At 34.5% G+C, this 72089-nt stretch overlaps 1 protein-coding gene and 1 pseudogene across 1 annotated transcript; one reads left to right on the forward strand and one right to left on the reverse strand.

The window, feature by feature from the left end:
* Nucleotides 1-4611: 4611 nt before the first annotated feature.
* Nucleotides 4612-6255, reverse strand: LOC149564994 (uncharacterized). The gene has a single exon (XM_089818519.1). It carries the CDS (start codon nucleotides 6123-6125, stop codon nucleotides 4941-4943), a length of 1185 nt encoding a protein of 394 aa, XP_089674645.1. The 5' UTR covers nucleotides 6126-6255; the 3' UTR covers nucleotides 4612-4940.
* A 16552-nt stretch (nucleotides 6256-22807) lies between these two features.
* LOC149564995 (AP-1 complex subunit mu-2-like) lies at nucleotides 22808-45926 on the forward strand (annotated as a pseudogene).
* Nucleotides 45927-72089: the final 26163 nt, after the last annotated feature.

Genomic DNA, 72089 nt, shown 5'->3' on the forward strand with positions numbered 1-72089 from the left:
AGAAGCTAGAGCTAGATCAATGTCTTAAGTTCATTCCCAAAAAGATCTCTATTGAAGATGCTAAGAAACTGGATAGGTCCATCACTCTAGATGAGATTAAGGAGGCTATTCTTTCTCTAGCAAATGACAAGGCTCCAAGGCCTGCTGGCATCCCAGCAGAGTTTTACAAACATAATATTGGATGGATTGGCCTTGAATTGTTGGAGTTGTATGAGAATGCATACCATCTTGGTTCACTTGGTGCTGACACCAATGAAGGGGTCATTAAACTTCTGCCAAAAGGAGGGGATAAGTTAGAGGTAAAGAATTGGAGACCCATAACAATACTAAATCTTTCTTACAAAATTATTGCTAAGATCTTGGCTAGGCAGATAGGGGGGCTTCTTAATGAGTTTATTTTACCCACTCAAACTGGTTTCATTAAAGGGAGGCTTATTCTTGAAAACCTCATTACTAGCTAGGAAGCAATGAATTGGGCCAAGCGTGATGGTAAGAATGCAGTAATGGTCCTATTAGACTTTGAAAAAGCCTATGACAGAATAGAGTGGCCTTTTGTGATGGGTAAGCTGTGTGGGTTCCCTCCTGGTTTTTGTAAGTGGATCGACATATTACTTAAAGATTCTTCTACAATTATAGATGTTAATGGGGAGTTGGCTGAAAGGATAGTCCTTCAAAGATCGATAAGGTAGGGATGTCCAATTGCTCCCTCTTTGTTTGTAATTGTTGCTGATGCATTATTTTATATTCTCAGAGCTTCTCAATTAGGACCTCCTGTCATGGGTATTACCCTACCCAATCAAAAGATCTTGCTTAATGCTCAATTTGCAAATGATACTGCCCTGTTCATAGGCTTGGCTAAAGAGAATTTTGATAACATGTATCACACGTTGCATTTTTTATGTTTGGTATTTGGGGCCAAAGTGGCTCCTCATAAATCATCCATTATTGGGTGGTCCTTGTCCCCTCCAGATTGGTTGGTGAGTAAAGGATGGCAATGGTTGGGACCTAATGAGATTGTTAGGTATCTTGGAATTCCATTCTCTATTGAGCCATCTATTAAGGATATGTGGATGTGGCTCTTTTCCAAAATTGAGAAGTATTTGAAATGGCAAACCCATCTTCTTTCTCTAGCAGGTAGAGTTCAAGTGGTTCAAAAAGTTTATCTGCCCATCACATATATTTCTCTTCAGCTTGGTTATTTGCCAACTATTAGAGCAATAGTTTAGAAATGATCATGAGGGACTTTTTGTGGTCTAATGGATTAGGGAATAAGAAAAGTCATTGTGTAAAATCGGAGTGTTGTTGTTTACCCAAAGAGAAGGGGGGATTGGGGATTATGGATTTAAAAGCCCAAGGTATGGAACTGGCTTCTAAGTGGATCATTCAAGCTCAGAGCAGGGAAGAACCATGGAAAGTTTTAGTTAGAGACAACATCTCTAGGTCTAGTATCAAAAAGGGTAAAAGTTGGACCAATGTTCAACTATGTGACAAGGTTTTTGGGAATTTTGAGTTATTTGTGTTTGGATCCAAAGTCTTTCAATCTCTATGGAAGGCCTAGTCTCAAACTAGGAAGCTTATTCCATTCAGGGATGCAGTTGGTGATCTCCCTAAATATTCTGTTATTGATATATCTATTTGGTGGGGAGTTGAATCTAATGGTAAACCTCTTGCTTTAACCCAAACCTATTCTGCAAAAAATTGGAATAAGTATGGCATTTCTGATGTTGGTGATATATTGGTTGACAATAGGTTAGGGTTGTGGAATGGGATTGCTGGCAAAATTCACATTCCTAATTCTCGAAAGAAGACTTACTCCATCATTGTTAAACTTGTAGGTAATGTCTTCCCTAGACATATTATGGATCCTAAACAGTTTGTGCAGAAGATCAAGTGGAAAGATGGTAATCAATGCAGTAGTGTTTCTGCTAAACATATCCATAAAATGCTTAAAGATGACTGTTCTATTCTTGACAGGGTTAACCATGGCTGGGGGTTGTGAGTCTCAGCTGATAGATGACATTTTATCTTTACTTTTTTTTGGCATTCGCGTTGTGAGCCTAAGAAATCTTGTTTTAGATGGTTGTAACTTTTGAAGAAACATGTTGTGGGTAATACACTGCCTAATGGTCTTGGTAATCCTATTATGTGTGGTGTCTACTCTGTCCATGAGTCTTATGAGCACCTTTTTTTAGTGTACCTTTGCTTGTGGTGTCTATTCTATTTTTCTTGGGTCACCCATAGTTTGGAATAGTAGGCCAGGTCTCTAATGGAGTGAAATCCTTGCAGGTTTTGCTGAAAAAATTGATCTTAAAATGAATAATTTTTGGTCTGTTTTTAACTTGTGAAATTCTTTGGTTTCTTTGGAAGTAGAGAAATGAAGAGATTTTCCAGAAGAGGAGACAACTAACTGAGTTTGGGTGTAAACTCATACATTTTCAAATTATGTCACAGGTTGCTGCTACTTTGGAAATATCCAGGTACAGATTCATGATGATGATGATGATGCTGATGCGGGAGGGACATATCCTGATCCACAAAAATGATATTGTCTCATGTCAATATTTTGATATCCACAAGGAGATGCTTAAACAGAGGGAAATGGACAATCTCAGCCAGTTTATTAAAGATCTTAGTATTGGAGATAGAGTAAAGTCTATTAATTATGTTCCTCATGACCATGCTGCAGGTGGACAGATGGGCTAGCCCTATATATGGGTTGCTTTTTGATGTTGGAAGGACAGTTCAAGCTGGTTATACATCCTTTTTGTATTAACTATTTTAAATATCGGTTATGTCAGATGTTTTTGTAATCACTTGAAAGGTACTATATATTGTAAAAAGTAATATCATCTCAAGTATCTGTTTAAGCTTTATACGTATATCTTATGCTGAGCATATTTTGAAGATGCATTGTAAGGTGCGCAGCGTTTTATAGAACTCGTGATGCAACCCAAATGAGTTCACTATGTTAATACAAAAAAAATCGTGGAGGTTGGGATGTGATATAACATCTTGGAGGTCGGCATGTTTACAGGTTTAGTCTACGGTAGGAATTTTCTTAGTGACTGAATTCTTCAAAACACAGTTGATAGAATGCATAGAAGTTCATGTTAACACTTACATGTGCTGCAACAAATTTTGCTTTTGGGTGTTCTCGTCAAAACAATTATGCATGTTTCTATTTGTTGTGTAATAATATGTCCATTTTCAAGTATACCAGTTTAATTTGTGGGTTTGTATTGATGGATTAAATGTATCTACCCTACTCAATGATTGTAAGAAACAAACAAGAATTTAAAAAAGTGACATTAGATTGCTTGATCAGTATAATAATAGAGACATTAGCTATGACAAGTTTCAGCATGTTTAAAAGCGTGTACAAATATGGGCACATCCCTGGGGTTTGTGGGTCATTCCCCAAACTGGTACTTGAGGTGTGTGGCACTACGGAACATCTTTTTAATGGTACAATTTCCATTCAAGATGCTTAAGACAAGGATGAAGACATTCAATTATTTGAGCTTCATAAAATTTGCAACTTCTTTTATTCTTAGACTCAATTTTTCAAAGATTAATTTTTATAAAAAAAAATTTAACCATCATCCACAAAATCTGTAAGAAAAAATATCAAACTCCAAAACACATTCCCAAGACTTGGAGAAGTGGTATGTGTTGGCAATGAAAAATAATTGTTACTTTTGAGTGTTATGTCCATGTGTAAAATATGAACATGACAAAAACCAGGTTAAATAATAATTTTTGAAGACCATGCATATCCGTAGTCAGCAGCAGCAAGTGCTGCTGCCTTGATTCAGTCAACTCACAAAATTTTAACAAATAGCTGCAGAGCCTTCTGCATCTTCGTCTTTTATGGTAGAACTTGTCTGAGACTCAATCAATCTTGGACTCGCCTTCTTTCACTGACTCAAAACAATATTAATAAACATAAATACTAAAACTTAAAACAATCATCTTTATTTTCAGCATTTATTTAGTAACAGCTTCATAAAACCTTCAGCAATTTCTTTGATCTATGAGTGATCTCAAATTCTCTAAATCATGAGCACTTTTCAAAATTGGGCATGTCCTAGATGCAATAAAGTAACCAGTCCATTGAAATTTAAAAGTTTGCAGCTTGTTCCAGATTTTTAAGAGGATTTGCATCTTTGATTCATATATTGATGTTATTATGAACTAGAACAATTAAAATTTATCTTGAAATACAGCTTTTAAATTTGTCATGTTAAAGCCTGAATTCGACCTCATCAGATGTCAATCCCAAACTCTTCTTAAAACAGTTTATTAATTGACTTCCAACTAATAATGTTTTGCCATGTTGTTCAATTGCCGATGAACTTCCTCTGTAAATGGAAAGGCCTCCTATTCTGGTTTACAGATTTAATGTATTTTTTGAAGGACTTGTGTGACATCTTACAACACAAACAAACTGACTCCAGTCTTATAAATGGCTCTAAATCAAAATTATAATCACTATTTCTGCAAACATTTGGGCGCTGGAAAACATATCTGATGAACATAATATACAACCGTTCACTTCTTGCTACAGCATAATCTCCATTTGTAACATAATGATAAAATTTCTGAGATGAATTTCAGATGACAAAAAAATTGTCTATTAACTCTTCAACAATTACATCAAACTTACATGGTTGTTGCCGTACATAATCTCCATTTGTAACATAATGATAAAATTTCTGAGATGAATTTCAGATGACAAAAAAATTGTCTATTAACTCTTCAACAATTACATCAAACTTACATGGTTGTTGCCGTAGCAGTTAACGCACATGATAAGTTTGATAACTACATTGCACACCTTACTTGAAGAGCAACTCGACACAGAGCTCGTCTCTTTAAATGTGCAGGGTTTGCTGAGCTGCCTTCTGCCGACGGCTAGATTACCTGGCTCTCACCTTTCTCTACCTTAAATTCTGTTTTGTTGAACTCCTTGGGCGGCTGGAGGCGTTAGAGATGGTATTTTCATAGATTGTCCACAGTATGTTAGATTCAGCGTGCCCTTTTATAATGGTGTTAACAAACTTTGTCTCTGTCAGAGTCATTAATGTAAAAAGAGGAAGCTCGGAGGAATCCATGGATTTGATTTTCTGCCAAACCTGAAACCGGGGCTTCATAGTCCTTTCCAAACTGATTGAAAACAACTGAGGATGCTTCGCTACATAACTTGCAGGGAACTCCATGTTATTAACTAGAAAGTTCATCTTTTCACGGACATTTTCCTTGGAGAAATAAAGGAGGAGAGGGGCAGCTCCAAGTACTTGGGAGACTTCTTCAGTCGAGAGACCGCAGAGTTTGAGATTCTCAATCTTGTCTTCCAGCGTTTTCATGCGGCTCGTAGCCACTACAGCAACAACATATTTGAACATTTTGCTTCCTTTGCCCACGCCAATCTTGCGAATGAGATCGACCTGTGCAGGCGTTAGAGACGTACGTTGCAGAACGGCCGGACGTGCCCGTAAGAATCTTACGAGCTCCGTCCCAGAAAAACCCCAGCCTTCCCAGAAAACAAGCGAGGGCTTCAGGGTCTTCTCCAAGCTACTAGTGAGAATTCTTGGTGTTCTGAGCAGGGCCTTAACGAGCACATCCTGGGACTCAAATACATTCTTCAGAAACTCCAACACGGGAAGAATTTTATCCTGGAGGCTAAGGCACAAAGAGGCTGGATCCCTCGTCAAAAGTTTGGTTAGATCTCGACCCACAAAACCATAATCTTCCAGTAGTCGGAGCTTAGGTTCCAAGCTTGTGTCTTCAGACCCAATAAGCCTGGGCCGTATCCTTAATATAGTGCCAATTTGGACTTCAGTGCAACCGTACTTCTTAAACAAATTAATAACCTTCTCTACGTTGTCGAGGGTGCGAAGGTACTGCAACTGAGGTTGCAACTTCAGAATACGAGTAATGTGGACCTCGGGCATGTTAAGTTTGGAGGAGGCAAACTGTGAAAAGAGGTTTTGTGATTGAGCTTCTGTTGAGAAAACATTGCAGAAATGAAATGGATATATAGAAAACAGTTTGCCTCGTAAATTGGAGTTCATGGGGGCTGCTGCAACAACGTTGAATTTACGGAATAACCTGCTGTTCATCATGGAAGCTGCTGGAAGGAAGGGTTGGGGTTTTCAGAGCTCTGTGCGAGGAGGTTTGATTAACTGAATAAGAAGAGTGCCTCTTAAAACCTAGCAATCACACATAAGAGTGAACTAGGTATGCCCAATAATATTGTACATTGTGTAATTAATAACCGATAGATTATTTTATGAATATTATCATTGTATGAAATTTATAGATTACTAAAGGATTCAACATAATTTTCTTATGATATATAAGATTGTTGGTCATGAAACAATAATGGTTAGGATGGTCCAAAAGTGTTTAACAAAGGTATTTGTGAAGGTGAATAGTAGTTTATCAATATAATTGTAAATTGCCATTAGAAGCATGCATAATGTTTGATAGATGTAATCTATGTAAGTAAAAGTAAGTGTGCCAAATTTGATGGTACAATGTTTTTGTATGGGTAAAACTGACCAATGCCTACTTATTTCGATCCAAATACCACGTGTTATAATTCAAGATCGAAGAGATTATTTGAAAGTAGGTCTTTGCTTAAAATCTCCAACCTGCCAAGATTGTTGCAATCCAAGCAAGAAATATCCTACAAATTTCTATCCGAACTTTTCTACCATGGAATACATAGATCTCCAAAGGTCGAAAATTTTAATGACAAGGAAATTTTCAGATTCGCATGAGGAATAAACCCACCCCCAAGAACTTGATCTATGCTACTAAGAAAAAGGGTTGGTCCTTGTACATTTTCTCTACCATGGGGATACCCTTAACTCATCTAAGGTGGAACATTATAGGAGCCTTCCTATTAGGAAGATTTGGATTACAAAATTAGAGGAGAGAGGGCTTGTTTACTTAAGAGATGGTCATTGATCGACCAATCGCTACTACTTCATCATCACAAAAAAAGGACTTTACTAAGAACTTCACTTATTATGATGTCAAGGTAAGTGTCAAATGATCGTGGAAAATGATAGTTGTTGACTAAATAAGATAATCAAAGCTTGGGATTTACAATGGTTTGGTAATTTAACAATTTAAATTTGTGAAAGAATTAAGATTTCCTTCCAGTTGAATTTTAAAAAATTATGATAAAATCTTAAAATCACAAGCCTTACCATTTTAATTTTTTATTAATTAAATAAAACAAATGAATGTAATATTTTTTCCATAATACCTAACAATAATCACCATAGATATGTAAACAATGAAGAAAGATCCCAACACTAATCAACATAAATATGTAAAAAATGGAGAAAGATTAGAACAATGTGTAGTCTATTGATAGAAACTCCATTACATATTTCTGAGAATAGGTTACCAATTTTTATTCCAATAAGAGATCTCGGGCGACAATTAAATATACACCACTACAAATATTACAACACAGGAGAATGTCTATAAATCTAACTCAGACCTCTGTACATTACACAAATGCGATAAATTTGAAGCACAAACAATGAAGTTTGATATAGTCAAGAGACAACAGGGTATATATAGATATGGCCAAGTTGGACCTATCTATGTAGATCAGTTAGAGATCACACAAAGAAAAACATAGCCAAAAGCCATTTTTGAAAACAAACAAACTACACATTTTTAGTTGTTTTGTACATCAGTGGATTCGAGCACCTTTTTCTTCGACGTCTTCCATTTGGGCTTCAATCCACACTCCTGCACAACTTGCTTGCACTTACCAACTATGTGAAATGCCTCCCACATCATATCTTCCTAGTGTTCTAACATCCATTCTTTAAAGCTTCTTACCAAAATGCTAAGCAATTGCTTTAAGCAATTAGCAATAACATCTGTCAAGTAGATATGTAATTCTTCAATATTGATGGGATCATCTCTTTCAAGTCATTTGTGTACTCTATACATGTTGTAACTTGATACAATTTTGTTTCGGTCCTTTGAATCCTGTGGTCCCTCATAAATAAGCTCATATGTTCTTTCAGTGTCTTGATCAATTTCATCAACTTGTAGCAACTTGTGGTCTCTCAGCTACTTCTCATCTTCTTTTAGTAATTCTTGAGAGACATTCTAGCATCGTTAGTTGTGGATGCCTCGTGCACTCTCTCAAGTTTTTTAAATTTGTTGTTGGCAACCATACTCACCAGATTGGCCTTGAAGTCAAAAACTTGAGTCACATTGATATTGTTGGGTTATTATGTACTTGAACTCTCCACAAAGCTCATTAAGTCCCAAGCTTGCTTGTAAGGTTTTATAGCCTCTTTCTTTTGATCATCTCCTTCTAGCTGTTTGATGATGATTATGAGCAACGATACTATTGTCATCATCCACCAACTCTCATTCACTGCAGGAAAATAGTCCTTTACCAGCTTTACAAGTGGCAAATCTTCATTTGACTTAAGTACAAATCTTTCCAGTCCCTCGCCTCTCTCCCCTGCTATGTGAGACTTTATTTCCCTAAAGCTTGCACCATTTCTCCTATAGTTGTTGTGTGTAGTCTGCAATATTGAATACGCTATGCAAGTTTTCATTCATGCATGCTCTCTTTTTTATTCTGCAAAAGCTGCAATTTGTTATATATTTTTCCAGTAGTTGGACCTATGCAATGGTGGATACATGGAGATTGGAGTATTAGGAAATGAGTGGTTTTCTTTGGCGTTAGAAAATTGAGATGACAAAGGGGGATAACATATCATCATACCACTTATACAGTTGTGCTTTGTTTCTAATTAACACAAGACACATTTTCATATCTCCCCTGTGTAGAAGTGTGGAGGAATGGGGGAATTGTGGAAGAATTGAGAGGAGAAATTGATGGTGCCATGAGGCCTGTCTTCCTTTCGATCACCCTTCTTTTTTCTACCTTAGTATTTAATTTAAGACGCATCATGATCAATCAACCTTACAGAAGGAAAAAACCATTCCTAGCTTTTTCATTACATAATAAATAGAAAACCAACACAAATGTTTTTTTACGTGCTAAGTTGTCATAAATGAAGAATCTTAAGACTTAGTCATTTGTGAAATATTTGAATGAGCAGAAGGATAACAAGGAGCTAAAAAAGGCACAGATGGTGGAGAATCACACATGATGTGGAGAATCCCATCCGACATTTGTAAGACTGAATCATTAGTGGACTCACTCTTAAACAACTATTTGTAAATGGTAGGGAATGTGATAAACAAATGCATTCTAATTTTTTGCGTGAGACAGATGATTGTGCGTGAGACAAAAGAATGCATTTATTTTGGAGCGTTCACTCCATAGGACAAGCCTATCAGCTTAATAAAATCTGATATATTTTTAATAATAATTATAAGTATTGTGTGTGATACTTTTTCTTTTTTCTTTTTATCAATAAATGGCTGAAGCCTTGATTAAATTATAATTAAATCAAAGTCTTACAAAAAGTCCCCTGTTTTGATAGGCACTGGTAGGGAAGAACGAGGAAAGAAACCCTCCAGTCTTGCCCAGGACCGCAGTCCTATATTATACATTGATAAAAGGGGCATACCCCAATTTTTACAATGATAAAAGGGGCATACCCCAGTAGATAATATCACAATTTCAAATTTTCAATACATACGGTTTCAGGGCATACCCCTATTATTTACATTTGCTTTCGAGGCGAGTAAAATACAAATATCCTCTTATCTCCAACCTAAAAGAAAGATCTAAAGCAAAAGAATCTGCCCATATCCATCTTTTGGCTGTCTAAATCTTTCCTATTAAACTGCAACTCTATTTATAGGAGTACATTCCTTGCCAACCTGTGCCAAATATACCTATCTTTCTAAAAACCTTTTCAAAGGACTGGTTAATCATAAACTATTCTGTCTGATAATGAAGATCTATCAGCATCTTTACTACAACTTATTTTGGAAATCTATCCAAAAAATACCTCATCTTTCCTAATTTAAATTTGAAATACAAGAGAGGGAGAGAAAATTAATAACCAAAATGGGATATCACCTAATCAATACCTGTGAAACACCAATAGCTGGGAAAGCAATAATAAAGTATTTTTCCAAGACACTGATATTGTGAAAACCTCAAGTCATAGGATTAATCATAGATGATTGCTCATAGCATATACTTTAAAAGACCAATCCAGTAGACTAAATCTCTATCAAAATAATTCCTAAGAATTATCCATTAATCCACTCTTTCACGAAGGCATACCAAGAGGATACCTTGTTTGGTCTGAGGGTTTGAGAATAAATACTCCAGCAGATTAATCAAGTGCTTCTCCAACCAAAATAGGCCTAGTTAATCTTGCTCAAGAAAGATTATCTAGATATCTCAATAGTAGCCTCATTCATACAACAAAATTTTAAAGAGCATATCCTCTAATTTTAGATCAGAGCACTGTTATTAATCTATGATAATCCCATCAACATAATAAGAAACAAACTCGAAAAACAATCATAATAGGAAGCATCAATACGATGAAAGTTCTGATTAAGCACTTCTTCTAGAATAAACTTACAGGGGAACCATAAGAAACAAACACATACTATTCTAAAAGGAAGCGGAAGAAACCCAGAAGAAATTTAACACAGAGACAAATTAGTTCTATAATGTTCATACATCAGAGGATTACTAGATGAAGTCCTAAAATTAATCAGATGATCAATTTCTCACAGCCAACCAGAGCATCTACAACATTCATACTTTTAAACTAAATACTACTGTTTAAAAGACAGAGTAATATATACACGTTTTCCATCCAAACCCAAGTTACAGGGGGGTTTTAAACTTACAGAATTCTATCGTGTTCATATCTATACCATAGAAAAGATTTTATATGGGAGGAGATTAGATCCTAGGCCCTTAGTATACCCAAAATAGAGTGCAAAATTAGGAGGTATCAATATGTCCGATACAGAGTATAACATAAAGTTTATACTACTACTGAGCTACTCCAGCTACTTAAACCAAACCTAAGACCGGATTCTTCAAGCTATATTAACACATTACATATAAAAGTCCTTACTTACTACTGAGAGACCTACCCCATCCTTATTCTTTCTGTGTGACCATAAGCACTTCGAGTTCATCTTCAATATCATCTGTGGCCATATTCATGGGCAGATCGATTCGTAGTGAGACCCTGCTTATTTTTCAGACTTGAGGATGTCGAAATTGATAGCATTCAGATCCTCGAAGGAGACTCCCGGCTCAATGTATGTATTAAATAGTTTGAGGTAGTCGTATACCCATTCATTGTTGTCTTCTTCAATGATCCCTCTCCAGCGTAAAAGAAAATTAATGTTGGCTTCCATACGAGGCCATTCGTTATAGAAGGCTAGGCCTTCCCTCATGATTAGGGCTTGTCGATGAGGGGTCGTCTTCAATTCTTCATCACCCTCTGAGAGACCCATGTATTTTTCAGGGTATGGAATTCTGCCATTAGCATCTATGCTGTATACAGCCTTTTTCAGCCCCTTCCTCCACGTCGGGCTGAGAATGTCAAAACAAAGCCGTATAATGTCCTCCTTAGGGATCTTAGCCCTAACCATTATCCCAATAAAAGAGCCGATGATGGAGCTGTTTGTCCTCCAAGTTGCAGAATAATCAAAAATTTCTTCACCCAGTGCTCTATTAACAGCAAATCTAATCATGTCATCAGTGATTCTCAACAGTCGGCTCCATCTTTTAGGCTTGATTTTGCCTAAGAATGCCATAGTTCTGGTTTCGGTAGAGTGAAAGACGTGAATCTTGGATTCCATCTTCGATCAAAGGACTACAATACCAAAGGTTCTAAGCAAAGACTAAGAGGGGAGGAAACTATGACCAGAGATCTTCACTCTAAACCTTTCCTTCTGCTACGATTCTGGGAATGCCTTAAAGTTTTAAATGAACCAGCGGTCATGAATAATCATGAACTGGCTTAAACTCTAACATATACCTCACACAGATGTTGGAACCTAACTTCGTACCCTATCATGATAATTTAGGTCATTCATACAAGCTTGCGAGATCCTTCCATATCTTGTGATGATGGGAGTGAGATCATGCTCAACTTTGGCATGCTCGAATTAGACGGGTATTAACTAACTATAATTAAATATTCCACTAGGAACGATTTCGGAGAGACATACAGGGAAAAAGGAACAACACATACTCTTTCTGAAATGAAAGAATAATGAAAATTAATATCAGTACTGAATAATCATTCATGTTGCTAGAAGAAGGAGGTTTTGAATAGTTTTATCTAATAATTAGATTACAAATGCTAATTACATATCATAAATAAGGCGTAATTTATTAATGATTAAAATAATAGACTTAATCCTAATCCAAACGTACTCAATAATTAAATTCTAATTATATACTTATAATACTTGTTAATGTTACTATCTAACAAAGGTATGTTAATATCTCTGAATAGATTAACATATTTGATCTCTGGTTATATATATAAGAAAATATTATTATATCTATATACCTGTAGTTTAAAATAATATAAATGATATTATTATGTATATATATATATATGACTATAAATATATAAAAACTAGTATTAAGTAATTATTAATAATTTGGACCTTCAAAATAATTTTTAAATACTATAAGATAGGTGATTTATTATGAAGGATTATAAATCAGAAGGATATAGGAATTAGCATTATTTTAAAGAATATAAATATTTGACAATATGATACATTGCTTAAATTATATCTTGAGTTGATGTGATAATATTTCGCTGAATATTAATGTTAGTGAATTGGTTGAATATAAATGCAATTCTTTTGAATAGGAACTATATCTTGGGCTTGGGATTTGCCCAAAAAGGTAACTTTTGTATCAATTTGCAGTTGATTATATTGATAAGTAACTATCTTGTTATTATAAAGGAGGGGAGATATTTGACTTGAACAATAAAATTGATTCTCCATCCGCACCCTTATTGGCAAGTTCATCTGCCAATGAGTTACCTTCTCGGTAAATATGGCTGATATTGATCTCCTCGAAATGCTCTATTAAAATTAAGACTTCTTGGAGTTTCGAATTCAAGACCCAATTTGGGGTCTTTTTTTGTCTGATAGCGTTAAGAACGACTTGAGAATCGCCTTCAATGTGGATTTTGGGGAGGCTTAATTTAAGACAGAGCTAAAGACCCTTCTCCAAGGCTTCAAGTTCTGCCATGTTATTGGAAATAGGAGGAAGGGGGGCAGCTACCTTTGCTACCCATCTGCCATTCTCATCATTTAAAATACATCCTACCCCGGCTATACCCGGGTTCCCTCTCGCTGCCCCATCAAAGTTCAATTTGTGCCAAAGGAGGGACCCATTTACATTTTGCCCTTGCCTCTTTATTGCTTGCCACATACACCAGTGGTGGATTGATAAAGTTGGACCATAATTTCTTCATAATTCCATCCCAATATGAGAAAGATCCTTCCACATGCGCTGTCTTCCTCAGATTAGCATTCATTACTTCTACTATTGAAGCTTCTAGATTTAGTATAAATCTACCTAGATTCCGCTCTTGATCTTTAAAAATACGACGATTTCTTTCTTTCCATATTTCCCATACAACTATGGATGGGCAAATATTCCAGAATTTGCTATAGACCCCATGTCCCATATTTGTGGGCCATGAACATAGGAGCCCTTTAAGAGAATTTTGTAGAGGGGTAGCCCAATTTAGTTGGGACTTGAGCCATTCCTAGCAATTTTGTGCGAAAGGACAGTTGAGAAAGAGATGATCAGCATCTTCATTGTTCTATTTACACCTGACACACCAATTAGGACCATTTATACCAAATCTAGCGAGTCTATCTGATGTTAAAGCTTTGTTCTGAAGGGCAAGCCATAGAAAGAAACCGGCCTTAGGAAGACAAGTTGTATCCCAACACAATTTTAATGGGATCTCCATCGAGTTCCATTGTTGTGAATGAATAATAGCCTGATAACCTTGTTTCACACTGTATAATCCATCCTTTGAACCAGCCCAAATAAGACTATCTAGCCTTTCGGATTGTTTTATTTTCCTATTCGAGATGATCTTTTTGAAGGCTACAACTGATTCCGGATCAAGATCTAAATCATCTATTGACCACCATCTCCATCGAAGTTCCCCATCAATCAACTCTTTAATTTTGTAATCTTTGACCTTACTGCCCCACAATGATTTTAGCCTTATTATTAGGTTTTCTAAATTGGGAGGTGTGTTTAAAGGGGGGAGCCCATCCCAGGAGTCTTCCTAGAACAAGGCTTTATCTCCTGCAACCACGTCCCACATTAGGTATTTGCTGATAATACCCCTGCATTTTACCATGAAATTCTAGCATTTCGACCCTTTCGACAAATTTCCCATTTTGAATAGCGATTCCAGCTTCGTCGGATCCAGATATTTATGATATAAAATTTTAGCCCATTTGTGCTCATGTTCTTGGTATAATCTCCATACAAGTTTGGCTCCCAGAGCCTCATTTTGCCATTGTGGTTTCCTCAATCCTAAACCTCCACATTCTTTAGGTTTGCATAAATTGTCCCATTTAATGAGAGCAAGTTTCTTATCATTTTCCTTATCCTTCCAAAGGAAATTCCTAAGTTTAGATTCGAATCGCTTGGACATCCAATTTGTGAGAGGAAGACATGCCAAAGGGAAAATCGGGATGGCTGAGAGGACAGATCGTATCTTAGTAATCTTACCAGCCTTAGAGAGCCATCTATTCTTCCAACTTCCAATCTGCTTATCCACCTTTTCAATCGTATCCTGCCAAACTTTGATGTATCTCGAATTCTTTTCCAGGGAGATACCCAAATACTTACAAGGGAACATACCCTTTCTATATCCCATAATTCCACATATCTTGTTTTCCATTTTCGAAGAGGTGTTCATAAAGAATATTTCAGATTTATCTTTATTAACCTTCTGCCCTGAAGCATCCATATAATTTTGAAGTATATTTTTAAAACCCATAGCTTCTTGGATCGAACTCTTGCCAGGTAAAATAGTGTCATCTGCATACTATTGATGGGTAATGTTAGGGAGGTTTCTGGTAATAGAAATCCCTGAGATCTTCCGAACTTGATAAGCATAGGAGACTACTCTACCAAAGGCTTCAGCTATTAGAATGAAGAGAGAGGGAGATAGAGGGTCTCCTTGCCTAATACCCCTGGAGATTTCAAAGAAACCTTCAGGAGTCCCATTTATGAGAACAAAAATCTTCGGAGTTGAGATAAACTTAAATATTAGATTTACCCATTGATGTGAAAAGCCAAATGCTTCTAGAACTTTGCATAGGAAATGCCAATCAACCATATCGTAAGCCTTTTGTATATCTAATTTCATAAACATACATGGTTCTTTATCTATAGCAGTCGAGTGAATAACTTCCTGAATAATGAGTATGCCATCCAAAATGGATCTACCTGGAACAAAACCTGTTTGTTCCTCAGAAATCAATTTTGGCATAATTGCCTTGAGTCTATTGGCTATAACTTTTGATAAAATTTTGTAAATAGTGTTGCACAGAGCTATAGGGCGGAAGTCTCTAGGATTTTTCGAACATTCCTTCTTAGGGATAAGTGTGAAGAATGAATAATTGATTTCAGCCAGCAAGGATCCACCATTTCTTGACGCTTCAATTGCTCTCCATAGGTCTTCTCCAAGTATATCCCAACATTTTTGAAAAAAGAAAGCTTGAAACCCATCTGGGCCTGGAGATTTGTCTGGACTCATATTAAAGACCACAGTCCTTACCTCTTCCAATGTTATTGGTCTATTTAGATTTTTATTTTCTTCTGTCATGACCAATTTTGGAATAAATTTGAGCATTCGGGCCTGTGCTTCCCTATTAGACCCTTCATAATTATTTAGTAAATTTTTTAAGTGAGAGACTATCGTGTCTGCAATTTCTGTAGGGTTTTCTATACGCAAACCCTGTGAAGTCGAGATACTAGATATCTTCTGTAGAGATCGATTCTGAATAGTAGAATTGTGAAAAAAAAATTGTGTTTCGATCCCCCTCTTCGAACCATTTCTCTTTGGATTTTTGTCTCCAGAAGGTTTCCTCTTTGGATAAAATATCTTCTTGTTTCATGAGGAGCTATTTTTCTAAAGTATATTTCTCATAATTCATGCCATATTTTATAATTTCCTGGTTCAGGTTTTTTAGTTTATCTTCAACTTCCAACTTTTCTTTAAAAATGTTGTTGAAGTGTTCTTTGTCCCACCTCAAAATGTTTTCTTTCAACAATTTGAGTTTCGAAATGAAAACGAACATTCTGGACCCAGCGAAGTTCGCTTGAGTCCACCATGTCTTAATCAGTTCTAAAAATTTTGAATCCTGAAACCACATCTTTTCACACTTAAAAGGATTTCTCTGTGGTTTAGAAGGTTCTGAAATCTCCAAACGTGCCGGGAAATGATCTGATCCTGCGAAGGGAAGAATGGAGGATTGGAAGTTCTTATTGTAAGAAGAGATATTTCCTACAATAAAGAATCTATCTAACTTTTCTGCACTATAATCGTTATCCTTTCTTCTATTATTCCACATGAATATACCATTGCTTGGAGGAATTTCTAATAAACTAAATTTGTCGATCCATACTTTGAATTCTATTGATGATAGCGAGAGATGTTGAGTACCCCCTATTTTCTCATTTAAACTTAAAATCATATTAAAATCACCTCCTAATATAATCGGACAATCTTTGTGTTCTGAAATAACCATACTTAATTCAACCCAAACAATTTTTTTTCCTATTGTATTATTAGGACCATACACATTGATTAGGATGAATTTCGTATCTGATTTTAGGCTCTGTATACTAGCACACATCCAATTATTGTTATTAACTAAATAAGTTAGACTAACTTTCTTAGGGTTCCAAATAATTCCTAAACCCCCCAAGGCACCTATTGCCTCTATGAAGATTGAACCCCACATTCCTAACATTTTGTTAAATTTGTCTCCTACTTTATTTAGTTTTGTTTCATGAATTAATATTATTTCTGAATTAAAACTTTTTAAATGTTGTTTTAATAACCTTTTCTTGTTGGGGGCATTTAGACCCCTAGCATTCCATGAAGTTATCCTCATGTAGTCTTAGGAAGGCACTTCCCCTTCCCCATGTTTAGGAGTTCATCAATTTTCCTTTATTCTCTAGCTAGGCCTTCAGCCTCACGTAAATCCTTCAGTGATCTCCTCCCCCTTTTTCCTTTCGGCTTACCATATTTTGGAGAGGTTATACCTTCCTGATTCATTTCTATACCAAGCTCTTGCTGAAATATACCCAGTTCTTGTGCTGTTGGACAAATGCATTCCTCTGTTCTTTCAAATTCTTCCATTTCCAATTCTTTGCAGATTTTACTCCCGAGACCGTCCTCCTCCAATTTTTTATTCTCTCTTTCTCCCATGTTTGTTCGTTCACCTACCTGATTGTCTTTTGACTTCTTCTCACTCTGTTTGTCCTGCTTCCTTGCACTATCCTCCATCTGGATCTTTATCATATCCCTTTGGAGATCTTCAGCAGTATAATCATCTCCTCCCAGTTTGATAATTTTTTGGATCAACCTCTCTTTCTGAGAGGTAGTACTCTTATCTAAATTATCAAAGTCAAATACCTTAATAAGTTCCTTTGATAGCTGCTCAAGACTATTAGCCTCAACCTCTGGTGTAAATTCTAGGTCCTCATTTAAAAATTGCTGAAAGTCTTTAATGATAAAGACTTCTAGTTCTTTGCCATCATTCTGAATCTGTGACTGAATCTACTCTGGGGTGAACGGCGAGGAAGGATATCCATCTGGTGTCTACCAAAATTTTGAAGTTCTTCTAGCACCTTCAATTTGCAGGGTGGTTAACTCTAATTCAAGGATAAAATCAGTGTTCAAATGCTGAGAATCCTATTTTTTTGCTCTAGAAGCTGCTTTTTCCATCCACACCTTGGGAGAAGAGAAAAGCATGACATTTTCTGCTTCACCTATATCTTGATTATCTATTGATTCTGTAATGTTGTTTTGTATCTCTCCTTGTCCTGCAGTATCCTTGTTCCCATCAATCTCCTCCTGATATATGTATATGTTAGGCCCCTTCATTTTTTCTGATTTTCGACTGCTTTCTTCATTTCCATCCTCCTTATTACATCTTTCTTTATACTTTGCAGGAGCCTCATGCCTTACTATGCCTTGCTCAAGATTTTGGTCTCTGTTCCAAATCCCATCTGATTTGCATGTTGTTTCATGATTTTGACCAAATTTTTCTCTATTGCCTACCTCAATTCTGATTTTTGTTGATTCTTCCTTCTCCTTCCATTTTCTATCATCCTGGGCTTCCTTCTCTGTATGATTCACAGAATCCAATTCTGAGGGAGGGAAAACTTGATCTCCCAAATTCTCCTTGTTTGTCTTATAATCCTTATTGTCTGCTCTGTCTAATAATTCATTTCGCTCTAAGGCCTTGCTCTTTTCCTTGTACTGTCTAACAGTTGGTTCTTTCATTTTTCTGGGGTGCTCTCTTCTATCAGTTGGAAGCTAAATCTGAATTCCATTAGATCCCCTTTTGTTGGTCTTATGTTTGTTGTCACATTTTTCTGTTCCCTTGAGTTCCTTGTCATTTTTGCTACAAACACCATTCTTCAATACTCTTGTATCCTTTATTAAATTTGCTTTTGAGATTAATAGGGTACCTTCTATCTCATCTGGCATCATTTTTATCAATGAAGCCCTCTGTTTTGCCTGAGAATTTTGTCCAATCTAAATCTCTGAACGGTAGTTTCTTGAATTTTTATTCCTTCTGAATAATTTAGAACTTAGTCCTGGGAATTTGTCCCTGAAGTGCGATGTGAGGGGAAGGACCTCAGGTCTGTGATATTTTTAATTTTAGATTTCAGTATATCAATGATCTTCCCTTTATACTCTTGAAAGGTTATATCATATGAGCCTTTCCTGGTAATAATTTTCTTTTGGAACTCTGAAGGCTGATTAATATTAAGTTTGATGAGAATTTTAATATTGTTACAGCTAAAAAAGGAAGCATCAATAGCAATAACTACTCCTATTGCAGAGCCTATTTCATAGATAATATCAACATCACATAGCTCTGGAGAAAATGACATGGAATACCATAATGGGATCATACAATCCACCTTATCAATATGAAAATTAGGAACCCATTCAACAAATTTGACACAAAAACCTTTAAAGAAACATTCCGAGACAACAATCAACTCATTTTTAACAGACTCTTCTTCAAATTTTAAAAACAAAACATTTTCATGATGGTGAAAGATACTTACCTGTTCCTAGCAATTGTCCGATAGCCATTCCATTAAGAGATGGGTGTCTTTGGAAGGGCCAGTCCAAATTGCGAAGATCCCTCTCTTCAGACAGTCGAACCAAGAATCTTCAACATCATCAATGGTGATGTGAACTGGTTTGTCAAGGGGGTTTGGTTGCAATGATCCAAGAGAACAATTAGGGTTAGGAGAAGGGGATGGGTTGCTAAGTCGTTTATGAGGGGGTATGTAGATTGGAGAGGAGACTGGTTTTAAATCAGATTTAACATCTGGAAGATTAGAGGGAATTGAAGCGCTTCCTAGAGGGGACAAAGATTTGAAAGAATTTGGAAATACATATTTAGTCATGTTAAAAACTCGGATCTGGTTATCGAGATGTTCTACAGTGAATATAGGCAACTGGGGGTGCGTTCCAGATAGGTTTTTAATATCAGAGGAAGCTTTCGCATTGATTGTAAGTCTTTGAGGTCCTTCTTTTGGATGGAAGCGTGGCCTCGACTATTGATTTATCCAGAGCCTCGAATTTGTTGTCCGTAGGAACATTGAATCTTACATCCATTTTACCATATTTTAGGTTAAGAAATTTGCTCTGGTTCGCTGGAGAGCTTCCATGCCTCGCTATTTCGATGGCGCATGCATTTCTGGAGAGTCTCTGTTTGTTCCTCTGCCCTCGATTCGGGCCTGGATAACTGAGTGAAGTGTTCGCTTTCGGCATTTTCGCAAGCAGAGTTATTGAGTTACTTTTTGTGTGATACTTTTTAGTTAAGTAAGGAATGATTTTTAAAAATGATTTCTATGGATTTTTTTATGTACATAAAATCGGTGAATATATTAATCAAAAATAGTTTTTTTTTGCAATCAAAACAAATGTAATTAAAATAAAATACTATTTTTTTAGCGGCTGTTTGTCGAAACTTTATTTCTGGAAATTGAATTTTTGATGGAAAAGTTAATTATTTACCATTTAGTTTTTATCTCACTACACTTTTTAACTCTTGTTTTGATATTTATTAGTTGTTATCTTCACTTTTAACTATTGTTTTTCATTTTCTATTTATTAGTTGTGATCTTGATTTTTAAAATTGATTTGGATTTTAGTTTTTAAATTATCTTAATTTACTTTATATTAGTTTAGTTTTTTCTTTAAATATTGTTTTAGTTTCTATAATTTATTTAGTCAATAGAATATTTGTTAGACATCATTTTTTTTTTCTCTTATTAATTTTTCATAATAGATTTTTTGATGAGTTTTTTAAATGTTTTTTTTTCATATTTGATAAATTTAATTTAAATAAATAATATTTATTAATCTATTTAAAAGATTTTAGTAATATTATGTTGCTTAAATTGAAAATTATTAATAATCTAATTTGTTCACATAAGATTATACTTTAAATATCCACTTTTAACTATTATTCTTCTTTTCTTATTTATTTAAAAAATAATTACTTTGATCTCCACATTAGCTTATGTTGTGATCTCTATTTATTTAACTTTTGATTTTTTTAAATGATTTAGGTTTTAGTTTTTAAATTATTTTTTGTATTAATTTTTTTGATGAATAGTCCTTTTTTATTAATAATTAATATACTAAGATTACAATTCACAAAAAAGGGTCGGGGGATACAGATCACCCCGCAAGAGTTCACACGGTCGAAGCCAGAATCATATACTATTCATCAAAAAAAAATATAAAGCAACCTTAGGTAGCTCATCATGATCATGAAAATCCCAATCATCTTTGGGATTGGGGGGCGGGCTTGGAACAGTCCAGTTGTCATTGGCAGCAGATCAGTGACTTGGTCAGCATCTTTTATCTCTAGCCACAGAGGCGAAATTGCCAGGTCTAGGCGAGGTCATTTCATAGAGAGCATCTGTTGAGCACCAAGAGGAGGAGTCAATGACCAACCAATGCCACCATGAGGCAAGGAGGTTGAACGACACCTCCAACCACCATCAGCATCACTAGGAGAGTGGTGGCGGGAAGCCTAGGAGCGCGGGGTGTGTGAATGGTGGTCTAGGGAGTGGCACCACTTGCGGAAGCCTCTAGGCATCAAAGTATCAACTAAGGCATCTGGAGGAACTCTGACAATAGTGTAAGGGCCATTGCCCTAGTGGTTAAGTAGCTCCTATAAGTGAATCACCTCCAAGGCCACTTTGTTTGCTTGAACTTCAATCTGCATAGTTACATTATTACAAATGCATGGCTTAGTGTACATAGCAATATTAATATCAAGAAAAATGTGAGTGAAAAGAATAGCATTTCTATCTTTCTACAAAGTGAACAAAATCTCCATCTTGAAGGTATGTTGAATCTAGGTAAATTTCTGAGGGATTCTGGGAGAATCACCCAAAATAGCCATGTGCCAAGAAAAGGGTTTAGGTTTGAATGGCTTTAAAAAGTCATGAATCTAGTGCCAGTAATTTTGAGCATATCGAAAAAACTAAAAACTATGCAAGAAAGAATCTAGTTTCCCATAGAAAGCGCATCTAGGATTCAGAACCCCAATATGCTTGAGCTGAGGTCCTAGGGGAAGACCTTGAAAAGTCATGCACCAAGCAAAATGGGCAATCTTGGGTTTTGTAATAGCACTCTAAATAGTGTCAAAAAGCTTTCTCCATTAAGAGAGAGAAGATTGCAAATGTCATCTCTGGTTGAGGGTGTCCACCATTGACAGATGGGGAGAAAGGCATCTATAACCCAGACTTGGTTTGTAATTGGTGAAAGGAGTGGCAGGATACCACTTCCAATCATGCTACCAAGGTCTAACTGACTAAATACCCACTTTATGAATTAAGTGAACTATAATTGAAGAGAGCAATAAGTCAAAAGTTTATTGATCTGAATAGGCAAGACAGTACTGGACTTGCATATCTTCCCAAGATCTGAAACTCATGGAAACCTTGGAGGAAAGATCTATACGAGTCTTGATGTCTCGTTTGAAAAAACATAGAGCACTAGCACCTTGAGTCTTGGAAAGGGGGGGTGCCCTGGATATCAATCAAGGGAGACCACCAAATGTTCTACTAATTCAAAGAGAGTCCATTGCAGAACTCATCACCAGACTAGTGAAGCTAAGGCTTGACAGCTTCCCAAGCTTTCCATATGCTTTTAATGACAAAAGAGCTTTGTATGATCACTAGCTCCCACATAATGAGGAGGGTGTGAAAGCCAATCCCTTTCCATGTAGGCCTATCAATGGGAAATCCAGAAGAAATGCAATGCCAAACCAAAATCTTCTAGGCTTCATCATTAGTGATGGCACGAATAATCCATTTGGCATATAGAGCAAGGCCCTGCTTCTATGTAGAAAGTAGGCCAAGGCCTTTAGATTCTTTTGGGAGATAACAAAAATCCCAAGCAACTCTGTGAAAGCCATGATGATCAGAACTAGAAGCCAAGAGAAAATCATGGAGCAATCTTTCCAATTTCTAATAGGAGGTTTTAGAAGGAGCCCAACAAGAAGAATAAAAGACATGAGTAGCTGCAAGGACTTTCAAGCAAATCTGGAATTTGCCTGCAAGAGAAAGCGGTTTTGTAAGCCAATAATCGAGCTTCTTGGTAATCTTGGCAAGCAATGCATTCCAAAGATCAATAGGAGAAGCTTGAAAAGCAAGGGGAATGCCAAGAAAGCAAAACATATCCCCGTGAGCGACCCATTTCCATTCAAATTGGCTAAGCCAAGGTGCAACTAGCAAGAAAGATTAGTAGTAGCAGAGTGTTTTATGCCATTGAATAGCAGATCCAAAGGCTTGACAAAAAATGTCAAGGCAAATTAAGGCATTTTTGATGTTTTCTTCATCCTCCAAAAGAGTAAGAAAGGAATCATCAGCAAAATGACCATTGTCCAATTGGAAAGATGATTATGGCAAAGAAATGCCATGAACCAGTCCTGAAGACATGAAGTGGGCTAACAAATAGCCAAACCCTTCAGCAGCAAGAACATAAAGCGCCAGAGCGAGAGGGAAACCTTGCCTAATGGAACAAAAAAAGCCCAAAGGCATTAGATTAGGAATCATTGATGGTAATGCAAGCATTAGTATCACCAAAGAAGATTTCCATAGACTGCAAAAAATTGGGACCAAAATCAAGAGCCTGGAGCATAGCCAAGATAAAAGGCCATTAAATGTGATCATAGGCTTTAGCAAAATCAATCTTCAAAAATACAATCGGCTATTTGGACATGCGAGCCGACTCCATTCCTTCCCAGACATCAATAATGTTGTCAAGAATATATTTGGACTTGATAAAGCCTGTTTTCTTAGGCCGCATAATAAAGGCAGAAGGTGGAAAATTTTAAGAGAAACTGCCTTGGCAATAACCTTATAAGATACGTTCAGAAGGGTAATGGGCCTCCAATTGCAAATATCCTCAGGATCTCTAGCTTTAGGTATGAATTTAATATTTCCTTTATTGATAATGGCTCCTAAGCTTTTAGAATGATATGCTTCAAGATAAAGTTCGTGCAGATCAAGAAAATAAGCTCCTAGAGGTGTTTGCAAAATTAACAGGGAAACCCATCACACCCAGGGGATTTATCATCAACGTTGGCATAGATTGCCTCCTTAAGGTCTTGGAGGGTAAGAAGTTTCTCACAGAAAACACGTTGCTCAACTGCTAGGCAGTTTGGAGTAACAGAGATGCACTTTCTGAGAGCTTCCTCCTGAGCAACCAAATTTCCCTACGAGGCAAAAACATTCTTATAGTGATGAAAAAATGCTTGTAGGATGTTAGGGAGGCTAGAGAGAACATAAGTACCTTGTTTGATTTTTTAAAATCCCATGATTGGTATGATAGGCCTGAAGAGCCTAGAAGAACTCCTTCGAAGCCTTATCGCCAACCTCCAACCAATGGAGATGGGCTTTGATTTGGGCTCCTTGAGTGGCATAGTTATCAACAACCTATTGATCATGGAAAAGTTTAGCAAGCTAGATTTTCAATCCACATCAAAGGGATTAAGGGTGAGAGCCTCATCAGCTTTTTTGAGCACAGAAGAAGTGGAGTCATAAGACCGCTTTCTGAAAACTGCCAACTGTTGCCCATAGGTGCGTAGAAAGTGAGCAATTCTAGTAATGGCATCATTCCACCATTGGATCCACCCTGTCTAAGAATGTGGACATAGCTCCAGATTCTAGACACATAAGATATGAGAAATGGTGGAAGCATGCATCAACACAGATGTGTTAAGGAAGAATTGTGACTTGACAACTTTCTAGACAGTTGTTTGCCATGAAATGACAAAATAAATGGGATAGTGGTCAAATAACATCACATCTGGCAAGGGAATGATAGATAAATCATGATCCTCAAAAAAGGAGAAAAAAGATTGTGTAGTAATCATGGCATGATCGAGATGCTTAAAATGCAACAGAGCCAACTCGAAAGTTGGACCAAGTGTGCCAAACCCCACTATGCTAACAACGGTTAGTATTGGGATCAAAAAGGCCCAAATTATTGTGCATGTAGTACCAGGCTTCCCTTTCCCTATCTGTCCAGTGAAAGGGAAAAATGTCATCTTTTTCAAAGGCCACTTTGACCATATTGAAGTCACCACACATAACCCAAGTAGCTGGAGGCAAGTTATCAGCTAGCCAACCCCACATTTGAGATCTTTCAACAGCATTATTGGAAGCATAAACATTAATGACCCCAAAAGAATGATTATTAATGGAAAGAAAAATCCAAATAATTCTATCCATGGGGTTAGAACTGTGCAAAATAATAGCAGAATGAAGATGAGGTGATAGGAGAGTAACTACACCACCTTTGCTAGCTTCATGTTGAGAGAAAAATATAATGCCATTTGGCTAAATGACGCGACATGTAGAAGAAAGCATGAAACTAGAAATCTTAACTTCTTGCATAGAGAGAAAATCTAAATTACCAAGTCTATGACGTGTGCCCGAGACATAGTACGTTCACTAATACATTAGGGGTCAATTTGTGACGGCAGGCAAATGTAATGTGTTTTTGGCTTTTTTTTTTCAATTATAGCCCAACGACGTCGCAATTGTGATGCTAACGCGATATTAAAAAAAAAAATGTTGCTCATTTGCATTGACACGAAAATGATTGATCTTGGACTATAATATAGGAGGGCATGTCAGATATCGATCTATCTTTATACGTAACAACTCATTTTCCTTGCCACCCGAGATCAATTCGATTGTAGGGTTGGTCATGAATCTACATGCAGAGGAACTTTCTTTCATGATTCCTATCCCATCCACCTGGCAGGTCAGGTGTTCGTAGATTGATTCTGCAAATGCAAAGGTGGGGTTCACCACTATCTTATTCTCCGCTACTAGACGCAATGTCAGATGGATGGATGATTTAGGGCAAGTTTGAGGCGAGGCCATTTTTAGAGTCCTATTCACATTCTGACTTGAGTTGGCTTTGGTTTTGCTAGTGAAAGGGAGCAATGGAGCCGCTAAAGAAGTAGACAGAGTGGAAAGCCTCCCAGGCCAACCCCCCGTAAGTTTTGCTCAGTATGCTAGTTATATGAGCATTAATGAAAGGAAGGCCCTATTTTACTGGTTCTTCGAAGCTGTGAGGGATCCATCAGAAAGGCCTCTTGTTCTTTGGTTGAATGGAGGTATATTCAATCTTATTAATTAATGTCTTTCATTTTTGTTCATTAGAACATCTTCAATTTATTTATTTTCTAAAAATTGGGGTTCTAATACTGACAATTAATTTGGGGCTTTTGTAAGTTAAACCATAAAACTAGCAAGGGCCCTAGGTTGCTTCGAGATTATTTATTCAATGAATCAATTTCTTTGGATTCAAACTAACAAAATTAATTAGCAATGTCAATCCTAGATTTTTTACTTCTGTCAGAAATAGCTCTCAACATCTTCAATTGATTTGTTTATTCTTTTCCTAGGTCTTCCACAACTTGTTAGATAACTTGTTCATTCTCTCTTCATTCAATTTCCTCGTCATCACTTTCCTTTTTTATAGATTTATGAACTCTTCTTCTATCCTATTTAGCATCTAACCAAATAAGTACATTTTCTTTGTTCTTCCAACAATATTAGCAACAGCTTGGCCTTTACCCATTCTTCAAGGAGGAACCTTGACTTCGGACCTTATGCAAACATCCTTTAATTCGGCGATATATTTGCAAACTACATCAATGTCTTGCTTTATTTAAAACTTTTCAATGTGGACAGCCAAAAATTCAATAATCTATTTACAAGAAAGAAACTTGATTGTCTCTCATAATATTTTCTCAACATTCAAAGTCATGCCTTGATACCATTTGGTACAGCTAAAGGGTCCAACTATGCAAACAAGTACAAGCATACAATGGAACTCAATATATATCAAATAAACAATGATAGGCCTTTGTTGATCAGTAATAATGAAATACATTACAGTTTGTTAGTATGGGCTTACAAAAAAAGGCCTAAACCTTCAAAGATATATATGGGTGCAAATATGTTGTAAACCACAAAACTGTATGATATTACAATAAAATTCTATTGATATGAGCTATCAAAATATGAGCCTTAGCTCTAGGTTAAAATCTCTCAATTTGATCCATCGAGAATGCTACTTTACATTGCTCAGGAATTATGTTTATAAAGTGATCCTTAGCCTCTAAAATCATTTGTATCAGCCACAAGATGGCAAAAAACTTGATGCAAGATAGACTATCTAATTGTGATACATGTAGAAGGGAATCTTATACATCAAATGTAACTAAGAATGTGAAATGGATCTGTAAGAAATTCAAACCACAAATTTTTTTGAACTAGTGAGCTTGGAAATTTAAAAGTGTGGCTGCAAAGTTTAAATGGTTGCCACAAACTAAAAACTCCAATATGCCTATGAATGAGCCTAAAAATCATAAGCACCTTAGTGATGTGAACCACAAATTGTGAACATATGATGATTGGAACATTATAAAAAACCTGGATACAAATGCAAAAGGAAATTTTTTTTGTTGATGCAAGATTGCTCATACACCTTGATTGCTTGCATTGGCTCAATAGCTTAGAAGATCTGTTCATAATTACATCTATTCTTTCTAAAAATCTTTCAATCTCTTGGTTAATATAATTGTGGCCCTCATCACATTTTTGAAAACTTTGATACATGAGCAATGGTTTGAAGACATGTGCTCTATGACATGGTTGATGATGAGAAGATGCAAACAATTCAAGGTTGGTAAGTCAATTTGAATGGAAATCATCCTACATGCTAGCAAGAAGGCTAAGGAGGAAAGATGAATTTCCATCAACATTTATATCCTTGTTTAATTTAAGCCCTTCCAAGATGTTGTATAAATGGGATTTTTGTTCTAGAATTTCAAGGATTCTTATTTTCTATACAATGGAGAGATATACCCATCAAAATGAGATATGCAACAATCTTGTCAACTAGCATCTCAAACACCAAAATATTAAAGTTCCAATGACAACAAAAAATTAGTCATCCTGAAAATTGCGTTGATTCATTTATCCAATATTATATAAAAATAGCTTTCCATAATAAATTTCACAGAAACATTTATGATGTGAATTTAAGGAAGAAAGAAGTCAACGACAGAGCACTATCTCAAAAAACTTAAAAAGGGCTTCTTTCTTTGCTATGATGTTTATACAGGTCAAACACATAGAAGAGTTATATAGTAGTCAAACTTACTGGCAGAGCTTTTATGTACTCTAGAGTCATCTTGAAGTTGTTACCATCCAATGATCCTTGTTTTGAAGTTGTAGCAGTTGCTCTCTGTTACATTTTACCAATGGAAGAAATCATAATCTGTCAAGTTATAAATAAAAGCAACTCCTATTCAGTTGCAGTCTAGCCACATACAAATCTTTTCAAGTGCTTTTTATTTGTTAATGTGAAATAAGACACAAACAATGTAAATAATACATGAACCAGAAAAAAGGATTGCCTGCTTTCTTGGCTCAAAGAAAATTCTCATCGTATGTACAAGGAATGGAACCAATCCAGGATCATCAGGTTTCATAGGCCGAAAAGTGGAGAAAGGTAGCCTATACTGCATGACAATAAGTAGCAACCAATTTCAATAATTTGTGTTCACTGGTTTTAATCTTTAGAGATTTTATGATCACAATTAAATTATATTAATATGTGTATGTGTTGTAATCATTCATTGAATTTCAAAAACCAAAATTTGTCTACCCTGCCATAGCCTATACGTGTTGCAAATCGTGTGAAGTATAGTTTGCTTTGAGACGTATCCCTAGCTGGCGCAATTTCTAGTATTACAGTATACGCCTTTCCATCTCCACCAACAGAGAATAATATGCCTTCATATCTATCAACAACAAGTATAGAAAAAGTTTACAATTATTAAATGTTCAAAGGAAATTGGCAATGCACTGGTATATACAAAGCAACCCTATCAAGGGTATATACTCTAACCCTATAACTTTCAACAGTCCTTAGTTATGAAGCAAAGCAAAGGATTTTGTTATCCTTTGGGCCATGGAACCCCTGGTTACAACCCAACACACCATTCTTCTCCAATTCAAGCTTTTTAACTAGGGCTTTCTCACAAATAACCCTACACTCACTTTTGGGATGCAAACTTCGATCCTATATCTTGTACTTAACATATCTTGATATGTTCAAAAGGAAAAGCATATCCTTATTCAGCCCAAACACTCACTGCTCTACCCATGGCCCATGTTCCATGCACCCTTCAACCTGTCAACTTGCAAATTTAGTCAGCCACCTTGCTTATTCTTCAAAATCCTACATTATTATAACCAATTACATATTGTACAGGGGTTGGATCCATCCCACAGCCACAGTAACCATAAAAACTGGATAGATCCACCCAATTACATGTTTTTTTCAATACAATACAATGCACTATTTCAGGATAGTCACCTTAAAGAAAGCAAAAGCTATTAAGAAATGATTGCAAAGGGTTCTAAGAAAATTCTTAGATGTTCCTAAATACTTCCAAAACATTAGAATATAAGAAACATAAGAAAGAACCTTATTTGATACCAAACCGAATCTTTAAAAACCAGAAAAAACTATCACTATGACAGTAAATAGCAGAATTCCTTTATTTATTTCTTTTCTTGATACATTCGCTACTCCCTCGACTACTAATCTTGTGTCTTATAAAGGCCTTACTTTTCTAGACTTTTTTCCATCTAACTGACTCATAAAACTGAACCAAAGACCCCTTGGTTGCCAACTGTCCCTCATAACTGTCACATGACAGTAACAAACACTTTTTTAACAACACTCATTATTTGTTTTGTTATCCTTCGTGACAAGGACTTATAAAACCTTGTTTTTCATTCCTAGGGACTTCTAAAAGACTTTTAAAACAACCTTCACACCCCTATAATCTCAACTAACCCATTCAAGCCTTATTTGGCTTATGTTACCAACATTGGCAATTTACAAGATCTTGCACTTTTAGTACACTTTACACTAGTTAGAGCCTTATTACATTATGTAAACAATATTATTCATTGTCATCAACCTATAACTCTTCCTAGGATACTCTAGGACTTCAAATGACTTCACAATGACCCCTTACATCACATTGCCTGTTCTTGGCAATACATTACAATTTGACAACTTTATGAAATTCCTTACATTTTGATGGCTTCAATAGCCATAATCCATCATCAAATGACTTAAAATGTCTTCATTAGGCATTTATTTCCCTTGGTACCTTCATGGTCTTGTTCATGACTCCTGGTGTACCTTGTAGGTTCACGTGTCCCTTGGGTGCCCCTACACCATTGTACCACTTCACTAGATGTGCTTTCTACATCAGCCTTGTTTTTATCTTCAACAATTACATCTCAAGCAGTAGTTGTTAATGTCTATTGTGAATCATTATCCAGAGTAGCATCGGTGATGTTAACTCCCCAAGCTTATTGAGAAATTTTTAATGGCATTGGTGCATTAGAAATATTAACTATAGATGCCTGCTGAGAATTTTGATCCAAGTTTGTGGACATTTGATTTAAATTTTCTATCATTTCTTTAGAGGGCAAGACAAATTCCAGCTGTCCCTATCTAACTATTTCGTTTCTTCAATATGCCCTATGGATGACCATTTCATTTCTTCAATATGCCCTATGGATGTCCCTATCTAACTATATATCTTTTAATTGCATATAATAACTAATTTATGTGCTGTTTCATGACTATGTTTGACTCATATAATTGTGATCTCTCTAGCACTATGATGTCGTTTAATATGTCTTGCTAAAGCTTGTAAATTTTGTTCCTTTTGCCATGTCATGTAATATGTCTTGCCTTGTAGCTTATATGTTTTGAAATTATTGTTAGGCCTTGTAGCTTGTACAATTTGATTGCTAGAGAGCTTCTACAGCTAAGCAAGAAGGTCATTGCATGAGTTATAGCCACGCGCTCGGGTATGAAAATTGAATATTTTTTAATCTAATGTATATTTTGACTAGAATTTTAGCTTATATGTTTTGAAATTGCTTTTAGTGTCTTAATGTTGTAAGGTCTCTTGAAATAAGACCTTCAGGCGGTTGGTCAAAGTTTTACAAATAATCTTATCCACAAATTTGCCTAGAGCAATTGACTGAATGTTATAAAAGGTGATTGGGTTAAATGTCTTAGGAATAAAGTCAAAGAAAGTATTTTTAAAATATTAAAGTATTTAGATAGGTCTAAGAAGATTTGTGTACTTTCGACAGTTTTGCTTAGTTTGTGAAAGTTGTAGACTGAAGTTTTCATAGCCCGATTTTTGCTTCCTACGAAGAACGATCATGTCAGATAATATAAGTGAAGAGAAAAATAGGGAGACAATCACTAGATTGTGGTCTAACTTGAAAAGAAAAGGTGATGGAAAATGTTATTGTCCTTGCAAAATTTGTAAGGGCTTAAACCATAGAAGACTGCTAATCAAAATAGTTAAGAGACATTATAGGGAGAATGGTCACATTGAAGGGGGGCATGACTATCATCGACTGGTAAGTTGTTCATTATATAATTTTAACAATTTATATACATATGAAATCACTTGATGATGAGTTGATGATCATGGTTTATTTATGTTAATCAATTTTATATAGGTTGATCTCCCCAGGGAAGTACATGATATGAACCGCAACAATCTGAAGAATATGGTTTTCGAAGTGGAGAAACATGGAGGTGCGAATATCCAAGGTGAAGATAATGATCCCATGGAAGATGATGATCATGCACCAGAAAACACAATTGAAGATGATGGTATAAATACATTGATCCATGACACATTTAGTCCAAGCGTATCTGATCATGATGATGATGATAGCCTCGATGTACCTCTACTTGAGAAGGCATACAAGCCCCTATACAAAGAATCCCAAACAACTCTTCTCTCTACTATATTGTTGTTGTTGAACTTGAAGGTTATGAATGGTTTATCCAACATAACAATGTCATGTATGTTAAGGTATGTCATATATCTCTTTATAGTTAACAAAGGGTGAATAATGTACCACTAATATTGTTTATATTAACAACTTATATTTTTTGTTGTAGATTGATAGGCAAGTTTCTGTTACCACCATCAAATATTCTACCTTGCTCATATCAAGAATTATCTACTGTTATGAAAGATATTGGAATGGAGTATGAAGCAATACATGCTTGTCCCAATGATCATATTATATATTATAAAGAACATGAATTTGCAACACAATGCCCTGTATGTCATACGAGTAGATATCAAATAGATCGACTAACAAAAAAGGTGCCTCAAAAGGTTCTTCGTTACATCCCCATTATTCCACGAATGCGACAATTATTCATGTGTAGTAGCTTGGCTCAATTTATGGATTATCATGCACACAATAGAAGTCGAGATGACATTATTCGAATCCCTACGGATGGTTCAACATTTATGCACATAGAGAAAATGTGGCAACACTTCAAAGAAGAACCTCATAATCTCAGGCTTTCATTGGCCGCGGACGATGTCAATCCATTTGGAGAGATGAGATTTGTTTACTCGGTGTGGCCTATTTTTGTTATCAACAATAACATTCCTCTGTGGATGTCAATAAAGAGGCAGCACATTATGTTGGCAATGATTGTTCCAGGTATCTTATCATTTGATAGTTATTAATTTACATGTACTTACAAATCTTGCAGTAAAATGGTCACAATAATTATGTAATGTTACTATTCATTCAAGTAGGTAAATATCAAGTAAAAGATATGAATGTATATATTGAGCCTCTTATCAACGAGTTGGTGGAGTTATGGAACAATGTCACTATGTATGACGTGTCTAGACCAATAGGACAAAGACAATTTCAATTCCATGCAATACTTGCATGGACAATACATGATGCCCCAGGGCCAACACATTTTTTTGGTATGTTATAGTGAATTCAAGTTGCGCATGATAATTCTAATTATAAAAATCAACATATTTAATAATCCAATTATACCATTATCTTGTAGGTCTTCAAACAAAGGGAAAATTTGCATGTCCAGTTTGTGGTTCAAAGATGAAATCTCGTCATTCAAAAAGTTTAGGAAAGCAGGTGTTTGATGAGTGTAGACACTTCCTCCACAGGAATCATAAGTATCGAAGTACGGAAAAATATCTTTTCAGTGGGAAAGAAGAGACTACATCAAAGCCATTAAGAATGACGCCTCGCATATGGAAGTTGGAATATAATAGAATTAATCATCGAGGTAATGTCGTTCCACCTAATGGTTTATGTTTGTAATTTATATATTTCTATTGTAATTTTTGTTTACTAATTGTGTAATTGATGATCGTGAAGGTCGTCAAGGCAGTACTAACAACCTTCCAAAGGGACTAAAAAGCTATCCTAGACAATTTAGTAGGTTGCCCTACTACGAGCACTTACAAATTGTGCATTTGTTTGATACTATGCATATTGGAAAGAATATAATAGAGACATTGTGAAAAATATTGGATGGAAGGCGTGACAAAGAAAAAATTGTCAAAATTTGTAATGACATTCATGAATTCAATCATGCATTGAAGAATTTCATTCAGTCAAATAGCAACAGAGATCAAATTAATATAAATGCCCTTCCTTGGTTATTAACGGAGTAGAAAAGTGATGCCATAAAAGAAGTCATACAAAAAATTTGATTTCCCACAGGATTTTCTATGAACATAAACAATCTCATATAAAAAAAAAGTGAATTTGGGCCAGGGCTCAAAACACATGATTGGCATACTTTCATCAAGGTAAGTTATGTTCTTTTGTATTTACAATATACTCATAAACTACGTGTACTGTTCGTTATGTTATGTTAGAAAATAATGAAATGATTGGTTTATAATTACTGTAGTACGTGCTTCCTCTATCTCTCCTAGAGCACTTCAACAATAACATCAAACAAGTGATATACGATCTTCGAAAATACATGAGGTAAGCAGTAATATCTATTCAATTTGTTATATATATTTATTATATTCGTGATTTGTTTTTCTTGCTATGTAATCTATTGTATATTATTTTTTAAAGTCTCGTATCTATATATTTTTTGTGACTTGAATCTCTTAATGTAGGTGGTTGTCATCTAAAGAAATCCATAAAGAAGATATAAACTATTGGAAGAGAAGAATTCCTCATTTATTGTGTGAAATGCAAAAGTGTCTACCTCCAACTTTTTTCAATGCACAGGAACACTACCTCATACACCTAGTTGAGGAGATTGAATTGTGTGGACCTGTACACACTAGGTCAATGTGGATGGTTGAGAGGCACTTGAAATATTTGAAGGCTTTGGTTCAACAAAGAGCACATCCCGAGGATTATATGGTAGAGGGATATATGGTATACCAGACTATGGTGTACATTACTGAATATCTTCCTAAGTTTGCATCAAATATCCATGTAGATCGCATTTGAGATCTCAAGCCTTTTAAAAAATTAGAAGGGGAGTACTTGATGGGGAAAAGTACATTGAGGAAAGTGAGAGGTAATAAATTATAAGATGTTATTGTAATAAATTATTTCTTAATCTTCAAAATAAATTGGTTGTAAGTTGTCTATTTTTTTTTTGTACAGGTGCTCAAGAGTGGGATGCACTACATTCTTATATTGCAAACAATCTTGATTGGATGACGGTATGGATTGAACGATGTCAACATTCTGGTCGCACATTAACATGGGAAGGTGTATCTTCATTGGTTAAAGAAGCTCATCATAATGGAGATTCCAATGTTACACAAAGGGAAATAGATTTAGCACGTGGTTTAAGAGATTTCCAGGTACGTACAAATTTATTAATCTCCCGTATGTTTATCAACTCACGATACAATAATTTTGACATGTTTCACATATTATTGCAGGTTAAACACCACAAGGCTATGTTTTGTAATGGTCAAAAATTTTGCGTCAAAGTGTTGGATGACACGAAGAAAACTTGTGATTCAGGAATAACTGTAGTCTTTCAAGTGACTAATATTTCATCTAGAAATGACTTACATCCTTGAGTGTCTGAAAATTGATACTATGGTATTTTGGATGATATACTTGAGTGTGACTTTAGTTCCTTCAAATTAGTACTCTTCGTTGTCAAATGGTATAGGCTATGACTTAATCCAAATGATCCTAATAGAACTGTTATTGAACATGATAATGGATTTACAATGGTTAATACAAGGTCGTTTGAGCTAGTTGGGGATGAGCCCTATGTTCTTCCAAGCCAATGTGAGCATGTATTTTACTCAGAGGTTCCACATAAACCGGGTTGGTCATTTGTTGTTAGACATGAACTGAGAGGAAGGCCAATAAAGTATAATGTGATGGAAGAAGAAGATACTAAAGAAGTAGAAGATGATGTAGATGGTGATGACGATCGACATTTATTGGATGATGTTCTTGACACAAATTTTCATGAATAAGAAGAAGAAGATGATGATGATGATGCTACTACTGATGATGATGATGAAGATGATGTTAATGTTGATGATGATGTTGATGATGATGACGACGACAACAACGACAATGACGACGACAACGATGATGATGGTGAGGATGATGATGATGATGATGATGATGATGATGACAAGGATGATGATGATGATGATGATGATGATGATGATGATGACGAGGATGATGATGATGAAATTTAGAGGTATGCCATCAATCCTTAATCTATTTAATATTCATTTCTTGATAGAAATATATTTGTCTTATATGGTTACATAGTTTATTCATTATCTATTTAAAAGCTACAAGTTTCAACTACAAATAGAATACTGCTAATCTAAATTAACTATTAATCTAAACTAATTAAATAAAACTATTTAAAACACATATTGATGCATGAATGTATTGAGCCTTATTTTCTTTCAAGTCAAAAGCATTTGTAAGTGTTTAGTTTAGAAAAGGGAATTCATTAAATATCTATAAAAGCGAGTTGTACCTAGAATAAAATTCATAGGGAAAACATAATATAAGTGCTTACCCAATTTGTTGGTTAATAATTCTACCTCTATATGTGATGCAGAGACCCTAGGTGGACTTGCAATCATTCATAACAAGAGGGACTTCCATAGTGTTCTCACAACACCAACCAAGCATCTTCATAAGATCCATGTCCTTGATCCAAGCCAACTCCATAACCTATCAGAGTGCACACCAAATCCTTATGCCACCTTAGGTTCTACATCTTTGGAATAATCCCATGAATGTCCCTCAATCCATCCAATGGATTCATCCAAGCAATCTAATCAACAAACTATCAAATGCTCACAATGCCTCAATAGGCACCAAACTTGACTTCACCTTAACTAGGTGTTTCCTCCACCTCCACACACATCAAACAACTTCAAATAGCATATCCCCATGGTGACTAAGCCCTCAACTCATCAGTTGATACAAAAACCCAGTTTTAGCCCTTCAGTAGGCCTACTTCCCTAGTAGGCTTATAATGTGAGCCTGATTTAAGTGTTATATTGTGTACCTTTTAATGTTTTTAATTTTTATGTGATGTTTATGATGGATTTGATTATGATTATGATGTGATTATGCTCACGATAATTGAATTACATTTGCAGGAAACTGAACCCCTTTCAAGAGCATCCCACACAATCTCATGGATCGAGAGGTATAAGTTAATACTCCTTATAGACTGTCTATTAATACAATTATCAATAGTAAGATTAAATACTCCTTATTTAATACACTTATCAATAGTAAGATTGATGTCTTCTAAGATCTCTCCCATTTGCAGGTACCAGCGAATGGGTATTTGTTAGAAGTGTCTTCCTCGAGTGAGGGAAATATAGGAATAGAAAAGGAAAGTGAGACATGTAGTTTATCTAGAATAGGGAGATTAACTAGAGGTCAAAGGACTAGAAGGAAATTCAATAAATGCATGAAATTTTTCCTTGCTCAAGGGGGGTCATGTTCTTATGATGATGAGATGGAAGGTGACATCGAGGTGCCCTTGAGGTACCAACATCTACAGAAACATTGGGTACCCAAAGAACTTCCTCCAATAAACACTGATTTTTGTGTTAACGAGAGGATATGTCTCATAACACCATCATCATTACATGGTTTGGGCCTATTTTCTATGGATGGCATAAAGGTTTCTTACAACTAAGCTTCTGAATTGATGGAGTATGTTGGACCATGTTACGATTACAAAAGTTGGATGCATGTTGTTCAATATAAAATAAGTATGCATAGGTATGCCCTCTTGAAAAATTATATACAACAGCAAGACAATAATCAAAGTAAAAGTGTGGCTATATACATTGATGGAAGGCCAAAAGAAATAGGAAGTATTGCAGGTTTTATAAATAGTACATGACCTGGGTCAACTATAAAGCAACCCAATTGCATATTTGAGGTGCACGAGGGAAATCGTGTATTCATCTGTGCGATAAAATCAATACGTGCAGGGGAAGAGCTTCTCATTTATTACAATTTGAACCGCATAGATACAAACGAGGCTACTATCATGGGGGTGGTACATACTATTAAACCAACTTCTAATCAATGACTCCAACATACCATTTAGTCAATAAATTTTTGGCTAACATTTTTATACTTGATCTTTGACATAGGGGCACAATATGGAGCAATTGCCCAGAGGGGATGTTGGTGATGTTCTCGGCTCATCTACACATGAGCAGGTAAAACTCCTTGTAATTGTGAAAACTAGATAGAAGCAAAATGTTATTTTTTTAATGTTGTTTTCTTCATTGTTTTGGAGTAATTTTGATAATACTAATACTATTGTTGTCTCAAAGGGCCAGTGGTCAGAGGGAGGGAAAGGAACCTATGGTCCCTCATCAGCCCCCCCCTGAGGAGGACCCTTTCTATATTGATTTAGCAAAGACCGATGACCCGATCGGTTCGATTAAAAAGGTGCTAAAGAAAATTGGCAGAGAAATTATATGTTTGGCAACAATAAAGCCTACTACTTAGGAAATAAAAGATAGGGGATTTGAATTTTTGCACACCTCTGAAACCTTAAAAGTAAGTATTAATGAAATTTTTAATTATAACAAGAGTTCAATAATGGTTTTTATGTTATGCTCTTTTATGGCATTAATTAAAATATGGATGCATTGTCTTTACAGAGTTTTTTGCATGATTTCGAGCCCCATTCACATGATGAGGGTGCTATAGGTGGTTTAGGTAGATTGCATGTTCCATTCTCCACTTGTGTTTTCCACTGAATATATATAGGAATGATCATAATCATTGACAATACATGCTCGAACAATCCTTTTTTTTAATGCTCTAACAATCTTGTCCATGCTAGTCCACACATTCTATATTTATGCATGCTCTAACAATTTTATTCTTCAGCTTCAAATCAATTGTATCCCATGATGACGCTGCCTCCATCCAAGACAACCACAAATCTCTTTCCGACTACTGAGTCGACAACACACAGCTTACAGGCATCGACTATTGCACCATCTACTGGTACACAAATCCCTCTTTTTCTCTCTTTTTTTATGTGTTTAAGTGTTATGTGTTTATGATGTAGATTGTAATGAACCCCCTTTGGTAGTCACTCAATGTTTAAACTTTTTCACAATTTTTCACAAGGCCTTAGAAAACAGGGCTATTAAGACCTCTCAGGACAAAAATGCTAATAACTCACAAACCACAATTTTAAATTGAATCAAATCAAAGCCAAAACCTTCTGAACACACATCCACCACTAATTCACTTGCCGAGTAATCATGAAAGTACTATACGGAACCCTAAAATTCACTATAACAACAATTTTACCAGTAAATTAGAGGTTTTTATTCATTTTCTCCAAGCATCTACTACAACCTGATCTCTCCCTCCAACTAAGACCTCAAATGACATATTTGTAGGCCTATATGACCATTGGAACAACCAAATAGCTGTTTCCAACCATGAAACAAACAAGCAACAACTTTTTGTAATTACCGATCAACATTTTAAAAGTTGTCAGCAACTTTTAGGCAATTTTTGCATTTTTTGGAAATCGGTAAGTCTAATGAACTTAACAAGTGCATGGTCATTTCTCTAGGCCTATATTGACTCAAACACCCTATTCTAAGGCCTTTTGGTCCCATTTGAGTCACTTGGTTTATAACCACACCAAAGTGCTAATGGACCTTACATGTGCCTTTATTACAAAATATTACCAAACATGGACCGACTTACTAAAGTATGGAACAAACCTTGTTAAAACTTCCTAAATTGCTTGAATCCACCCTTCCATGGAGTGGGTAGGTGTCCTGCCTCCTAAGTACTTGTTCCCTACTTATTCCCCTGCCCCCTAGGTTAGGTTCCCTGCACCATATTCATGTGCTTGATCATGCAATGAGATGTGAATAAATATTGCTTTTATTAATGAAATAATTGTCTAATATAATGTCCTTGATTTCATAGAATGATTAATGTGATAAAATCTTATAAAATCTTTCTAATGGCTCAAACACTTTTAAACAAACCCTCTCAGATGTTTTCAAGCAGTATTTAGTCATTCCAACCCTCAGATCATCATATTCACCATGTGGTGCCTTGCAAATGCACCTTTACTGTTTGGTTCAATAGTCAACCTGCCCTTCCTTTCTTTGTTCACTATCACCTGCATCTAAATCATGTTAAAGTCATCATATTTACAAGCCTTAGTACCTCTCCCACAAGTTACATTTTAATCACAGAAAGTGGGAGAGGCACATTTTTCCAAATTACTTCAAAATAGTGATAGACTATCACGTTTCCTGTGACAACAGAGATCTAAAAAGTAGTTTTGCATGAGAATAACTTACAAAACCCTTGCAAAAAGTTAACCAAACATGACAATCTCTTCAAGAAGCAAAATAGTAACTTTTGAATGGCAAGAACCTTATTGAGTTACTAGTCTAAATCTTGCAAATTAGAAAACTGTCCTTGTGACAGTGAAGTGCAGAATTCTTTTATTTATATCTTTTCTTCGTACACAAAAACCCCTTTTCTTGACTAAAACACTTGTGTCTTATAAAGACCTTGCTTTTCAAGCCTTTTTCCCATCTAATTGACTCATCAAACTGAACAAAGATTCCTTAGACGCCAACTGCCCTTCATAACTGTCTTATGATAACAACAAACATTATTTTTTTTACAACTTTTTAACATCAATTATCATTTGTTCTTTTATACTTCGTGACAAATACTTATGAAACTTATGAAACCTTTTGCAATAGGAGCTGCAACATCATTTCCTGGATGTTCCTATGTTCCCAGTACGGGAACGGTGAAGGATGTCATATTGATCATCAGCGACGATGAAGGCATTCCATTAAAAGTAGCCAAAGTTCTAGGTACTTTAAAGTTATTATTATTCTATAGTGATATAATAGTAATTTAGTTTTTGATCACTCTTCATCGATTAATGATCCCATGATTGTTTTGTAGGGAATGATGTTTTTTGGAAAAAACTTGGTGATGAGTGTTTGTGAAAATTCAGACCCACCGTGTGCACCTGGTGGAACATCATATCCTAACTAAAACCCCAAACCACTATTTTGATTTCATATCATTGCTAGAATAGTTTTCCTTTTCATCCATTTCTTGAACTATATTAAAGGTAGCTTCACTTCATTTATGAGTCTAACATGTTTTTTTTTACTTAAAAGGTGGAATAACCAAGACAAAAAGTTGAAGGATGATCTTATAGCGAGCATGACCCAACTCTTTGGACCTCGTGCATTCGAGAGAAACAAGCTCCTTGAAAGAGATGGTTCATGTTTGAAGTATATTAGGGACCAGTACAAAAAAAATTTACAGGATAACCCCAGGTACGAGCGTTTGCCCTATGTTCCTGAGGCTAAGTGGCAGGCTCTGATTTTGGATGGAAAGTATAAAGCTGACAAGAAAAATGAAATTACACTAATAGAGAGTACAACAAGTTATGTGATACTATTGAGAATGTAATTATGTACTAATTAACCTCTATATTTATACTATCTAACATATTTCAAACTTTTCATAGATTGCCTGACACATCAAAGGAAACAAAGGCAAGACTAGAAAAACACGGGACACACAAGCTTAGCTTTGGTGGTTTTTCGAAACTTCAAGCAAGAGTTGTAAGTATTAGTAAATAAAAAACTGTATCAATTTTTTTATATATTATGATGGGAAATGCTAGGATAGACTAGCTTGTCTATGCTCCTGATCCTCAACTTGGATCTCAATGTTCCTCCACACCAATATATGATGCAGAGTAACACACTTTGGAAGCACCAAAAAACTCCTAGCACCTTGGAACAACTAAGAAATTCAAGTTATAACCCCAATCCTCTATTCTCCACAAGAATATTCAAGGCTTGATTCACCGTCAAACAAGGAACTAATCTGTTGTTACAACTGCTCCTTTAATTCATGGACCCAACTCATCACATAAGGCTACATACTAGCTACTTCTCCCTTGTACCATTCAAGGCCTCATACACCCAACCTTGAAACCAAGTGTTTTGGACAACTCCAACCCTCTAACATAAATGGAAACCAAAACAAACATCAACACAACCCAAAACAAATCAAGTCTAAGGAAAACTTGTTGTTACCAGTCACAGGGCAGATTGCAACGCTTGATCTTTATTCTACACACCCAACCAAGAGTGGAATTGGATCCTCTAGGACTCCCAAACACCAAAGACAGTTTAGAAAAACACCAACATGACCAAAATAAGGTGTAACAAGGGTTGGAAACCCTGCTAACTATTTACCATGCAAGTAAAATTCAAGTAAAATAATGCAAGTAAAATTCACCTAACTGTTAACTACCCTGCTAACTGTTAACTACCCTCCATTGGTTGATGAAAAAATGCAAGAAAAATTCACCATACCATGCAAAAATGCAGGGCTTAGAGTTCAAGAGATGCCTCATAGAAGAGGATAAGAGAATTGGCTTCCAAAAAGGCTATAGAGCTGTGGCTGAATGACTACGAGCTGAAATTAGTGTGGAAGGTTCTAATAATGATGCATCCGAGCCACAAGTAAATAAGCTAAATGAAATTTATTTCAAATTGAATACTTTAGCAATTAGTCTATTTGATGTTAAGTTCCAATATAAAGTAAGTATATCTATTTTAAGCAAGCAATGATAATAATGTGTAGGATGTTGGAATGTAGCCTGACAATCGTTCTACACAATCTATGGATGCTGAAGGTTCGCATGATGTGCATCCCAGTGGTGGAGGTATACATTTTCTATTAAATTTTTTATATGTAATTGCAATTGGTGTTTGGATTAACGTAACATTTTTTATAGTTGTTGTAGAGGATCGAGGGGTCGATGTTCATGAGTGTGTTGACGTTGAGTCAAGACAAAATGATGTGGTTAGATCAGGTAAAGAGCGCCACAATTATGTTATTTAAAATAATTAAATACTTGTAACAATTATAATAAATTATTTTTAATTTAACTCTTTTATTTGTTATTGCAGAGGACCCCCCTTTGCAACAGCATAGGAATTTGAGATCATCAAGAATAGAGAACAAAACAACTGATGAGGGGGGAATTGATGATGACACTGATGCTCCTCTTAGATCTTACATATAAAAAAGAAATAGAAAGGAAAAAAAGAAATGATTGTCATCTACATACCTTAATTGATAATGACTAAATTTTACGTCTCAATGAATTTAATTATGTGCTAATGAATGTTCATGAATTATGTGTTAATGTAGAATATTGATGAATGTTGCATGTTAATGAATCTAATGTGTTAATGAATGTTATCATGTGATATTGATTGAATGTTATCATGTGATATTGATTGAATGTTACATTTTATTAATGGTTGAAAGAATGAATGAATGTTAGATGTTAATGAGGAATGTAGAGTGATGTTAGGGGGAGGGGGGTGGGGCCAAATGAGCTTCCACCTTCACGTGGTTGGCTCTGTTTAGTAGAGAATATTAAACTATTCTCAAAATAAAGTGAAGCTCAATAAGATACTAAATATTTCTCTATTTTGTCCTATGTTTAGACCGTTGTCCTATGCATCTAAGGCTTCATGCTATGAACTATCATGAAGTTCTAAACTTGTAGCTTTTTTATTGCATCCTTGGATCTCAACACTATCTTGGGACTGTGTTATCACCAATGATACGATTATCATAATTAACTAGGGAAACCCTTGATCAGCACTATCTTGGGACTGTGTTATCTGAATATGTCGTTGCTTAGGAGAGGTTATTTTAAGCAAAGGGAATTAGGATTTGGTCATATTAGATAGCTTTCCTGACAAATATATCTAACTCTTGGGCTTCAAATCAATTATATCCATGAGTTCATGGTCAGATACAAAGCTTACCTCCAAGTTCCAAATCTTCCCACCCATACTCTCTGAATTTTATATTGAATAGGCCCTCTGTCAGTTCACTAAGAATAGCTATTGCTTGTGCCAAGAGAGTCTGAGATATTGCAATATGGAACTATTTCCCATAATCTTTGCTAAGTTGAAACACTGCAAACTCCAGCTAGGTTCATGGAGAACATTATAATGTTATTGTACACCTATTTTCTTAAATATGTACCCTACTTGTGGAGCACCTTGAAATAGGACAAACCCCATTTTCTAAGCTAAAAGGCCCATGTATGCTTATACACAGCTAAACGAATAGACATATATTATGAGAACAAGATTGGTGCATGAGAGTTCAGATAATAAACATCTTGTGTTTATTTTTATGTGGTAGAATTATGAATTACCATCAGACAAAGAATCTACAAATTGTTCAAATTTTATAAGCACAAATATTATATTCATATTCATTGTTAAGATTTAATAAATAACAAATTTTTGGTCACGAGACAACCAACTTCATTGCTGGATACTTGCATTTCAACAGATTACATGCTTCAGTGAGAATAAAACAAATATAGAAGAATAATGAACTGTGGTGGATGATTGAACAGAGTCCAATTTCTTGGACAGTTTAGAGTGACAGATTAAAAGTCAAATTATAATGACCAAATGTTGAAGTTTAGATTATGCTACACTGGGTCCCATACCCAGACCAGGTCCAATTCGTACAGTTTGTAGGCCTTCCCCGAGTCTGTAATAGATGTATCTGGAATAATTTGGTCAGGACACCCATGCCCTTGCCATATCAAGGCTGAAGTTGGATCCCCACAGCCGATCTTGGGAATAAAACAGTATGAAAAATTACAAAAAAAGAATAAAATACTGATATGTATATATCTTTAGATGTTTTATGTAATTATTGAGTGTTGGAAGTAGTTTGATCACTAATGATTTCTTTGTTTTATACATATGCCATAAGTATTAAACCTTTATAACTTTTGATTTAATATTTGGCATTGAATTATTGATTGTGTTTCATGGTTAATTTAGCTTGTTTTGTGCAAAATGTGGCTGTTTCTAATTTTTATTTATTTATAATGTACTTTTAGCATGACTGCTGAAATGTTACATAGCTAGCTATTAATGACAAGTGTATTTTGATTCACTTTTTTTCAGCGGAATGCCAGAATGCAAACTTGGACTCAATGACAGGGTGCTACTAGAAGCTCAAGGCAAAGTGTCAAAGGGTAAAGCAATTGATTTGGATGACATCAAGTTTCATCAGTATGCAATCAAGCTCATTTTCTTATTCAATTCCTTAAACTATCATTATTTTGTTTTATACTAAAGTTCTTGCAAATTCCTTTGATGTTGCACTTAGTCTTTTTTTCCCTTGAAAAGGCGTATGTTAATTTCTATTACTTCTATCAGGTGTGTTCGTCTTGCTCGTTTTGAAAATGATAGAACTATATCCTTCATACCTCCTGACGAGACTTTTGATCTTATGAACTATAGGCTTAGCACACAGGTTTGTTCAAGAGAATGCAATTGTCAAATCATTGGAGGTCTGTTACAAAGGATTTTTTATGTTATATATTTTTATTACTTTGCAGGTAAAGCCATTGATATGGGTTGAAGCTCAAGTAGAAAAGCATTCAAGAAGCCGAGTAGAATATTTGGTGAGAGCATGCAGCCAATATAAAGATCACGGGTTTCAAGTTATCTCTTTGGCTTATGTATGCCTTTATTTTAGATCTCAAATATCTTCTATTTAGATAGATCTTTCTAACATGTTGGCTACATGGACTGGTTTGAGTATGATATTTCTATATATTGGCTAATTTGTCTCATGGTTTTCTTTAACTTTGCAGTATAGCAACAAATGTTGAAATTGAATTGCCAGTACCAGCTTATGCATCTACACCTCATGTATGCACATCAATGGGTTCTTTTGCATACTCCCCAGAGAGGGATGCTTTGCTTTGGAAAATAAAATCATTTCCTGGTGGAAAGGTATCTTGTAGGTTTCATTGGTTTTCTTGTTCAAGGATAGTTACCATGGTTCTGGATCATGATGTTTTAGTTTCATGATTAACTTATTATGTGGGTTTTGATTCAGGAATACATATTGAGGGCTGAATTTAGCCAATTAATAGTACCATGGCTCTGGATCATGATGTTTTAGTTTCTTAATTGACTTATTATGTGGGTTTTGATTCAAGAATACATATTGAGGGCTGAATTTAGCCTTTCTAGCATAACTGCTAAAGAAGCAACCCCAAAAAAGTGGGCACCTATTCATGTCAAATTTGAGATACCATATTTTACTGTATTAGGAATTCAGGTCATTTCTTTACCTTAGTTTACAAATGTAGATTATTGCTTTTGCGAGTATCACTAGCTCATTTACATGATTTATAAATTATGAAAAAATTTGGGCCTGTTTAGGCCTTTTTGGGCTGACACTATAGATTTCTGGACTCCATTGAAGTCACCACAGTGTTGGACCCTTTTTTCTGTTCACATCTATATTTCTGATGAGAACAAGCTCATTGCTTATATTTATATTGGCCTCAGTGAAAATCATTATACTTTTTAAATATTTATCTCCACAAGTAAATTTTTGCATTGAATAAATGATTTAGAATTTATATTTTGTTCATTTATATTTAGGCTACTACTTTATAAAAACTTTCTTTCCTTGCAATTCTTTACTGCAGGTCAGGTATCTAAAAATCATTGAAAAGAGTGGATATCCAGCATTGCCATGGGTTAGGTACATTACAATGGCAGGTGAATATGAACTAAGAATGATCTAGACAAAGTGATAATTGAGAAATGTTGCAAACAAGAAAGAATGTTGTATTTGGTCATATTGGTGGCTTATTAAATTGTTTTCAGTTTCTGAATGGAGGATCCAATAGAAGGATGTTGCCTAACAGCTGTGTGTAATAGTCTTGTTAAAAATCCATCACAAATTTGGTTTTTCTATGTTCATCATTCTTTCTTCTATATATTCCTATTGCCTTCAACCGTGGTTTCTCAATCTCACCTAATTTACTCTTCAAGGAAAAAAGAGTCTTGGAACAAACTTCGATCATGAAGTTTTTTGTGTGATTGCAATCGTTTAAGGTGTAAGAATCATCATGGTAATCTCCTAAGACATATAGTAAGTTTATTTAAGCCTCACAAAAGTCTTGTAATACCACTCTTATATAGCTGTTATCTTTTGATATTTTACCCAGCTACAGTCAACAAGTTTTGCAAAATTTGTTAGTATTAGGCCTCTAATGACTAGCAGTTTTTAATGTTTGTATGTCATTTACTATTTTCTAAAATAATGTGACAATATGGGAAGTGGGGATCCCATTTAGAGTGACACTTGTTTCATTTTACGTGATGTCTTTTAAGATAATGTATCACGTAAGATGTGTCTTGAGGAGTGTATAGGAGAGATTTATAAATGTGAATTTGGAATACATCAAACGATCTCTACTAATTAATGATGCATATGAGCATTACTGAAAATGTATAATAACTTTAGAATGGAGCACCTCATTTGATGGGTGGATTTTTTAACTTCAGGATTTATATTCCATGTTGAGATTACTAACTCATTATTAACTAGGGCAGCTGAATTTATGCCCTTTGTGGGCTTGTGAGTTTCACACAGGCTTTAGAAAACCATTTTATGGTTTTTAGTTTTGGGTCTACCCAAATACGATATGCTAAGATGGAACCTTTAATACTCACTTGTATATGCATGGGATCTGCTCTTAATATTTCTCCAGGTAAGGTTGAAAAGGTTGAAACTCTTAAAATGTATCATAATCTATGTGATCATGATAACATATTTAAGTACTCATTCGATGTCAAATTATTTGTAAGGAATTTTTAATGGTATACCTTGTTCTAAATGTTTTATTTGTGTTACATGTTATTTATTCTAGTTGAAACTAATTGATCTATCTATTCAGCTTTTCTCTCATACATTTATGACATACTTCCAAAATTGATGTTATGTGCTACAATTTGCAAACTTTTATTAGATTTGGTGCTAAGGAATAACAAATTTGCATGCATTTCTCGAGGGTTCTTTCTTGTTTTTACATCATTCACTCATTTTTACAACATGATTCAAGATGCATTTTCTAGCACTACAATGACAATCCTTCCAAGTTATATTTAAGTATCCTCAATCCTACACCAGAGGTGGCAACAAATATTTAAACAAAGATGAATATAGCACACCAAAACAAACATCTATATATTATGTAGGGTTAGATACAACCCGTAGGTTGAATCCACAATTTCAAACTAGACCCACATATATGGTCCAAGATGCAACACATTTAAGGCACATTGTAGAGAGAAAGACCATACTTAAAAGCTACAAACAATCAAGTTTAGAGTTCTTAATCAAACACCGTCATTCTTCAATAATAAGATAAAGTATCATCAATATTTTTCATACATTTTTAGTATTCGAATTTCATAATTATTTTGAAAGGCATTCTAGTGAGGTAGCAAGCCATAGAGCATCATTTTGTGATAATGTGAGTAAATCCAAACAATGAGCATATATTAAGAATTAATTATAAAATTAAACTTTTTCATCAGTAAATGGCTTTGTCATGTATTTTTATTATTTTTTCACAAAATTTAGATATTCCTATATATAGTTTGGGTACTGGACGAAAATGATGAAGTTATGAAAAACCTCCAGTATAGTTTGAGATTGAAGTTTTATTTCTAATATAGGAAAAAAATAAAGGAGCGTACCCTTTTTAAAATTTATTTCAATGGCATACCTTTTTTTGTAGTTTATTTATATTTAACATTTATTTTAAGTTTATTTACATTTAACATTTTTTCCAAAGGCATACCTTTGTTTGTAGTTTATTTATAATGACATGCCTTGGTATAATAATAAAAAACCAAAGATATAACCTTCGAAAATATACATAGATCGTAAGATATATAATGGATTCGTACTTGTGAATACACCAATTGCCCTTTTAATCCTTGGTATTTGTAACTCATCTCAAGTAACCATATATGGTTATGAAAAAAGTAGACCCTACATCATAACTACTAGCATCAAAATGATTAAGGATATGAGGAGAAAATAATATAAAATTTATTATGTTTTGTAGTACGTTGGAAGGATATAAGGAGAAAATAACATAAAATTTCTTATGTTTTGTTATAATTTGGAGAGTAAATGAGCATAAAACCTTTATTTGTGATGTTTCAAATTTGACTATCTACATGTTTGTGCATGTTTTGAATGTATATCTAGATAATTAAATGTGACAAATCTTAATAATTATATTTTATACTTTATAATGATTTAGGTTTGGATTGATATAGAGATAGGTTAGCCTAGGGGAAATATTGAATATAATTTTTTATATTATCTTTAGTAAAAACTATCTTAATATATTTAGGAACATGTAATCCTTCAAATTGGATTATATCTACCTAATTATTTTAAAAATTGGTTACATTTATATGAGTTACTGAAGTAGTATGTTAGATTAAAAAATTTGAGTTTTGGAAAAGGTAAAGTGTGGTTTCTACTTTAATCTCTTACTTTGTATCTATGGAAATGAGCCAGTCAATTTCTAAGGTAATAAGTATTATATTAGTTTTATGAAAGGATTATTTAATTTAATTCATAAATAATTATGTTCCTTCTATTCTTAATTATCAACTTCAGTATTCCCTTATTTGTACATATGTTCGCAACTAGTATTGTAAAATTATTTTGCCATTCCCTTAATTCTTTGTAATTTTGAATTTAAGCACCACTTAGGAGTTGACCCCGTTCTGATGGCGTTGATTACAATCTTAGAGTCCCCTTCAATTTCAAGGTTTTGCATTTCAAGGTTTTTGCACATGACGAGCCCTTCAAACAAGGCATCTAGTTCTATAATGTTTGATGGTTGGACTTTGTTTTTGATAGGAAGAATGTAGAAAGGTCTCAATAGAAGGTCACCAGAAATGGTTGGAACTTTCAAATAAATTTCATGATGCAATTAAGGTTTGTTCTATATTTGAATTTGATTTTTTGATATACAGATAAGACATCTATGCATTCTAATTCTCAACACGATATTTATGTTTTATTTTCCCTAGGTTGATTGTGAAGTACAAGCCTACTATGCCAATAATTTCTGTTGTCATCCCAAGATTGACAACAAATCAATTGAGATGGTGCTTTACGGGTGCATTTCAGGTATGCTATACATATTAAAAAAGAAAGTTGTTATGTTTTTCTTCTACCTGAGTGACATGGATTAAAAATCAAAGTAGCTTTATTATTCTGTGTAAGTTTTTTTTCAAATCATTTAAGTAACATTAATTAAACAAAAAATGATGAGATCAATACACACATCTCAGAAAATTATGATGCTGCATTACTGGCATTAATATCCAGAGATATTTTTGATCCAATTACATATATCGATGTATTCAATCTAATGCCACATCATTGCAATCTTTCTTCATAATATTTGTTTTCATTGAACCTTCCCAATTTTACTGGCTTTTGCTTCCATGGTTTCACTACTTCTATATTTGTATAATCGGTTTCACTACATGATATTGTAGTGCACAAAATATATATTGCACATTCCTAGTCCACCATAGCCAAAAAAGTGTGTGCATGTTCAAGAGATTGTTTCTATCATAGTTTATCTTTATAAGAAAGCTTCTAAAAAGAGAAATGTAAGGAATCAATTTTAGCAAAATTGTCAGTACTCAATGATTTAAGCAACATAAGTATGACATATTAAGGCCTGAGAAGGAGTGAGGCAAAGGGAGGAGACAAGGGAGGTGAAGGTTCCAGCTACGTCATTCTCAACTACCTCCAACATCAAACCAAATCAAGACTCTTAAACACTACGTAACTTCATTTGGTCACATCTTATATTTGAGCAGGATGGTGTCTTATTGGTTCTCCTTCCATTATTTCATGATATATTATTATCAAGCCATCCAATCGGCTATAGGAAAAAGATGATTCCTGAACAATCGAATTAGCAATACGGTCGATCTGCATTGCATTTGGACACTTGGTTTGAGGTTCATCTCATCGATTCCCATTCATCCTGTGATTAGATCCTATGATGAATGGGAATCGATGAGATGAACCTCAAACCAAGTATCCAAACATAATTCAAATTGACCATATTGCTAATTCAATTGTTTAGGAATCATCTTTGTCCTATAGCCGGTTGGATGGCCTAATAATAATATATCATGAAATAATGGAAGGAGTACCAATAAGACACCACCTTGCTCAAATATAAGATGTGACCAAATGAAGTTACACAAGGTTTAGGAGGTTTGATTTGGTTTGACGTAGCTAGAAGCCAATAATCTTTTTTTTGTTTTACTTTGTATCCATCGCAATTGCAACGTCTACCACAAGAATTGCGAAGGGCTTGTTGTAGCGCCCATGCCAAATGACTGTCACAATTGCCAGGGTGTCCGTCGCAATTGCGACGGGCTTGCTGTAGTAGTGACACCCAATTGTTGTCGCAATTGCCAGGGTGTTTGTTGCAATTGCGATGTCAACGACAAGCATTGTGATAGGCTTGCTGAGTAGCGATGCCCAACTACTGTCACAATTGCCAGGGTGTCCATCACAATTGTGATGTTAGTAACAAGCATTGTGATGGGCTTGCTGTAGCAGTGATGCCCAACTACCGTCGCAATTGCCAAGGTGTTTATCACAATTGTGACATCAATGAAAAAATTGTGATAGGGTTGATGTCACAATAGAGTGGTTGCATAGCGACAGATATGCATCATAATTGCGATGACAAAGGATAGACATCATAATCTGTGACTAAAAAATAATGATGTCTATTATTGTCACAGTGGCGACACATTATTTTCGTAATTGCGACACATAGCCATCGCAAATCGATGCCAAATGTATTAGTGGTTTCACCTCTGGTTTCTCAGCATGTCCGAGAGGACTGGGAGAATATTGTGAATTTTGAGGCACAATGGAAGAAGCAACAAGAGGAGTTTGAACCACATCCAAGGTGTTAGCCCTGGCAACCACTTTAATCCCCTGTGAGCTAGCAGGGTTTGAAACTTGTGAAACCCTCGGGATGGATTTTTGAAGAAACCGTTTGCATCCCTAAGCTGGATGGGGTTTGCGCTCCTATTGAAATAGGAGAAACCACAACCACCATTGCATATGATTGTTTAGGTGCCAAGGGAGTCAAGGGAACCTTGCCCTTGCACCCAATAGTAATCCATTCTTCTTTTTTCCCTTCGGCTAGCTTGGCAAGAGCTTCTTCAGGTAGGGGTTTAACCCTAGGCATAGCCAAAGGGCAATCCCCAATCTTGTGTTTCATTGATTGGCACCTATAGCACATGTTGAGAAGGTTCAAATAAAGCACCTTTTGAGAGAAGGTTTGAGCCCCTATCTGAATTTCCATAGAATCCTTAAGGTCCTTGGAAAGATCAACTTCAACACAAACGCATCTCTACAAGAAAGTGTTAAAAAATTTCTCATGTTCCTTTGTGATGAATTTGCCAAGGGTATTGGCAATGGACTCATTAAAAGGCCAACATGGTAAGGGTAAACTTGGGAACTCGCCCCACACAAGAACCCTAAGCTTTTGGTTGTCAAAGATTGTGAAGTCTCACAACCATTTTGAAAAATAAGCAGGGAAGAATGCATAGACCAAGAACCATTGTTAAAAACTGTGTCTTCTTGTGATGGGTTAGTGAAGCAAAATTAAAAAAAAAACCTTTGGAAAGGTTTTGCACAACATCAAGGTATTCTTAGAACATAGCTTCAAGAGGAGTCCTAACCACAAAATACCCTATTAAGGTATGTTGTTCTAACCAATCATAAGCAACATCAAATTCTTGTAAAGGAAGGATAATATCAGGATTACCCCGTGAAAAACCTTTGAGATGAATTTGCAAGGGTGTTTATTCAGAGGAGGTGCCATGAAAATCCAAAGCAGTGGCATGAACACCAATAACAACTAGGTCACCACTTGCCGGGGCCATTATAACCTAGCCTAAAAGCTCCTGCAGTAAATGCAGTGTGACAAGTGGAAACAACAAGCATAGAGCTCTGACAAAGAGCTGTACGCAAGAAAATTGAAAGTTCGCATGAAACCCTAGCAAAAAAATTTTGTTACCCTATTCGGCTCCATAACATTTAGTTTTTTCTTTAAATATTGTTTTTTCCAGTTTCTATAATTTATTTAGTCAATAGAATATTTGTCAGAGACATCATTATTATTTTTAATTATTTTTTTGTATTTCTCTTATTAATTTTTTTTAATAGATTTTTTGTTGGAGTTTTTTTTAAATGATTATTTTTTCATATTTGATAATGAATTTAATTGTAAAATCTTGAAATTATTGAATAGGTTTCTTAAGCATAATTCAAATTTCTTAAATATTGTAAATTTTATAACTATGTGTTAATCTTCAACTTTTTTTTATTTTTATTTTTTCATTTAAACACACACACACACACACACACACACACACACACACACACACACACTCTTTAATGTTCATTCAACATTTTTCTTTTAAATCTCATCTCCTATCAGTGCACTCGTTGCATCTACAAAAGCATGCGACTACTAGTTACTAGTTCCTTCATAATCTTCAAGGCTTCAAGTAATGTTGCAATATAGTTTGAAGTTTTATAGATAATTAATTTGAACATATTTCCACAAGCTATGATTTAGATCAATGCAATTTATGGGATTGATTGTATTTGGTGTTTTTGCATCAATGTTTTGAATCACACTCTGTGATCCATTCATTATCAGGATGAGAAGTGCGAGAACACCTAAAAGAAAATCAATCCTAATGACGATGGATCATAAAGTGTAATTCAAAACATTGGTGCAAAAAAATCAAACACTATCAATCTCAGAAACTGCATCAATCTATTTTATAAGTGATTTTACATTTTTTTTATTTGAAACATTTTCTGTTAAGAATAAAAAGAATGGATAAAGGAACTGATCCAAACTCTTTTTAAGCTTTGTACATTCTCTTACTCAATTTATGGAATCCAAATGGTGACATCTTACACTTTTGTAAATATTAAAAACAAGAGCTCTTAAAGCTAGAGCCCCCCTTCTCGAAAAAGTATGTAATGCCCCGCCAAGGGATCCAAAGAATTAACCTAGAATTTCACTAAGTTTTGGTAGCATTTTTTTTTATAAAAAAAACATGAAGGTAAATACCACTTATAACTTATACATAATAATGGAAGCAATAGCAATGTCCATCTAAAAGTAAACATAACATACATAACATATTACATTCTTTAAGGATCCCTTAACGTTGAATTACATCTAAATCAACTAACATTATTGAATCCATCTAATACAACAACCACATGAAATGATAATGATAAGTCCAATGTTTATACATTACATTTCTAAATGCTCAATCATCCATTGCACATGTCACAGGGTATGAAAGGCTTAAAAGAATATACATATGTGAAATAAGGTTCATCATCCTATTCTAATCCATGATACAACAAGTAAATACAATCACATGTCACCCATGATAAATCAACATAAAAGATCAACATAATAAACTAAGTGCACGGTTCCTCCCAACCATTAATAGCATCATTAGACCATCGTGGGTCCTAGCCATCCTTCCGTGCGTAACATTCTAAATCACCAAAGAGATCATCGGTATTAACATAGTAGGAATGTCACTCCTAAATCATACTACATCATATGCAGAAAGTAATCTAACATGAAAATATAAGCATAAGATAACATCATATAACATATGCTAATCATCAATGAAAGGATACATATCCACCATCATAAAAGACGCATCAGCCACGATGTCTCAAACAGATCTCAAATGATAAGAGTGGAAAAACACTACCACCCGACTGCGTGGAACCTAAGTGGTCCACTCCCACCATGCTAAGGAGATAATTTCAAGTTCCAAATAGGCTATCCAAATCACATAGCATAAATCTCTATAAGTCCAGGAATCCTAAAAGTATACTAACTCAAAGGTTCCAATCACAAAATCGACAACTAATTTCCAGAGGCACACAAAGACATGTAGGAAACCTACTATGCAAGTCAGAAAGTGTCATCTCATATATCATGTAGAAGTTACCCTGGCAGTTAGCTATACTCCACGTGTCCCTACTGATCCTCATGCGGCCGCTAGTATTCTCTCATACTGACAAGGCATACTATGGCCGAATGCAAAGTCGCAACCATGCGTTCTCTCTACTCCCATCCTAGTCTATACTAGCACTCGAGGCATGGGCGAGAACAAAACAATTATCTTTTTAGGTTCATTAAGTCAGTATTAGGTGTGAACATTTTCACTTATTAAAACAACTTACAATGAGTTACCCTGGCAGCCTCTTAGGGCCCTGACCCCCATTGCAAGCCACTTCCTGACACTACAAGCAGATTATCTACCCTAAGCTCATGGAATTATAAAGCACCCCAGTCCTATACAAGCGACTAGAAAGAAAAATCAAAAGATAATCCATAATAAGAACATCAAATATCCACAATAAAAGCATCTAATCTCCATGAGCAACTAAAAAGCATCCATAAAAAATCATGACCACAATAGCTCTCTATTGGCAATTGAAGCATCACTGATAATCAAAAGTATCCATTGGTTCTCAATAACCAAAATATATCTCAAATCATACTGATCGAAGACTCCAAAATGGTTGAGTCAAACATGTCACAACATGACATCATAAATCAACATTTCAATCTCATCATGGTGATTGGAAAATAAACCAAGGATAACTGATCGATGACTCAAAAATGGTTAAGTCAAGTGTCTCATATATAAGAATCTCCACTATAACAATTAGTAATTACAAACATTACAGAGAGCATTTCATCACATAACCATGGTTGGGTTAATAAAGATCGGAATAAGACATCATCACGACATCACAATCATAACCCCCAAGCCTCTGGTAGACGTCCTATGACTGGTCAACACTAGTAAACCCAAAATTTAAAATAGTAAGCATAGAGAAAACACAATGCAAGCACATGTTTTGGTTTTGCTAAAATTACATACTTGAATTAAATGTGGAGGTTTTCAGTTTTCGTTTCCAGTTTTGGATAATGAATGGAGGAACATTTTGTACATTTTCCCAACCCATGTTTTTGTTTGATAGACAAAAGTTTCTCTCCCAAAACCATTAGACTCAATTTTCTAATTGTTCTATTGTTTATATAAACGTTGTTTAAAAAAGACCTCTATCGAGTTCCAATAATCAATTAACAATTCTAATGAACACAATAATTACATAATTCAAAACTTCGTTTTATAACACATTTTAATGATTAACCTTAGTTAAACTAAGTTTAGTTAAGTTAATTATTAATATCTTTCCACAATTGACAAGCTTAATATTAATACTTTTAAATCAATTATTTATTTATTTATTATTATTATTATTATTTTTTTTTAGAATGCTCCATTAATACAAAACGTTTTAAGTATAATAATTATATATATATATGTATATATATATATATATATTTGTACATATATACATATATATATATATATGTATATACATATATATATATATATATGTATATATATATATATATTTGTACATATATACATACATATATATATATATACATATATACATATATATATATATGTATATACATATATATATATATATATGTATGTATATATGTACAAATATATATATATATATACATATATTTGTACATATGTATATACATATATATATATATACGTATATACACACACACACACACACACACACATATATATATATATATTTGTACATATATACATACATACATATATATATATATATATACGTATATACATATATATATATATATATACGTATATACATATATATATATACGTATATACATACATATATATATATATATATATATATGTATATACGTATATATATATATATATGTATATACGTATATATATATATATATATGTATATACGTATATATATATATATGTATATACGTATATATATATATATATATGTATATACGTATATATATATATATATATATACATGTACAAATATATTTATATATATACATATATTATTATAACATTCAATAATAATTACATTTAAAACATTATAAAATTGAATGCAAAAATCATTTTTTCGCAACACATTTTTCAACCAGCTTTCATTTATATATTAAACCCGGGTATGCGATGTAGTGCAGGATGTCGTGCAGTCCTGCTGACGCAGGCCTGCAGCCACTGTCGTTCATTGAAAGGGGGGGTGGGGGTACGGGTTCGTCCCTCCCCGCCCCATTATAATTTGTAATTTTATTTATTTATTTATAAAACGTTTTTAAAAATACGTTACAATCATTATGCAATTGCGATTTGATTTTTTTTTCAACTGTGATTTAATATTAAATTTTTCAGTATATATATATACTCACAGAATTTTTATTAAACATCACAACATTATAATATAACACATACGTATGTGTGTGTGTGTGTGTGTGTGTGTGTAGATATGAAATAAACATATATATTTCTATGGATCATATACACAATTTTTTAAAAACTTTCAATTTTAGGAAATCTATAAAATGTTTGTTCTCCAAATTTACTCAATAAATTTTCTAATGGATTTGGCTATAATTTTAACCCTAGCCCCGGAATCTCTTCAGATCTACGCATATAAAGTTTTCTCAAATAAATTTTAACTACCCATATTGAGAAAGCATACAACTAAAAATAAGAAAAACTCTCAGAAAACATATGGAAGACACAAAGAAGACAGGAAGTGCAAGATGCGAAAATAACATAAGCATAATCACAAGAGTCTACCTGGATTCTGATGCTAATTCGCTTTTCTTCAAAAAATCCGCAAAGCAAGCTCCTCCCTTCTCCAAAGTTCCCGAGTTCTCTAATGCTCCAAAAATGCTCTCCCACCTCTATCTAAGCTTCTAGGAATGCCTGAATATAAAGGACTCTCAGGAAGCACCTAGAATGTCTCTAGAAACAACTAGAAGGTGTAGACAACTAAGCACGAGCTTTTTCCAACCTTCTAGATGAGTCATAAGGTTGTAGACATTATGTGCTTAATTGGTGCACTAACCTCCGTGTTGTTGACATATGAGAAATAAAAAGGTGTGTTTACTCCTGGGCAAGCTTATAAATCTTATTTAATTTTTTTTTAATATAAATTTCATTTTAATTTTTATAACTTTTATTATTATTATTTATTTATTACTTTATTATTATTATTTTATAATTATTATTAATTATTAATTTCTAATTTTCTTTTAGTTAATTCTTTTATTTTCCCAATTAATTCTCATTTAATTAATTATAGTCAAAATATCAAAGATCATGATATTATATTAATTTTCTCCAAATAATTAATTTATTAATTAAATCTATTTATCAAAACTTAATTAATAGAAAATTCACCATAGACCTCCAAGATAAAATATGAAAACCCATCATAGAACAATTCACACAAAATCAGTCTAAAGGGTTAAAAATCACGAAATATGTCATCCGACACATTCGGAAGGTAAAATATCTAGATACTTGTCCTACCTCACTAGGACAAATGGTTTAAGGGTTTCGGATTTGGACTTGAGAATTTATCTCCCTTCTCTTATCATTGAGATAGTGTAATAAGGTACGCTCATCCTGGCAATTTAGTGAAGTCGATACCCGGTACCTGCAACCTGCATAAAAACCATGCATGTACATACAATATATATAATGCTAAGCTAAACAGGCAATGGTAGGAAGTGGTGCATCATGTAGATCCCGACTAGCAGGTGACTACGACTCCCTTCCTTAACCACATTAGAAATGCCATACAATAAGAACAAACACGCACACCATACACATGCAAGTATGGGGTAAGTATCCATAGTAAAACACATGAGATAATAAACCATCTAACTAATCATCATCAATAATTGAAAGCAATATAATGATCATCATGCATACATGAAATATAAAGTCTAAATGATCTCATCATACATCAACTAAATCCATAACATAATGTCTGATAGTCTCAAAACAATACCACTAATCCATCAACATAAAACTAGTCTAACATAGTTTGATAATAATAGTAACAATGTGTCCAGAAAAATGTGAACGAGGGCAAGCACTACAAAGTATGAAGCATTATAGTACTTGTTATTTGAGGAGGAGAAAATTCAATAAATACATTTGCATATATATTTAGAAATGTTCAAACATTATTAGCCTTGTAGATTGTTGATATAATAGTAGTGAACACACATTAAGCATAAGAAGTAATTTTATTTGGAACAACAACTCTCAGATTATTTGCAAAGGCTGTGAAATCTACAATCTTGATAATCCCCAGAGTTTCCAAATCAAATTTTACATATATGATCGGATTATCAAATATTTATATTGAAAAAATCTGGATCTAACAATTCAAGATTCTTTACCACTAATTTTTTCTTATTTTGCACTTTAATACATAATTTGTATTTGAACAATCTTATTTCTATTTCATTATGTTCAATAAATTGAAACCAAAGGCTTCTTAGATACCAATTGTGGATAGTAAAGTGTATGATCTAGCCTTAATGACAGTTCTTATAAGTAAATATTGTAAATCATTCCCAAAATACTCTTCATGTTGCTTGTAAAGCTCCCTTGCCTTTCTTTTGGTTGACTGTTGCCTCTTGTCCTTTCAAAGTTTTCTCTGCAATAGTACTAGATGACCCAATGCTTGACTTCTTCCAGTTGTGCTCAAATGGAAAAATGGTGCTATTTTGAACTGAATATATATTTAATTTTTAAAAAAAAATTATTATTATTATTATTTTTAATAGCTTAACTTTTCCCTCTTTCTTGACCCGTTGTAAATTTTTGTTGCTTGATTAATGCATCTGGTGAAATCAATTACCCAAGTAAGCTCATAGATGATGAAAATTGTATCTTACAAAGTTTCTATTACAAAGTTTTTAGAATACAATATACAGTGTTCTATTATCCCCTTGAAGTTTTCATAAAATAACATTAAAATTATTATAAGCGTATAAAAACTACCTAAACATTGTAACATTGAAGAAAGAAATCAAGATATTCATTGAATTTTTCCATTTGTCTCCTCCTCCATGAAATTCCGAAATGGCCATTTTATCAGACCCATTCGCAAGACTGATTTGAAGGAACAAGAACTTGTAATGTGCATTTCCCTATTGTCAGAAACCATCAAATGAATAACAAAGTTGAGTCTTTCAAATGACACAGTTTTCAGTTATTAGTTGCACTAAATTGATGTAGAGTGACAAAGACGCCTGTGCCAAAAAGAGCCAAACATTTTGTAAAAGGCAAAAAGAAATTGAAAAGATAAAATTATGAAACAAAAATTGCTAAATAAATACAAAATTCGATCTTATGTACAAGTTTGAATTTCATTGATAATTTCCTACAAAGTGAATTTCTCCAATTTTTACGTGATATAATGAGACTATATTTCTTATTAAGTATTAAAGATCACACAGTTTTTAGTTATTAGTTGTAATAAGTTGATGCAAAGTGACAAAGATGTTTGTGCCAAAAAGAGCCAAACATATGTTAAAGGCAGAGAGAAATTGAAAAGATAAAATTGTAAACAAAAATTGGAAAATAAATACAGAATTTGATCCTATGTACAAGTTTGAATCTCGTTGATAATTTCCTACAAAGTGAATTTCCCCACTTTTTACGTGATATAATGAGACTATATTTTTTATTAAGTATTAAAGATCACACCGTTTTTAGTTATTAGTTGTAATAAATTGATGCAGAGTGACAAAGATGTTTGTGCCAAAAAGAGCCAAACATATATTAAAGGCAGAGAGAAATTGAAAAGATAAAATTGTGAATTGTTTTTGAAGATAAATACAAAATTTTGTACAATATTGAATCTCATTGATAATTTCCTACAAAGTGAATTTGCCAAATGTTTACGTGAAATAATGAAACTAATTTTTGAAGTATTAAAAGATATTCTTATCAAAGCAAGCTAATGATAAAAGATAGAATTTTCATTTTATTCATATGTTTTTTCTTATATATATATAAGCAATTTTTTTTTTAATTACTATAAATGTAAGCCTGTGGGTGCACAATCTTAGTTATAAGAATTTTAAAAATAAATCATTCTAAAAGGAGATGGAACTTCAAATTACGCTTTCCTAGCTATAAGGAGTTTGCATTTCATATTCTTAAGTACACAAGATGCAATGTGCAATGAATAGTAATATTCACATGATTCAATAGGAGTATATAATAGGTGTATAACAATATCATAACAAATTAGAGTTTTCCTAAAACAAAGCCCTTTATATTGAAATTCATAAATTTAGAACTATATTTCTATAAAAAAAACTTCTTACGATCATGAGTCAAAAAAACAAGTTTGGTAATGCTTTAGTTTGCACTATTCAATGGTAAAATGAAATAAATTTAAACATGAACAACATGAGTAAAGGCCAAGCAAGGGTAAATGGCCATCATATTAGGTGTTATTTTCAATTATTAGGCTAGTAGAGATGGGTTCTAAATGTAAAGGTATGAAACCCAATAGTCAAGTTTTTCCTCCAAACCTTTTGGCTATTCATATTCTAATAATGTAGGCTTATAAAAGGATGTTGTTGTTGCATTGTAAAGTGGAGAGTTTTATATCTGAAGTGGTGATTAATAAAATTATTTCTCTATTTGAAGAGTAGATTATAGACTTGTGTTGTTCTTTTGAATCTCTATTGTTTATTTACTCTTCAATATTTTTAACAATTGGTATTAGAGTAGGTTGTGCTCGATCGTGTTTAGTAGGAGAGATTCAAGTTTGAGTGGGAGTAATGACACTTGAATAAATAAAGGTTGAAAGATTCAATGGGAAAATTTATTCATTGTGGAAAATGCAGATGGAGGATTCTTTATACCAAAAGGATCTATGGCCACCATTACAAGGTAAGGCTAAGAAACCTACAACCATGACTGATGAAGGTTTGGATATTTTAGATAGAAATGCATTAGGAGAAATTCGATTGTGCTTGTCTCCATCTGTGACATTTAATATATCTAAAGAGAAAACAAAGTTGAATTAATGACTATATTGGATAAATTGTATGAAAAACTTCAACATCAAATAAAAAATTTCTTATTAAGAAGTTGGTTAATATGAAAATGGTTGAAGGCAAATCTGTGGCAGAACATTTGAATAATTTTAATACTATAACCAATCAATTATCTTCTGTAAAAAATATTTTTGACGAAGAAGTTGGGCTTTTTTAAAGTTGGAATAGTGTAGTTATGGCAGTAAGTAATTTTGTAGAAATGCGTAGGAAAAGCGAGGGTGATACACCAATAGGTAATGTTTTTATTGCAGATGACAAAGGTAGATCGATAGAAAGAGGAAGGAATATGAGTGATCATGATAGATCACAAGAAAGGTCAAAATCTAGAAATTGAGAGATTGGATGTTGGTTCTATAGAAAACTAGGTCACATCAAAAGGAACTATTAGACATATAAGAAGGTATTGGAAAAAGAAAAGAAAGAGGAAGCCAATGTAGAATGTCAAGATAATACAAGTATTCTTATCCTAACCATTGAAGAAACTATAGATTATGTATGGGTGTTTAATTTAGAAGCATCATTTCATGCGAATCCACATAAGGAATATTTTGAAAGCCTTCAAATTGGTGACTTTGATAAGGTTTTTTTGGGTAATAATGAATCCTATGATATTTCTTGTATAGGATATGTGCTATTAAAATTAAAGAACAATAATAGTTGGTTGTTAAAAGATGTTGCCCAGCTAAAGCACAATTTGATTTTGGCTGGAACACTTGGTTCTCAAGGGTGTGAAACCAAGTTTGAATTAGATAGATGGAAGGTTAAGAAGGGGGCTTTGGTGATTGCTTGGGGTAGAAAAATGGGTATCTTGTATGTAGTAGAGAGTCATAGTAAAGTGGGAGTTTCATCCCATGCAGACTTGTTCTTTATCACTACCACAACCTCCTATAGAAGAATTTGATTAAAAAATGATAAAAGAAGAGAATAAGAAATTAAATATTATAGTAGCTAAACTATTAAAGAGAAATGAGAAAAAAAATGAGATAATTAATGATTTGATTTTACCAATTCTACATCTTTCAAAAGTGCAGGGTTTGATTTCTCCAGATGGCATGAAGGAGAGAGAAGTCTATAAAAAGATGAAGTCTTTGGACTTCATTAATATATAGAAAGAGTATGAATAGGGGAATCTAAAGATGAACTTTCTCAGTATGCAAGAGGAGGTTAAGCAATTACAAGTGTCGATGGCGATTGCACAATGTGTTGATTCTAAATAAGAAAAGTATATTTTTTATCATAGTATGCTACTCAGTAGACAACTTGACAACAACAAGACTATGTTGGTCAAGTCCTTCAATCATGACATTGATTTTCTTATTTGTACTGATTCAAATTTTGGTGATGAAAGATTATTTGAGTAAGGCATTCCTATTTTTTCTGTGGATCCCAACGCTTAGTGCTTAGAGTGCATTGATAGATGTCAGAAGGTTGTGGGTGTTATTGGAAGAAATAATGGATGTGGTACAAGGCTTTGAATGAAATATGAAATGATTTTGAGAAATGAGAAAGAAAATGGCCAATTCTTAGAGGTAGATGCGATTACAACAACTAAGTATGAGGAACAAATTGAGGTTTTGTAGAAGTATCCATAGAAGTATAATAGCATTAATTTTGGGGCAATAATAGAACCTCTATCATATCAATATGAGGACAATAATTTAGATGTAACAATTATAGGTCTAATAAAATAAAAAGTGGAAGAGCATATGTCATACATTAGAGATGACAAAAATAGGTATAAGAGGTTTGGTTTTATTGGTGTTGACATTATGAAAATCGTAAGTATTATTAATTTTGATTTAGTTTGGAGAAGATTAATCATAAGTGTTAATGAATAGAATTTTACAAAGCTAAAGTCATTTTTTTCTAAAGATGACTTGATGGGAGATTGTTTTTTTGGTGGTTGGGTTTCAAGTGGGAGATTGTAAAGATATGAAACCCTATTGTCAAGTTTTCCCTCCAAACCTCTTGGTTGTTCATATTCTAATAATATTGGCTTATAAAAGAATTTTGTTGTTGCATTGTAATGTGGAGAGTTTTATCTCTAAATTCTTGGTTAATAAAATTATTGCTTTTTTTGAAGAGTGGATTATAAACTTGTGGTGTTCTTTTGAATCTCTCTTTTTTATTTACTGTTCAAAATTTGTAACACTAAAAACCATGTGATTACATAGGAATGTATTCCCCAAATGTGTCAGAGGTTTACAAATGATTTAAGAGGAGTCACAACCAAAAGAAGATGAAGAAAAGACAGAAGAAGATGAATAAGAAAGCACAAATAATGTTAACCACAACTTAAATACTTCATACTAATCTCCCCATTAGACTTAAAAAAAAAAAAATTTGAAATCCATTTTGCTCTCATTCAAATCTCAATATTAAAACTCAATAATTTTGTATTTTTAAAGCTAATTACAATTTCAACTAATATTACTCTGTCAAGTAGATCATATGATGGAGATAGGCAAAGAAGAAAAGATAGAGTGCAATAAAAAGGTTTGCATACAAAAAAGGGAAAATGGAGGCAAAGGATGGTCCAATATGATTACCATGGGAGGATTCATCCTTTTATAGGACCTTAAGAAAACAAAAGATGAGCTAAAGAATAAGAAGGTGACTAGAAAATGCTAAATCTATATAACAACCATAATTATAGCAACAACTATTATTGTTTGAGAAGAATTAATGTCAAAAGTTCTTTTTTAGTTGTTGTTAGGAGGCTTTTAGTGCTTTTATTTTTTGTTCCAAGAAGCATTCAAAAATGTTCAAAATTTACATGTCCCAGTGCTTTGGTAAAGATATTAGCAATTTTCTCTTTAGTGGAATAGTGATCCAACCATATGGTTTTGGCCTCAATTTCATGTTGAATCAAGTGATATTTGGTATTGATATGCTTGGTTCAATCTCATGAAATTTAGGATTCTTGGCAATTGTATACTGAAATGTTATCAACAAATAAAGGTGTTGAAGTCAATTATTTCTCCTACAAGTGTTTTAGGATTTTTCTGAGTCAATTGTTAGAAGCAATAATCCACCAAGATAACTGAGAGGGGGGATGTGAATTAGTTCAACAATTAAAACATTTATCAACCTTAAACAAACTTATCCATTCAACCAAAATAAACATCAACCATGACAAGATACACATAGAAAATTATACTAGCTATGCTAACTAGGGAAACCCTTGATCAGAGGGAAAACCCTAGTGGGAATGATGCCCACAAGATGATGTACTAATATAAATATCTTTTGTTAGAGGATGGGTCATATTAGGAGTCTATTACAACATTTAGACATATGAGTCCTTGTTAGGAGATTCCAACCCTATTAGGAGTTGTAGTACAATATATGCAAGAAGAGCCCACTGCCCAAACATGCAATTTCAACTAAAAGAAGAGCTCACTACCCAAGTAAGTAATTTACTGTTAAGTTCCTCTTTCCTTTTTTTTGTCAACCAAACCAATCACTATCAAACCTTTTAGACCAGGTCACAAACCTCAGATCCAAATACCAAACATCGAATCACACAATAAAACCTAGGCAATGAAGTTTCCTTCACTTCTGCTCTACTCTGCTCAACTTTGCATTCCACTCTTTGCTGCTTATAATCACTTCTCATCGATACTATTCCATGCCACATGATAAAAGAAAATATCCTTCCTTTATACTAAGTCCATAAAACAATTCCCTGAGTTGGTTGTTAGACCTTCTCAATTAATTATTATAGGACCACATTAAGAACATGTTACACTTAGCGATAACATTAATCTTCCACCTTGCAACTTGAATATATTTTCATACACATAATATTATGATGAGAAAAATTAGCCACATCATCACCAAAATGTCTTTTTCACATCCTCAACCTCAATTCTTAGAATAACAATTTTGCTAAGAGATATAGAAAGTTTACCAGTGCATACCTCTATAAACTCTATCTCATAATAGACATCACCAAAACTTACATAACTTCTTCCAGACTTAACATTTCTTCATCTAATGTTAACTACATATACTAGATACTCAAAAGTATCTCCCATAGTGAGAATACTCAACTAGTCATCTGTACCAAATTGATCTTTTCGTTGTTCTTCTGTCAGATACCATAGAGGACTGCTATGTTGACATCAATGAAAAACTTAGTCATGAATGTAACATATCATCATAGTAACATACCTACAATACTCCCCCATAGGAATATCATCAACATTCATGCTTCCAACAATCTCCCCTTTGGCATTGATCGCAATATAGATGAGAAACATCTAGTTCCAAGAATACCAATTGAAAAAGATTGTTAATCTTTCTTTTCAAATCCTCTTCATCAATCATTCTTCCCATTGATATACCTCAATGTACTTTCTATTTTTGCCATGATGTACTTCTCTTGGACATGTTGTACTTGTTCTTTCTTTCTTTTGCTTCTCCCCATGGTGTTTTTCCTCATGATGTTTTTGCTTCCCCCCCATGATGTTTTTCATGTCGTACTTGTCCCCCATTAACATCAATGTCAAAGGTTTCAGCAATCATCAAATGTTGCACCAACTGATTATTACTAGCTCAAGTGTCCAAAGAGATTGTTCAAAACAACATCTAACAAAAGTCCTAGATGACTTTGTCCATCACAGATACTCACCCATACATGAAGCATCATCACTCAGTCTAGACAAACAATAGTGTTCTATTACACTAGACTGATGCACTCTTGCATCTTCTACCCTGATGTAGGAAAGGACATAACCCCTAGCATACCTCACAAATACTCAAAAGTCTCTTTGGGAAGAGGCTTGGTGAATATATATGCAATATGCTCTTTAGTGCTCACATACTCCAATCTAATTTCCTTTTCTGCAGCTTTCTCTCTCAACATGTGATACTTAATAGAAATGTGCTTGGTCTTCAAATGCAACACTATATTCTTAGACATATTTATTGTGCTTGTGTTATCACAATGTATGACAATAGGTTCATTGATGTCTATCGTTATATCCTTCAGCATCTGTTTCATCTAAAAAATTTGATTGCAATTGTTTGTTGTTGCAACATATTCTGCTTCCACTGTACTTTGTGAGGTATAATCCTACTTCTTGCTTAGCCAAGAAACCAATCTTCCTCTAAGAAAGAAGGCTCTACCACTGGTGCTCTTCCTGTCATCCATATTGCCTGCCTAATCAGCATTGGTATAAGCACTTAGAGTGAAATCATTAGATCTATCATAACACAATCTAAATTCAGGTGTTCCTTTCAGATATCTAAATATCCTTCTGACTATTGCATAATGTGCTTCTCTGGGATCAACTTGGAATCTTGCAACAATTCCAATTGCATTTTCTATATCCAGCCTTGTGTGAGTTAGATATTACAAACCTCTGATCACAGATCTATACTCTTCTACTTAATAGTAGGTGTCTCATCCTTTGTAGATAACTTGTGTCTAGTTACCATAGGTGTTCCAATGGGTTTACATATTTCCAAACCACACCTATTCAGTAAATCCTTCAAATACTTAGTCTAAGAAATAAAGATTCCTTCATTATCCTGTACAATCTGTAATCCTAGAAAATATTTCATTTCTCCTATAATACTCATTTCAAATTCCTTCTTCATCTCTTCTGCAAACTTGTCACTTTCATCATTATTTCCTCCAAATATAATATTATCAAAAAAATTACCATTAATCCATCATCAATTTCTTTCCAATAGAGATTATTATCTACCATACCTTTTCTATATCCAAACTTTGTCATATTCTTTCCCAAAGTAGGAGTTGCTATCTCAACTCTTAGCTCTGCTAAAGGTTCTCAGCTTTGTTCCTGCCTTGGCTCTCCTTCATTTTACAAATCATTATTAGTCTCAAGAAATATTTTATCATTCCTTGGCTTAGTAACAACATCATCATCTAAATTGTAATAAACTATTCTTTCTTGTATCTTGAATTTCTCATCAATTCTCACATTTGCACTTTCCATAATAGTCTTAGTTCTCAGATTATAACATCTATAAGCCTTGCTTTTCAATGAATAACCAAGAAACATACCTTCATCACTTATAGCATAAAACTTACCAATATCATCATCTCTTTTGATATAACACTTACTACCAAAAATTCTGAAATACTTAACTATAAGTAAGTGCTCAAACCACAGTTCATAAGGGGTCTTATATATGTATTTCGTAACTTGCACTCTATTCATAGTGTAGACTATTGTATTCATAGCTTCTCCCCAAAACATCTTGTGTACATCATTTTCTACTAACATAGCTCTTGTTGCTTCTGTAACCGACCTATTTCTTCTCTCTACTATACCATTTTGTTTAGGGGTTCTTGGAGCTAATAATTGTCTTTTGATTCCATTTTATTCATAAAAGATGTTAAACTTATTTGAAGTAAATTCTCCTCCTCTGTCTTATCTTAAACATTTAATCTTCATACTAGATTCATTCTCAACTCTATTCTTGAATATCTTGAACTTATCAAATGCCTCAAATTTCTCTTTAAGAAATGCAATCCACATCATTATGGAAAATTCATCAACTAAAATCATAAAATACTTTTCACAATAGAATCTTTTAGTCTTTTTAATACTACTGAGATCTATATGTACAATCTCCAATTTTGTTGTAGTAGTAAACTTCTTGTTAGGGAAAGAAGTTTTGTTATGCTTTGCCAAAACACACTTCTTGCAAATTGTGTTAGTAGGTTTTACAATCTTAGGCAAATCTCTAACTACAAACATACTACTAGTCTTCACAATACTATCAAATTTTATATGACAAAATCTCTTATGCCATAACCAATAGTTATCTACCTTTGCAACCAAATATGTCATTTCAGTAGGATTCAACTGAAATATATTACCTCTAGATCTAGTTCCTATTCCAATTACCTTTCCATCTTTGTCTTTGATCATGCATGTCTTCTTTGTGAACTACAATTGATAACCTTTATCTACTAGTTGTCCAACACTCAAAATATTTTGCTTCAAACCATCAACAAAATATACATCCCCAGTGTTAGTTTACCATCAAGAGTTATAGATCCAATATCTTTAACTTGGCATGTTGCATTGTTTCCAACTCTAACAATGCCTTCGTCCTGACTTTTGAAGTCAAAAAACTTGTTCATAGCACTAGTCACATTATGTGAAAAACCACTGTCAATTATCCAATCAAATTTCTTTTCAACCTATGACACCAAAGCTACTTTCTCTAGACTTTCTTCTTTAATAGTTACGAATCCAATTTCATCATCACTAGCACTTATTACTTTTTCATCAAAATCATCTTCTTCATTTGCATACAAACACTCTCTACCTCTTCTAGGTTTGTAATTTCCTTTATACTTTTTCTCTCTTTTAGGATACTTAGATGTATAATAACCAAATTCATTACAAGTCCAATATTTAAAGATTTTCTTACCATCTTTTTCTCTTCTTACTAGAAGGGCTACTCCTTCTTCAATCTTTCTTTCCTTATCAAATATGTTGTTGCTAGAAAAGTCTCCTCTAGCACTTATTCTCCTTGATAGACTAGGTCGAATATTCAAGGCACTAAAAGTTGTCTCTATTTTGGTCAATTCTCTAGATTGTCTAAGCTCATTCTCAACTACTTCAAGTCTTCCAAGCAATGTCTCCTTTGTGAAATATTTGGTACAAGATATCAACAACTATATCATTTGAACTACTAGCTTAAATGGTGGTGTTAAGCTCTTCAATATCTTCCATATCACCTCATCATCTTCTTTGGTTCCTCCTTGAGATCTAATACCTACAGTAATTTCTGATATCCTGCCTACATATTTTCTTATATATTCATCTTCCATCATTTTAACATCTTGAAATGCACAAATCCAACTTTGCAGTCTCAACTTCTTATAATGTTCATCACCTTCAAAACTAGTTTCCAAAGCTTTCCAAATCAAATGTGAAGTAACGAGTGATTTTACCTGATTGTATTCAATTTTAGGAAGTGCAATCAATAGTGCTTATCTAGCTCTCATAGCGCACATAAAAAGATCTCTTTCTTTCTCGATACAATTTTCTAAATTATTTTCAATAATGATTGTCTTTGTTGATTTTGTCAAGATCCAATATCTGGACCCATACAAAACAGATGTGTCTTCATCTTTTTCTTCCAGCTATCATAATTTGTTCCATCAAACTTCAGACTATCTTTCTTGAACATGCTCGCCATGGATCTCCTAAAGTTGTTAAACTTTATCTTCAAGGACCTAGTGCTCTGATACCAATTATTAAAAAGTCCACCAGATAACTGAGGGGGGGGGGAGTGAATCAATTATCCAACTATTAAAAAATTTATCAACCTTAAACAAATTTATCCATTCAACCAAAGTAAACAACAACCATAACAAGATAGAGAGGCTCTCCAGTTAGAGAGGCTCTCTTTTCTCTGCCTGTTGACAAGGCTCCAGGCCTGGACGGTTTTCCCACTTTCTTCTTCCAAAGGTTCTGGCCGGTGATCATGGGAGAGGTTGTTCAGGCTGTCTAGGAATTCTTTGGAGCCAAATCTATTCTCAAGGAGCTAAACTCAACTTTTGTGGTTCTCATTCCTAAATCCCCTGGGGCGGACTCGTTGGACAACTTCAGACCTATTAGTCTGTGCAACTCTCTTTACAAGATCATCTCTAAAGTTCTCACTTTAAGAATGCTCAAGATATTGCCCATGATAATCTCGTAGCATCAATCGGGATTTGTTCCAGGGAGACAAATTTTGGATTCTGTCCAGATGGTGCACGAAGTCATCCACTCTCTTGAGGCATCCAAACAGGAGGGTATGCTTCTCAAACTGGATCTTTCTAAAGCTTATGACAGGGTGGACTGGTCTCTCCTTGGGAAGGTCCTCTCGACCTTTGGCTTTGACTGTAAAGTTTGCAAAATTATCTCTCAATTGGTCTCCACCTCCTCCTTGGCTGTTCTGGTTAATGGAGTCCCTTCTAATTTTTTCAAACCTTCCAGAGGCCTCAGACAGGGAGACCCCCTTTCGCCCATTTTGTTCATCATTTTAGCTAAATGCTTAGGAAGGTTTATAGACTGTAGAAAGTGTGAGGCTTGTATCAAAGGGATCCTTCCCTCCTCTAATTGCATTCCCTTCACTCATCAGCAATTTGTTGACGATACTATCTTGGGGGGGGAAGCTTCTGTCAAAGAGGCCAGAGCACTGAAGAAGATTCTTGATACTTACTCCAGTGGGACGGGTCAGCTGATTAATTGGAACAAAAGCTCGCTCTTTTTCATCAACACCTCTGAGTTTAGACAAAGTAAAATCGCTAGGATTCTGGGTTGTGGGGTAGGCTCTTTCCCCTCTACCTATCTTGGTCTTCCCTTGGGATCCTCACCCCCGGAGTCCTTTTGGAATGATATTTTGGACAGATTCAATAGGAAGATGGCTGGATGGAAAGGGGTCTCTCTTAGTCAAGCAGGGAAATGCCTCTTAGTCAAATCTTCTCTTCAAAATCTGCCAATCTACGCCCTGAGCCTCTTTGGAATTCCGGGGAAAATAGCTGAAAGAATGGAGAAAATCCAGAGAGACTTCCTCTGGAATGGTAATGAAGGGAAGAAAAGATATCCTCTTGTTTCTTGGGAGAAGGTTTGCCTCCCTATGAGGTACGAAGGTCTGGGCATTAGAAAGATCACTCACCTCAATAAGGCTCTCCTAGCTAAAAAAATATGGCAGATTTTCAGTAGCACCGGTGAATGGAGGGACACCCTGGTAAACAAGTACCTTAGAAGACCCACTCTTCTTTTCACCCTCTTTAATGAAGATATCCCAAAAGGATCGAATATTTGGAATGGGATCATGAAAGCCAGGGACCTGGCTAAGGCCAGGATATCATGGAAATTGGGAAATGGGAAGGACATCCAGTTCTGGTCGGATAAATGGCTTTCCCAAGATCCACTTATCAATAACCCTATTTTTGAGAGATGGATGCAAGCTTGTACTGATCAAATTGGGTCCAAAGTTTGTGATTATTGGAATGGCCTGGAATGGAGTGACCTATCCCTCATCTCTGAGGATTTGACTCCTATAATGCTTATGCTCAACTCCATGATTCCTATCAATTTGGGGGATGAGCTGGTCTGGAGGGATAATCCCAATGGAAGATACTCTGTGGCCTCAGGCTATAATTCCCTTTGGAGCTTAAAAGAGAAGGCCCCTTGGGCGGAGGCTTGGATTCCGGGTCTCACTCCAAAGATCAACATTTTTTACTGGCTGGCTCTTCAGAACAAAATCCTTACTCATGACAATCTCATGAAGCGAGGACATGTTATGCCCAGTAGATGTCCCTTGTGTAAGAATCAGGCTGAGACCGGAAATCACATTTTCATCTTATGTGACTATGCCAGGGAGGTTTGGAATGTCATCACTCATGATAATGAAACCCTCTGGTGCAAACCGGATAATCTCATAGATTTTTTCCATCAGTGGAAAGGTCTTTGTAAGATTGCTGGTCGGCAGGATCACTCAGACTGGATTTTACCCCATTTTTGCTGGGGAATCTGGAAGGAAAGGAACAATAGAATATTTAGAGACAAAGAGGAGCCGGCTATAATCCTTGGCAGGAAGGTCTCGAAGAATATAAAGGAAAATCTCCAAGTGCTGAAGGAGGAAGAAGAAGAAGAAGGGGACAGAAAGATAGCTAAAGAAAAAGACAGGAACCTCAAAAGGCAGGATGCTAGCTGGCTTCTCCCCCCAGATGGCTGGTCAAAAGCCAACTTTGATGGGGCCTCCAAGGGTAACCCAGGCCCTTCAGGCTGTGATGGAATCATA

The sequence above is a fragment of the Cupressus sempervirens genome, chromosome 3, assembly GCF_028749045.1.
Source record: "Cupressus sempervirens isolate cs-2001-9-10 chromosome 3, ASM2874904v1, whole genome shotgun sequence".
Taxonomy (NCBI): Eukaryota; Viridiplantae; Streptophyta; class Pinopsida; order Cupressales; family Cupressaceae; genus Cupressus; species Cupressus sempervirens.

Coding starts and splice junctions, on each gene's coding strand:
- LOC149564994 (XM_089818519.1), bottom strand. CDS start 6,125: ATGATGAACAGCAGGTTATTCCGTAAATTCAACGTTGTTGCAGCAGCC.